Genomic DNA, 72089 nt, shown 5'->3' on the forward strand with positions numbered 1-72089 from the left:
TTACCCTGTATCTACCCCAGGGCTTAGAACAGGACTCTGCACATAGTAAGCGCTTAATAAATACCAACATTATTATTACAGTGCTTTGCACACAGTAAGCCCTCAATAAATGTAAATGAACTCAGGTGTATGCATATACTGAGGAAATAAATCAATAAAACAACTGTTTTATTGGTTTATTTGTACAGTAGAAATATATTTAATGTTTCCCCTACTGGAGTGTGAATGCCTTGTGGGTAGGGGTCATCTCACTTCTTTAGACTGTAATGTTCTCATGGGCAGGGAATGTGTCTACTAACTCTGTTATAGTGTCCTCTCCCAAATGCTTAGTACAGTGCTCTGCACACAGTAGGTGCTCAATAAATATGATTGCCTGAGTCTTCACTCTGTACTTCCCAATCTTTCGATACAGTGACCCCACAAAATGCGTGCTACAATTACTGCTACTGCATATTCTACTTACATTGCATCCATCTTGATTTTCTGCTGAACTTTGACAAAATTTTCATTTTTCCTAAAGTTTCTCTGTTAGTCTTCAGAATTAATATGCCAGAAAGGTGACTGTCTATTTCTACTGATGAAGCACTATTTCCTATTTGTAGTGCTTATGCTAGGTTTCAAATGTGAATCTGCTTCCTTGACCACTGGTTGTCTACATTTGAGAAAGCAATGTGTAAGTGCTATGGATGGATGTGAAAGTGCTTGGGCAGTAATCGAAGATGTCTGTAATGTTTCAGGTAAAGTAATTGTGGCCAAAAAAATTATTTATTTCTATGAAGTCAATCTTTTTTGACAAAATGTGATTTTACTTCACTGTGCCACAACAAAATTAGGTGTAGTCCAAGTTTTATATGAAGATTGATTTGCAATATTGTATAGAGAAAAGGATTAGCATTACAAACAACTCAAATCATTTTAATATAATACTGGATAAAAATAATCTAATCATGTTTAAAAGGCTAACATTAAGATAAGGAAATGCTGAAATGATTGATTTTCAAAGCATGGTAATACCATTATGAGGGTTAGTTTTACTTATTTCTGTCCAAATTTTGAACCGCTTCTGAATTATGAAGTCAATGAAATTGAAAATTCTTCACACTGCAAAAGCAGGGAAATATTTCTTATGCTATTATTCTATTTTCAGGAATAGGATTCGGAGCTTTTTAACTAGAGAAATTTCCCTGTTGCAAAAAATATTGCCATTACATATCTACTTGTGTATTAAGCTAAATAATTCCTTTTTACATTTAGCTCTTTGAAACTGGTTTCCTAACGACACCCAGAGTCCACTAGAGGATATGGGTTACCATAGCAACATCTCCATAATATTAAAATAATTTTCTTACAAAAACCTGACCGTTAAAGAGGTGAAGATAATATAACCCAGAATCTCTTGTTCCTTTACACTCTAACCCCATGCCCTCCTCTTAAACACACAGGCATAGGTCTAATCTGGTTCTAAAGTAGTGAGGCACAGGGAACACTGCATGCAACAGTTGATGGCAGAGGAGGGTGCATTAAGCTATCACGGCCAAATGCTTGTCATAATGTTTTATTATTGAATATAGGTCACAACTGCACTATGAAAGAGTCACTGAACTGCAACCTGAGCATTCAGTTGCTGGCTGATCGTTACCCTGCATTTAAGGACTGCCTCTGTGCTGAGGATATTTCCTGTAGCGCCACAAATTTTCTTGGACGGAAATGTATCATTAAAACAGGTAAAGTTCAATCAAGTACATAAAATGAATGAGAAAGAATTGTAACTTCTTAGCCAAAGGGGATAAAATTGACCAGCTTCATTATCAGTTCCACATTTTCAGTAGATTAAAATGCTTGCCTGTGACTTTTGGACATTTGAAAGCACCCCATTCCCAACTCTGTAACACTTACATACATATATTTATATATAATATATCATACGTTATTCATCGATATTACTGTCTGTCTCCCCCATTAGACTGTAAGCTCATTAAGGCTAGGGACCATGTTTGCTAATTCTGTTGCATTGTAATCTTCCAAGTATTAGTACAGTGCTGTGCACAAAGTAAGCACTCAAAAAATACCCTCTCCTGATTGACTGATTAACTAGTACATAGTTTTTAAAATGTGGAAATGGGTTAGGCTCTTACCTTAAGTAGACATCAGTACAATGGGGTGGTTCAACCTTTTCTCTTGGAAAAAGGCCTAAAGGAAAATGTTCATATGAATCTCTTAAAATGAGTAGGAAAGAGAAGTGGAAGGAGGAGGAAGAAGAGAAAGACAATAGGAGGACAAAGAGGAAGAGAGGGAATGTTTTGCGGTAATTCTTACTGTTAATAATAAGGTTCAGATTTAGTATTTCTGCAGTAAACTGTGACATTGCACTAGATTTAGGAGATAGTTAAGCCAGCTTTTGAAGAATGCCCAGTGCTAACTAAACCAGATCATCAGTGGGAGTATTAGTGCATCTTAGGCAGAGGGTATGCATGCAGAAAAGACAGGATCACCAGATGGATAAAACTGATTTTTCTGAATAAGAAATCTGAGAAAACTTTGGGCCAATCAACCAACTTCCTGATAGGATATATGTTTGACTGCTTTGTTATCACTGACTGGAGGCTCCAGGTGATATCACAGACCACAGTAACAAAAACAACCCAAACACACATTTCTATAATAACTGTGATCTCCAAGAGTTCAAAGGAGAAGGAACATAGAATTACCTGCCCACGTTTACAAGATGCTGAAGCTGCTTATCTCTGTATTTACCTTATTTATGAAAGTCCATTAGTGTAAAAAGGCTCTATTTTCAGATGAAAGCAATAAGGAATGACTTAGCAGATATGCATGGGTCTTTTCCTCCATTCACTTATGTCAACATTGAAAATGGATGCACACAGTAAGTGCTCATTAAACAACGTTGATTGATTGAAATAAAAGCAAGAGAAAGGATAGGGAGGAAGGAGTCTGCAACAGGAAGCCTCCAGCAACAGGCGGGGAGGGTGGATATCAACCCCCAAAAGTCTATGGACCCTTTCTCTGACATAGTTCTGGGAGAAGCCAGAACCTGGCCTCATGCCACACAACTAGAGAATTCTCACCTACATCAGTCCGAGGTGGAAGTTTCTGCTCCTTGTATTAGTCGGAGGAAGGTAATTCCCCCTGTCCTTGATACTCCCACATTCTCAGACAATGTTTCAATTGGCCCTTGCCAATTTCCCCCCAAGTTAGCTTCCAAATGCTGCTGAGCCAGAACGGTGGGCGGTGGAGGTTTTATTCCAGCTATTGTACATGTGGAGGTTGAGAAGTTTCCTTCCTTGTCCTTCTTGAGTGTCTTTTGGCACTTCTGCTGCTGTGAACTAAAGACACTGAGGTTGGGATAGATTAGAGAAAGGTTAGAGCAGCTGGAACCTATTCTGTCTGCCATGCAGTGACCCTTTGAGGGGGCATCTTGTCTCTCCTTTGTTTCCTTTCTGATTCGGAGTGATGAGGTGGCCCATCTACTTCCTACCCAGCTTCCTCCATGGCTTTTTGCTATGGGAGGTTAAGTTAATGATGTCGCTCTTATATTGCCAAGTCTGCAAGTGTACATCTATGCTTTAGGGTCACATTTGATTCCAAGAGGAGCTATAGGTTCCTGACCATGGATGTGTGCATGTGTATACATTTTTACACACATATCTATAGATATCTGTGGGGGGGGGGGGTGTACGTATGTGTGCCCGCATACATACATGGAAAGAGAGAGAGAGAGCAAGAGAGAGAAAAGAGACAGAAATAAGACGTTTCACTTAACTACATTTTCTACCCTTTGGGATTATAAAATCCTCAATGTAGATATTTTCATGTCTATTTAGCTATCATTTTGGTATAAAATATATTATAACTTATTAATTGAGAAAATGAACATAAAGACAAGGGAAAAATGAAATTTCTGCCGGGGAACTGATATTAGCTTGTGTTACTGCCAAAATGATTCATTAAAAAGTCATCAATTTTTATAATCTGATGGCCAGTCCAAATGTAGCTCACTGTCCAAGGGGAACCAGTGTCAATAAACCCATTTGGTGGGAATGGGACAGAAGAGGGATCATGTCTCTCAAAATCCCACATGCACAGACTGTCTAGCCTCCTAAATAACAAGATAAATAAATAAATTTCAAAATTTAGTGGATAGAGCACAGTCTTGGTGTCAGAAGAAACTGGATTCTACCACTCGTCTGCTCTGTGACCTTGGCTCAGTCACTAAGCATCTCTGTGCCTCAGTTACCTCATCTGTAAAGTGGGGATTAAAACTGTGAGCCCCATGTGGGACATAGGCTGTGTCCAATCTGACTAACTTATATCTACCCTGGTTCTTTGTACACTGCTTGGAACATAGTAAGTGCTTAATGAATACCATAAAAAAGATGTAAAAAAGGTGATTTTGTAATGATTCTTCTGAGAACAGATCTAAGAAGATGAAAAGGGTGATTTGATAGAAGCAATTTCTCTAAAGTCACACCTATTTTTATTTTTATCGAGTCAGCAGGCTCTACAGATTTAGGTATCCAATCAAATGTCAAGCAATGGACAAGATCAAAAGACACAGTGCTTAGAGGTCAACCAGCCAATGACTGTGGAACTGCCATACAGATCTGTCAAGAGTCTGAATACTGTTCTACACTCTATACAAATTTTAATGAAAACTGTGGGGCAGCAGACTACCAATGCAGGACACCAGGTAGAAAAAAACAGTGCTTGGCTTTATGGGAAGATCTGAAGGAAACAGTGTTAGGAGACTGCCAATGCCAAGCCCACTCAGAAGACAACTGTAAGAATGTCCGAAAGAGTCTGTTTAATAACACTTGCTTACAGGACACTCAAATGAGCCATGTTTCTGTCTTTAGAGAAGACTATGATGATGACAACAATAAGAATGTGAATCCAGGTAACTCTCATGAGGAGCAAGCTTGTCGTGGACAGGAAATGTGTCTACAAAATCTGTTGTAATTTACTCTCCCAAGTGCTTAGTATAGTGCTCTACACAGAGTGAGTGGTCAACAAATATGAATGAGTTAAAGTGAATTCAATGGGATTACAATGAATTCAAAGAGAAAGACAAAGCATGGAAAAACCATGACCTAGTGGAAAGAGCACCGTCCTGGGAATCATAGGACCTGTGTTCTAATACTAGGTCTGCCAAATGCTTGCCAAGTGACCTTGTGCAAGTCCCTTAACCTTCTCTGTGCCTCAGTTCTCCTGTTCTCCCTTCTAATTAGACTGCAAGCCACATGCTGGACAGGGACTATGTTCAATCTAATTAACTTGTATCTATCCCAGGAGTTCGAACAGTGTTTGACACATAGAAATTGCTTAACAAATGCCACTGAATAAAAACAAATTAACAATGTTTGCACTCTGTAGGGCAAAAGGTAGACATATAATAACACATTAAGAAATATATTTTGTTTGTTCTTAAGGGAAGAAACTGAAAAGAATCTCAAGAAAAGGAACCAAAAAAATGATTAAAGTGAGAGACAAAAGTATTTATGAGGAAAGGATGAAGTAGGATTACTTAGCCTTGAAAAGAGAAACCTAAAGGTTGGCACCTATATTCAAACATGTGAAGTTCTGCAATATGGGCACTGATCATTGTTTTTCCATCTTTCCTGAGGTCATAGCAGGACATACAAATTGTAGAAAGAGTTGGGTAAAACAGGAAAAACTTTTTGACTCTCTTGACTATAATGATGATTAAACACTGAAATAGGCTGGCTAAACTGAAGTTGAGAAAGGAGGACTACACATTCCACAATGAGATTTTGTAGAATATCCCTTTCTGAAGGTCTGTAAAAGCAGATTAACAACCATCTGTTCTGAGTGGTTTAAAGATTAGATCAGATGGTTCTTCAGGCCTCTTCTAGCTCTGAAGTGCTGAAGCAAGAGAACAAACAGAAAATTGAGGCATATGGCAGATAGCCTTTTTAGAACCAAATTATAATGACATTCATTATCACTCTCCCTTGAACGGTAACAATAGCACAAAAAAGACAACCAGTTTCAATCCACTGAATGTATAGTTGTAGCAATTCCCTGTGAGTTGGTATGATTTTAGTTAGACTAAAGGTCTTATCTACCTATTCTAGTGTACTCTCCTTAAACCCAAAGTATGCATTCAATAAATACAATTGACTTTATGCATTATCAATCTAATTATCTGACTCCAAATATACTCATGTTATCTGGAGAGAATACAGAGATAACTTCCCATATCTGGGTTCTGGACTTTGTTACAATTCTCTCATTGAATGTCATCCTCTATTGTCTTTGAGACACAAGATTAATTGACACATAGTGACAGTTCTCTGATCATTTTAAAGATTACAGTCTGTATTTTATCTTTGAAGTATAAAGGAGGTAACGCCTCCTATAGCAGGGTCTTTAAATAATAAGGGTACCAATATGTATTATTTTGGATAAGCAATTTAAACCTTAAAGCTACACTTTAGAAAATAGAGCAGCACTTACATTATGATTCTGTTTTTCTCTTAGTTAATAACCAGAATATCAAATCACTGTGGAATTCAACTTCTCTTCTCCAGCATGGTAAAATAATTTTAATTATTAAATGCCAAATATGTAACAACAAATCATTTCAGATTGTGATTATTTCAGTGGTAAACATGTTGATAAGCAAATTTGAAATGCCTTAAATATAAACCATCCAAAAGAAATTATAAATAATTTTTGTCCTGTCTTGCCATAGCTTAAGACATTAACAGGTGACCAAGGTATAACTATCATTTCCCAGGACATGCAGATTCCTTCCTCCAATGAACCATAAGAACCAGCTATTCTGATTCTTTGTTGTTTTACTATATACAGATGTGCTGAATATTACAGAAGGTCTATTCCCATTGAAGTCCCAGATTAGACCACTTCTGTCATTTCACTGGTACCCAGAGGCTGATATGAATTTGGACCCCCTTTGCTTTTCTTTTAAACTTCCTTTCAGGCTGGAGTCCTTTTGCAGCTGCTTTTAATTTAAGCCCAGCTTGTCGCTCCTGCAGGTGAAAATGTAAAGTGCCAGTGACAAAAGTGATTCTCCGCTGACAAGTGGTGTTCCCCACTGGAGGCCTTAGACAAATAAAGACTTGGTCAGTGGCTTGTTTGTCTCTATTTACCAATCTCTGTTGGAGCTATTTTGCTGTTGGATGCTTCCAACCCACTTCCTTCTGCCTCTGTGCATTTTCTCTCTCCATGTAGATGGGCACTTTATTCAGGACAAACATTCATGAGGTCCATTATTTAGGTTTATTTAAGTTTTCTTTGATTTAGTTGCTTAACTGTACTTTCCAAGCAATTAGTACACAATAAGTGTTCTGCACACAGCCCAATAGTGCACACAGTAAGTGCTCAATAAATATACTTGAATGAATTAATTGAAAGGAAGCATCCCTTGCAAATAGCTTTTTCTTCGCTGATAATCATGATATCTTTTAAGTATTTCCTATTTGCCAAGCAAGAGCTAGGTAGAAGCAGACCTAGTCCCTAACTGTCCAGACCAGGGCTTAGGAATCCTCGCCCCAGGATCTTTCCACTAGGCCTTGTTGCCTCCCAAAATTTCTCAACTGATTTTCTGATTCTGGGTTCTATTTATTTTAGGATTCAAGGGGACCCGATCCTGTTTGGAAGTAACAGTGGCTTGTGTTGGAGACACAGTGTGTAATAAACAATTGGCCAGATTCCTGAAAGATTGTTCCACTCATGGAAGTCTGTGCAACATGAATCAGTGCCAAGCAGCCATACGGTTCTTCTATCAAAATATTCCTTTTAACATTGCCCAGATGTTGGCTTTTTGTGACTGTGCTCAATCTGATATTCCTTGTCAGCAATCCAAAGAAGCTCTTCACAGCAAGCCATGTGCAGTTAACGTAGTTCCAATCCCGTCATGCCTAAATGTAATTCGCAGCTGCCGGGATGATGAATTGTGCAGGTGAGTAAAGACTCTCCCAACTTCCTTTCGTATACTTAATGGCCTTTCACTTGTTGATGGGCAGACCTCATACTTGATCCAATAGACATTATGACAGCTCTCATCAGAAACTGTATCAACCTGCTCCAACTGTCTTTAGTGTGGCACCCTTAGGCCCACTGCATGGTGAATTCGATGCATTTTGTAAGTCGGGGGCATTGTTTGGGAAGAATAAAATTCTATGGGTCACCTTTATGAAGAAAATCACAATCGGGTATTGCTTTTGCCACAGTATATTCAATTCTTCCAGAATTCCAATAATTACTGGAACCAGTTCAGAGCATCGGCCTTTGGGTGGTGATGCAAAGGGTATGCAGTTTCCTATGATTTCTTCAATGGTCCAAACACCTTCCACTGAGGGAAGCCAAGGAGGCTAATAAACTCCTTAAGGACCTCAAAATATGTTTTCATGAGCAAAGGTAGGGGAGTGTGGATTAGGATAGATTTTGTGATCTGTTGTTGTGTTTATCCTGTGCAGACTGGTCCACTGAGCCAAATTCTCCTTAGTGACTTAGGGAGGCATGGGCTATCAGGTTATCAGACACCATCCCCTCTAGACCATAAGCTCATTGTGTGTAGGGAATGTGTCTGTTATATTGTTGCATTGTACTCTCCCCAGTACTTAGTACAGTGCCCTGCACACAGTAAGTGCTCAATAAACATGATTAACTGATTGGACATTGAATAAATGGCAGTGCCCAGGGTTGAGAGTTCATATTCTCTGTGTTTGTCCCTCATTCTCATTTTCCCCTTTCTAAACTGAGAACTCTCAGGATCAGGGTCCAAATCTGAATTAATTCTCCTTGTTCAATTCACATATTTCCACTATATATTTTGACCAGACCTTGTTAGGTAATTACGGAACATTTGGATTCTGCACACCAGTATTTATGAAGAAATGGATACATGTGGTATCAAATATCCCAAATCAACTAGGAAGGTTTTACTTAGAATTTTGCAGAAACATAATGCAATTATTCTTATTATAATTAATAGTTATAATCATCATTATTATTACTATGATAATTAATAATAATTTAAAGGGTATGTTGATTAATTTGTAGCTATTCCAATGCTTAGCACAGTACTTGGTTCTTAGTAATTGCTTAAATACCACAATTATTACTATTATCATTACTATTACTCTTATTATTATTATTCAGTATTGGGCTCCTCAGAAAGGTTTCAAAAGTTTCAGGGATCATTAGCAAGTTATATGAAATATTTAAATCAAATATTTCCAAGAGGGGTCCAGTGGAGTCAGTCAAGCACACCTACATACCTGTCATGGCCAACCATCTCCTAGTTCTTTGTAGTGTGCACTGTACTTTAAAAATCATGTGAGTACTGCCTTAAAGAATTGAACTTGCTTGTTTTGACAGATGCAATTGAGCAAGATGGTGCAAAAACAGAAAGTTTAGCACCAGATGAAGGTTATATCCTTATGAATGTTGCTTCCCTAATAATGAAAAATAAGGTGAGCATCAAAAGTCTCTCAGTCTACTGAAAAATTCTCAGGGTTGGACCAATGAAGGGGTTTTAGGGGCTGCAAGCCATAGCCCTAGAGCTAAGGAAGAGGGGATCACCCTCAGCTGCAGAAGCTACATAAACTATCTTGTCCTAATACAGTTGCATGCAAATAAAGTTCATGTTTTCCAACCCCTGCCGGGTACTGGCCCTTTTGCTACAATAGCATCCCTCACATCATCATCCTGCATATATCATTGTAGCCCCACACCCCAGCCTCAGCACCAGCCGTGGGAATGGAGATGAGGAAAAATTGGGGCAGGATGGAGGAAGTTGTCACTGTGGCAAAGACTGCTAGTGCCATCAGGTCTGGCCAGCGCTGGCTTTCCCTAGCTGGCTGGGGTTACAGGGCTCTCCCTCCCACTCCCTTTTTCTCTCTCTCTTCCCCATCACCTTTTATCTCTCTTCACCCTCTCTCATTTCCTTGAAGATCTCTGTGGAGGAGTAACTAATTAAGGATCAGGATAAAGAGTAGAACTTCTTACCTTACATTTGCTGCAAAGTTCTTGCACTTTCCTACTACCAAATTGTTATCTTTGAAGTGTTGATTGGTCAAATTAAGCTATTCTCATGTCAGAATAACAGAAACAGCACATCCAGTTGATATTGATGTGATGACTCAGCCACTTCATCTGAGTGATAATCAAATGCAGCAGAAATCACTATTACTGAGACTTTTAATGAATCAGTAGTATTTATTGAGCATCTGTGTACAGAGCACTGTAACATAATTAGACCCTTAACCTCAAAAATCTTAAAATTTACTCTGAAAACAGATACGTGAATAAATTCAAATAGAGGAAACTAAAGAAACCTGTATAATAAGTGCCACAGAGTTGTGGGAGTGCTTAAGTGAAGAGTAAATAGAGTTGTGGGAGTGATTAAGTGGAAGATAAGTACTGAAGTGGAAATTGAAAGAGGATATAGGAAGGGGAGATGAGTAATTAATTGAGGAAGATTTCCTGAGAAGTCAAGATTTCAGAATGTATTTTAAAAAGGGGAAACCAGTGGCTCATGGAATTTGAAATGGAGGAAGTTCTTGGAGGGAGAAAGGCCTAAACAGAAGGTTGATAGCGGGAAAGAGGTGAAGGGGGAAAAGTGAGTAGGTTATCTTGATTGAGTGAGGGGAATGAAAATTGTGAGCTGGGGTGCAGTGGAGAAAGAAAATGGATAAGTAGGAGAGAGGATTGATTGAATGTTTTACAGTCAGTGGTCAGGAGTTTTTGTCTTATATGCAGAGGAATGAGAACCACTGGAGGTTTCAGGGTAGTGGAGAGATGTATGAGTGAAGAATGATGTTAGAGAAAAATGATCTGGACAGCAGGAGTAGAGAGGAGAGAGTGGAAGCAGGGAGATCATGAGGAGGGTGATGTAGCCATCAGAGGTAAAGTGCCTGGACTAGTATCGAGGCTGTTGGGACTGAGAGGAAGAAATAGCTGTTCCCCCTTCCCTCTCCATTGCCCCGACTCACTTCCTTTGCTCTACCCCCTTCCTGTCTCACAGCACTTGTGTATATATTTATACACATATTCTATTTATTTTTATTATTTGTATATATCTACCATTCTATTTATTTATAATGATGCTAATGATGCATGTTTACTTGTTTTGATGTCTGTCTCCCCTCCTAGACTGTAAGCCCACTGTGGGAAGGGAATGTCTCTATTTGTTGCTGAATGTACTTCCCAAGTGCTTAGTACAGTGCTCTGCACAGAATAAATGCTCAATAAATACGATTGAAGGAATGAATGAAGGAAAGTGTTATGGAGGAAAAACAATAGGATTTCGTGACAGACTGAATATGAAGAAGTGTTCAGAAGATTTAATGCCAAGATTATAGGCTTGAGAGAAGGAGAAGGTGCTGTTAATTTTGATGGGATTGCTAGGAGGAGGAGAACATTTGGGAGCAAAGAAGAGGAATTTAGTTTTGATTGGAAAAATCACTGGGGGTGAAACAGAGGAGAAATATCTGTACTGGAAATTTCTGAAGTTTAAGGACTGGAAATATTAGCGAAGGTAATGGACTTGGAAGTCAATGAGGGAAGAGTAGGAGCATTGTGAAGTGAAAGAGAAGGCAGAGCTATAGCAAGTAAGGTTAAAGTTGAAATCAGCTTGTATGCTGTTCCCATGAATCAGTACAGGGGAGTAAGATGGAAGGAAAATGAAAAAGACACCAAAATTGCTAAGAAAATCGGATGAGAAGAGGAGGGGTGGTAGTAATCATAAACAATGTGGCCTATTGATAAGATCCCAGGCCTGAGAGACAGAGGACCTGGATTCTAATCCTGGCTCTGTCACCTGCTTGCACTGTGACCTTGGGTAAGTCATTAAGGTTATCTGGGCCTCAGTTTCCTCATCTGTAAAATGGGGATTCAATATCTGTTCTCCCTGCAACATAGACTGTAAATCCAATGTAGTACAGGGTCTGTATTTGATCTGGTTATCTTAAATATGCCCCAGCTTCTAGTACAGTACTTGGCATAAAGTAAGTGCTTATCAAATACTATTATTATTATTATAGTATTTACTAAGCACTTATCACATTCAAAGCATTGTTTTATGCCCTGGGAATGAATACAAGGTTGAGAATTATCCAGGATCGCTGATCCTCAAGGGGCTCTAAATCTGGGAGAATAATAGAAATGGGTGCTAAGAGAGAAGATGTGGATTTCAAAGAATGAGAAGTTGAGGGATAGAGGGGATAGGAGGATGGGAAAGCAGCATTGGATGGAAAGAAAGAGACCTAGTCCTCCCTCTTTTACAATGAATTGGGGTGGAGTGGGATTTAAGAGGTGACGACCCTTTGAAGATTATGACAGGGAAAATTTATCAAGAAAAAGCCAAGTTTTGGGGATGGTGAGGAAAAGCAAATGGGGAAGGCACAGGTTGGGGAGGAAGGGGATTTTGGCCATGATGAAATCCCTCATCACACTGAGATGGCTGTGGTTCAAGAAGAGGACAGTGTGAGGAGTGGGATGGACTGGATGGATGATGCTGTGAATCGAAAGGATGGGACTGAATCCAGGGAGGAGAAATTCTCATGTAGTCTAGACAACTGGATTTTTGAAGTCTGAGGATATATGAAACTTTTAACCTTATCTATGACATGCAGGTGTCATCTGATGCCTGAAACATTTTGTGTGCTTTCAGGACTCCACCTTCAACAACTTTCTCATTTTTAGCAAAACGCATTGTGCTGTAATTCTCTTGACCCTAATGTTATGGAATTGCACATCCAATAACATTAACCATTCCTGTTCCCTTACCATTTTTTGACAATCACCATTCATTGAAAGAAAGAGATTTTTTTAGGTGGCAAATCGTTAAAAAGGGCCATCTAAATTAATATAATTTCTAAACATCATAATCACTCCAGTTCTACAGTACTTAGATAAATATTCTTAACTTTACTATTTTCCTTATTTGTAATGTATTTTATTACTTTCTTCCCCTGTGGACTAGAAGGTCCTTGTAGGCAGGGATCATGTCTACCAGTTGTGTTATATTGTACATTCTTAAGTGCTCAGTGCAATGTTCTGCACACTATAGGCATTTGATAATTATAGATTGATTAATCATTTCTCATTTCCATTACCTCTATTCATCAAAATAGATTCAAGTTATCATAACATTTTGAATCATACATTGTTTGGGATTTCCAAAATATTTTTAACTGCTACCCCCTGAGATAACACCAACCAGGAAAGAAGCCAACAGAAAATTCAGATGAACAGCTGCTCTAATCTCTTCTACTTTAGGACTCTAATTGCATAAACTAAATTTTTCCTGTGAGAGCCATTGGCATTTCAATTCCAAATCCATTACAAAGTGCCATGCACATATGCTTTTGTGATTTCTTTAAAAGTCCACATAAGTTGCTGGTTCTTGATTTATTTCCATGTTTTACCCTCATTTTGGTTCTCCGAATCACTAGAATCTTATTGGTGGAAAAGTCCTTTAGAGGTCATTTTGTCCAGGTTCCTGTCTTAAAGCATGTAAATGCTTATACTGTCCAGGAAAGATGGTTGCCCTTATTTTGTTTTTTAAAAAAGATTTATCAACAGTTTATTCAAGACATTTAATATTCAATCACTTTTTTCCAGTACTCTTTTCCTGACCTCTAGAAAGATGTGGTCTAAATGTGCTAATTTTGAGATGCAACAGTGTACATTTGAATTATATAAGCTTTGGGTTAGTGAGGTGCTAGTTATAATATTTTTAATTACAGAAATTACTTCAAAAACTTGAGAAAGTCCTACCTGACCTAACATCATATGTTCCAGCATCTTCTTTAAATTATTTTGGATGATAAGGGGTGAGGTGGTATTGGTATGTGACCAGACTGTGAGAAAATTGATGCCAAGTCTTGGGATTTTTTTCCTCACATTTCAGTGACCTTTCTTTAAACTCAACTGCCTGTTCATCCTTTATTCCCAGCCACTCCAGTTAAAAAGATTTTACAGGGCCATTTCAATTAATTTCACTAAAGATATGTGATAAAAGCTTTAATTGGACCCAGTGGGATGGGAATGGAATACAAAAAACTTTCTGTTCTGGTTTGAAACAGATACTTTTAATAAGTATCATAAATAAAAAAAACCACAACAGGTATAAGAGTTCACCAGACTCTCTAGTGCCTAAATGGTTAGCATCTAAATAAAGCCACTTAACAGAAGTGATACACAGTGTGTTTCCCAGTCATTGTGCTTGAAAGCAACTGAATTCATACATTTCTATAAAAACAAACCACCAAACCACATTTTTGACAGAAAAGAATGGAGGTGATTGGCTGAGCAATATACGTGCAAAATTTGGACAACTGAATTTCCAAACTGAGCTAGAATGAACAAGATATAAAGCAATAAATTTGTGCTTGGCTAAATTTCGGGCCATGCAATGAGCTGAAAGACCTCCTGCTGTGGAATTTTATGCTGGATTACATTCAGACACAACAAAGTGACATGCAACATTCTCAGTGGGATTATAATAAGCTGAATTGAGTATGAACCATATAAACTAGTCAAGAAAGTTCTAAAAGGGTGATTGAGGGCAATATATGAGCTCTATTAAAGTTCCTTGAGGGCAGGGATTCTGTCTACCAATTGCATTGTTTTCTCTCAAGTGCTTAGTACAGTGCTCTACACAAAGTAAAAACCCTATAAATACCATTGACAGATTCACTTAAGGTAAACAGGTGTTCCAGTTAAATGGGCAGCCACACATCAGGTAAAAACTCAATAAATGCTGTTGATTCACTTAAAGTAACCATTTGTTTCAATTAAGTCCTCAATTCATGCATTTGGAGCTTGATCCTGACCATTGAACTCTATTAAAAACTTGCCTCCAGAATGGGTGGCAGTAAAGAATCCTTCAGCCATGGAGGTAATGATGGAGGTTGGGCAGCTAAGATGATGAAGAATGGAAGAGAAGGTTTCCTAGGCTTCTCCTTTGTCTTCCTTAATGATGGTGAAAGCCACTATTGCTGACACCACCATTAATGTGGTGGCTTAATCATGCCTGCTGGACTATTGCTGGATTTTTCAAGCATTGACAGAAGCAGATCTTCCTGTGACCCACACACTTCCAAACAGCCAATTCATTCATTCAGTAATATTTATTGAGCACTTACTGTGTGCAGACCACTCTACTAAGTGCTTGGAAAGTACAATTTGTCAACAAATAGAGACAATCCCTACCCAACAGCGGGCTCATAGTCCAGCTCTGGTGCAGGTGGGAAACTGGCACCAATACCTCTGGTGATTATAATAATAATAATAATAGTATTTTAAGCACGTACTGTGTACCAAGAACCTTACTAAGAATTGAGCTAGTTATAAGATAATCAAGTTGACTATAGACCCTGTTCCACATGGTGCTCACAAGTGTAAGGAGGATGGACTACAGATATTGAATCCCTATTTTACAGTTGAAGAAACTGAGGCAGAAATAAGTGACTTCCTCAAGCTTATACTGTAGTCCAGTGGGAGAGGTGGAGTTAGAACCCAGGTCCTCTGACTTCCAGGCCTGGGCCAATAAGCAATGCAGCTTTGCATCAATTTCTTGCAGAACTCATACTTGTTTTTTTCTGTGACCTCTTGCTCACACACTCCCTCCTGCCTGAAACCATCATCCATTTGCTTCTGTCAGGCTACTGCTCTCCCCATTTTCAAAGCCCTCCTGAAATTACAACTCCATCAGAAGGCCTTGATTTATTTCTCCATCCTATTTCCCCACTTCTGGCACTTTGGCACCAAAGCTCTTGTGTGTTCTCTTTCTTCAGTCCCCCAAGTAGAACTTATGTATCTTTAAACTCTGCTGCTTCCCCCTGCTCATAATTTATCTTAGTGGCTGTCTTACCTACAAAATTGTAAGCTCCTAGATAGCATGAAAAGAATGCTTAATCTTGCATATTCCCACCAAATACTCAGTATCACTCTCTGCCTAGAGAAATATGAATGATTAAATTGGATCGTTACTTGTTTTGAGTCAGAAAAGGCCAGTTCTACTAGGTCAGGTGGCAGGAGTGACGTTTGGTGATGGCAACAGCCAGTAACATTCAACACAAGAGAACATCCAGGCCTGACCCCTCCTGCTCCTGCTCTCTCTATTTCATTTATTCCTCTATTACTGATTTTCCCTTTCCTTGTTCTTTCCCTCTTACTCTGCTTCCTTCCTTCTCTAACTCCTTCTGTTCCCCTAACCTCATCCTGTTTGCCACTATCTTTCTCCCTCTCCCCACATTTTGGGATCCTCTTCCAGATGGTCTCACTCACACCCTGGAGAATGTGTTTTCTCTATTATTGCTAAATGCAGGCATATCATGAAGCACCAAAGACAAGCATTTTTAACATGAGAAACAAGAGTGTTTATGGAAGAAAACAGACACCAACATGAGCTGCTTATTGAATTGTTTAAATAATACCTTAGCACTCTAGCATAAGAAATGGTTGCCTGCAGCCCACCTTTAGCACAAACTCTCCTGACTGTGGAATGATTAGCAATATTTTAATCATATTTTCAGGTAATGGGCTATTATTTTATCCTTTAGAGTAGTGCTGGACTTTGCTTAGCTTCTTGACTAATCGTGATATCTAGGGTGTTTCATAAAACATTTACCTTTTTTCTCCAAAATGCCAAGGACATTTATGTCTATTTTGCCTCAAATTATTTTTTTATGTGAAACCTCTTATGAATTAAAATATTTACATGTTAAAGCATTTATCTGAGATTCCATGGGTAAACTAAACATTACCCCTTTCCCAAACAGCAAACTCCAATCATTTGAAAGAAAAAAAAAGATAGAATAATTTAGTTCTCTTGACAGGGTTTTAAAAATTAATTTGTATCAGGTCCACCAGATTTCAGTTGTGAGAACCTGGATTACAGATGGCAGACCAGATTTGTCTTCCATTGGTCCGTTAGAGAAGTAGAGCTTGTGTCACTCAAATACTGGACATTGTGTATCACCTCTCAACCAAACCCTGAGAGAAATATATAAGTGATCACAAATTCGGAGATGAGAACCAGCTACCTCTACAGTATCTCATGCTGACATTTATGAACTTATTTATATCCTCAACATTCACTGATATATTTGTGCTCAATTAGTATGAGCACATGTGTAATTTCATTATTCTGTACTTCCCAAACATTCAGTAAAAGATATTGCATTAATTGGACACTCAAGAAATTGGATAAGTAGGAGTGAGAGTGCTGATTAAGTACATCAAAGCAAATGGTTAAGAGCTTCTGCTTAGGAGAGGGAAGAGAAAACAACATGACTCATTCCTGAGTTAAAGGTAAAGACTTAGACAAAAAAGAGAAAGACTGGGGAAAAAGTGTGTGTGCGCGTGTGTGTTGGGGTATAGGAGGAGAGGCAGGTAGTTGGAAGAAGATGTTCCACCCTCTTGGGTGTAAGAAGTAAGGCAAGCTTTGTCTGGGAGAACAGAATACATGATAAGCTCTTGTTGTAGATCCTGTACAGACACTGAATGAGGTCGGAGAGGAAGCAGAATTGGGTTGGGTTACCCTGGTGGTTCCTAGTTTGGTAGCTAGGATTCCAGAAGAGTCTCTCCTGAAGAAGAGGAAAAAAAGATACCTTGTGACCAAATAATTCAGAGAGGGTGAGCCTGGACCCAGAAATGCTCCAAGAGCAAAGGACCAAAACCTTGTGAACCCTGAGATGCTAAAAGAAAGTAAAGAGAGTTCTTGGGGAGATGTGTGTGTGTGGGGGGAAGTATTAATTCCAGGGAAAAGTGGTTTGAACTGGATTGCTTTTCACTGTTATCTTAAGAAACTTGTTTAGATCTCCGGTCTTGGTGTCTGCTTGCTGTAAAGGCTAAGGGAGGAGCTCTGGGAGCCAAAGACACGTGGGTCTGGAGAGCTTTGTCTTTGAGCTTCCTGAGATAGCCCTGAGAGACGGGTGGTAGGCTGGTCCTGGAGGACCCTCATTCCTTCAGGGAAACATCGTGTCTTCAGATGTAGGGATGTGGCAGCAATATGGTTGCAGAAAATTAGGAGTACTGAGCAGGATGCCCCTACAGTGGCAAGAGTCCAGGTTTGGGAGTCAGAGGTCATGGGTTTGAATCCTGGCTCTGCCACTTGACAGCTGTGTGACTGTGGGCAAGTCACTTAACTTCTCTGTGCCTCAGTTACTTCATCTGTAAAATGGGGATGAAGACTGTGAGCCTCACATGGGACAACCTGATTTCCCTGTATCTACCCCGGCACTTAGAACAGTGCTCTGCACATAGTAAGCACTTAAATACCAACATTATTATTATTATTACACCTGCATTTTTGGTATGGGATTTGTTAAGTGCTTTCTATGTGCCAGGCACTGTACCAAAAGCTGGGGTAGATAATAAGCCAATCAGGTTGGACGTAGTACCTGTTCCATGAGGGTTTCACAGCCTTAATCCCCATTTTTCAGATGAGGTAAATGAGGCACAACGAATTTATGGGACTTGCCCAAGATGACATAACAGACAAGTGGCAGAACTAGGACTAGGACCTAGAACTCCCAGGCTCATGCTCCATCCACTAGACCCTGCTGCTTCTCATTAGAAGAACAGGTACACAGAAGGGCTTTAGGATTTAGCAGAAGCTAACCAGGGTCTGGGCATCTGCAAAGTGTCTCTAGAGGCTCTTCCGGTCAATATTTATGGCTTAAAACCATCAATAACATTACAGATGTGGAGAAAGATGGGTAACCAGTTGAGGTTTATGAGGATTGAGGAGATAACATGCTGAATAAAACTTTAGAAAAAGAATCCAATAGCAGAGTGAAGTATGGATGAGAGAAAGGAGAGACTGCCAGCAGAGGCCCTAGTGATGTAGTAATCAAACTGCATTATGGCAAGCGCCTGGAACAGGAGAGTGGTCAATTGGATGGAGAAGAAAGGGCAGGTCCTAGAAATTTTTCAAGGGAAGAATCAACAGGATTCGGAGGTAAAATGATAGTGGAGGTTGGAAGAGACAGAGGAGTCAAGGAAAATGTCAAAGTTGTGGGCCTCAGATTTGGGAAGAATGGTAGAGTTATCATTGGAAATGGAAAAGGTAGGTGGTGGAAATTTTGGTGAGAAGATAAGTTCATTATTGAATATGTTGAGCTTGAGGTGTCAGCAGGACATTCACACAGAGATGTCCTGAATGTAGGAGAAAATGCATGGTAAATAAACACCCTATCTTCCAATGAGCTATATGGAAAAATACCAAAAAAAGTTCATATTTGTAACTTTTTATTTAAAATACGCAGGGTAGGTTACCCAAGCTCTCAATTGCTAAGCTGCAGGAGGGTCCCAGGAGCATTTCTGCTCAATCCTATTTTACAGATGAGCACAGAGGGTTAAGTGACTCTCCCATAGTCATCAAGTCAGACGAGAGCTAAGGACTGACCACAAACCTTACTCCGTCTTGGGTTTCTTTTTGCTGTTAACAAAACTGTCAGTTCTGTAAATCATCATTCATCAAGTAAAACCACTGTATCGAAGGAAAATTCGACAAGGGAAAACCAAGACCTATGTTCTGTCTTTCCTCAGACTTGGAATCTGTGTAGATTCCCTTTCTCTTCCCCTCCACACTACTGATGTCCTATCTTCTCATATGGTCTCCCAAATGTGGGCATCCCCATATATTTTGCAAATATTGATATTTGAAATGTCAAAAATGGAACTCACAAGTACAAAATTAGAGTGAAGGAAATGATGGGGCAACTCTTTTAATAAAGAAGTCATTAATTTTGTTCTTCCTTCTTTGTCTAGGCAACGCTTTGAAACATTTCAGTCAAAATGCTGGCAGGATATGGATAAGTGCAGTGATGATGAGACTTGCATTGTTACCTTAAACAAAGAAAATATAACTTGCTCCAGAAATGAGGAATGCAGAGAAGCTTACATTGGCACCTTAGGCACTTACCTTCACGTCCAGTGCACCTGCAGCACCCTTTCCCTAACTGAAGAGTATTTATGCAAGATTTTCCATCATATACTCCACAGCAGGTCATGCTTCAGTAAGTTGCATGATTAAAATTGCCCTTAAAATCTCTATTTCCATACTCGTTGAAGCATCCAATTCCACAGGATCAATCATGTAGCATGGAACATTTGCCGCCAGATATTAGATATTATTCAGGCAATGCTATACTCCAGTAGTGCTTGTTAAAATTTGTGCATTTTGAATTGGAACCTGTCATATTTCATTTGCTCATGTATTTTTGTGGTCCTCATGAAACTATCACTCTTAATTATTAAGTAGTGATCCATTAATGACCAGACAGGGAGTATGAATGTGTCTCAAGAACAGTTTTCGCTACTTTCTCTTGTCGTGGGTTCTTTCTACATCTACCTGCAAATTACAACACTAGTTTTGGGAGAAATTCATTCATTTACTCATTCCATTCATTAAATCATATTTATTGAGCACTTACAGTGTGCAGGCCACTGAACTAAGTGATTTAAAAATATGCATTTCTGCATTGTTTTATTAAAGAGGTGAGTCTAGTAGAACAAGTGAATAATTTTTACAAGGATTTCATCAAGGAAGGAGAAAACCCGAATTTCATATCAAAATTTTGAAACTTTCCCATGCAACTTTTTGGGATAATGTTTTAAAGTGTGCCTCCTGATAAAACAAATTTCTTATATGCAAAAAAATTTAGATTTTAGACTGAGAGTGACCAGTTTGCTAGGAATATAGCAGACATACCATTGATACACTATTTAATTTTAAAATAAAATACTTGCAGCATAGAGTTTACCAGAGGATCTAAAGTTTAATCCTAAAAATGTCAAACTGATTAACAATTTTTGAGGATAAAAATATAGCAAAAGACTCAATAGCTGCATTAATTCAGATTCCACTATGCTATTGACAATTACATACCCCAATTAGATAAAGCGTGCTTTCAATAACTCTGCAAAACATGAGTAAACAAGGCATTATACATGTGAAGAACATTAAATCCAGATGTTTCTAAATTTTTCAGCTGCCAAAGTTCAAATATCAAGATTATGGTAATTTTTTAAGGACATAAAATACATAGGTGTGTGTGGAATTCAATTTAAAGTACGGAAATATAGTGATGATTCCTACATTTTCTAGTGTTTTTGTTCCCCAAATCCTCTCACATGAGCTCATTTTTGCCCTTACAACAGTTCTGTGAAGTCAGTAGGAAAAATAAGTATCATCATCCCTATTTTGCATAGGAGAAAACATACAGAGAAGCCAAACAACTTGCCCACAGTCATCAACACAGGTCCTCTGATTTCCAGACCCATGATATGCCACTCCAAAATACTGCCTTGGGCCCCATTGACTACTTTATCCTACTCTATTCAGAGCAATCACAAACCAGCTTCTGTGGTTAGAGCTGGAATTTTACATAGCAATAATTTTCAGGCCTAATCAGTAGGAGTTAGGTTATTTGCATTTAGAAAACAAATATGGGCATTTCTACCGTAACAGCATTGTTTTTAGAAAGTGATGTGGGATGAATACAGTGGAAGAAAAAAATATATACCTAACAAAATATAATTTCAAATAGATGACAGAATCATTTGGCAACCCCCTTAGTTGCTCACATTTCAAAGAGAACCAATTACAACTATATAAAATCATTTATTTGTCCAATCAATTCTTGGAACATCCACTTCTCCTATAGCCTGGAGGTTACACACTTGCCGAACCTCACGTTAATGAAAATTCACATTGTAGTATCAGTAGCAACAGGATTAAAATCCATTGGTGCAATGCAATTTATTTAGTGTTTGGACATTACAGAATAAATAAGCAATACATTTCTGTGCATTAAGTGCTTACACTATAATGGAATATAAAAGCTTAAAATTATTTACCACTTGAGTGGTCAAAATGAATGAGAATATAACGTACATGTATTCATATATGTGTATACACAAATTAATACATATTTTTATTTACACGATAACTAAGGAGGGTTTATATATGTTCAAAAGCTCTAGGGTTGACAAAAGAAATGTATGCCTTAGGGTGTTGGAAATTAATCAGGGAAAGTGAATAGAAGTTTGTAGAGGAATGGATTCAAGAACAGGTAGTGTTCATCTTAAGTTCAAAGTAGCATCCATGCACACAATTTATACAGCTTTCAGATAATGATAATAATGGTATTTGTGCAATGCTTACTTTGTGCCAAGTAATATACTAAGTGTTGGCATAAATGCAATCAGTTCAGATACAGTGCCTGTTCCATCGGGGGCTCACAGTCGTAGTGGGAGGGAGAACAGGCACTGAATTCCCATTTTACAGATGAGAAAACTAAGGCACAGAGAAGTTAAGCGACTTGCCCAAGTTTACACAGCAAAGTGGCAGAGTCTGGATTAGAATTTAGGTCCTTCTGACTTCCAGGCCTATGCTTTATCTATGGTCCTTCCAACTGTATTAGAAGAATATCCCTAATTATGCCATTGCCCTTGATGTAAAATAAGTTGTGAAAATCCATTTCCTGACACAAGTGATTCATTCTTGGCCTACAGAGTTCATCTCTCTGTATTGTTTGTGAGAGTAGAAAATAAACAAAGCATAGGAGTCTTGTAGGAAGTTCTGTCTATAATTTGGGTCGGGTTTCCAAGGCATCAAAGAGAATCCCCAACAGACATCCAGAGATGTTGAACTGTGGACCAGGGATGGCCCCTTTTCATGTTCAGCATGAGGAAATAATAACGATTAATAATTGTGGTATATGTTAAGCGCTTACTTTGTGGCAAGCACTGTTCTAAGCTCTGGGGTAGATACAGGGTAATCAGTTTAGATACAGTCCCTGTCCTACATAGGGCTCACAGTTTTAATTCCCATTTCACAGATGAGGTAACTGAGGGACAGAGAAGTTAAGTGCCCTGACCAAGGTCACTCAGGAGGTAGGATTAGAACCCACATCCTCTGACACCGAAGTCTGTGATGTTTTCACTATGCCTTGCTAAAGAATATGGAGGTGAAAAAGAGAGAGAAAAGAAGAGAAAGGAAGGAGGAAGAACAGGGACTCACTGTTGCTTCTCATTCTTCACTACTGGCATTTTAGTTCCTGCTTGGTGTTGGGAATGGGCAGGGGTGGCTTGGGAGAGGAGGATCAGAGGACAGTGTTCTGGGGCTGCTCAGGCAATCCTGGCTAAAAAGCAGACAATTCTCATGCGCTTACTCCAATTTCAGTTGGTCAATATAATTTGCACCTTCCAGGCTGGTCTAGGAGTCAGAGGACCTGGGTTCTAATCCTGCCTCTACCACTTTCTGACTGTATGACCTTGGGCAAGTCTCTTACCTTCTCTTTGCCTCAGTATCCTTACTGTAAAATGGGGATTAGATACTTCTTGTCCCTCCCACTAAGACCATATCTGCCTAGTGCTTATGAGAATGCTTGGAACAAAGTGCTTAATACAATAATAATAATGAATACATTATAATAATATTATTGCTGAATGAATAAGAATTATCATTAATATTTTTCATTTGGCTATTGCTAAGACTACCCTTCTGCCTTTCTCAAGTCTCAAATCCCTTTGACCATTTTGGAGCTATTGAATAAAGTCTGAAGATCTTTCCTGACTCTTCTCCAAATTTTCCACATCTCATTTAAGAAAGCCAATCCCCAACTGGAAACAATGCATGGATAAAAGCCTGATCAACACAGAATAGTTAGAAGATTGCTTCATGCTTTTTGTGTGCAATATTCCCCTGGATATAGAGTCCTACAATTACAATCACCCAATTACTGGGCATCTGGAATAAAATAAGAGTGGGGTATCAAAAACAGCGAATCCATCTGGTTTAATGAACTCCTTTACTGAGAATAAATATCAGTACTTTCTTTCAACAGACTCTTAAAATTTGTAGGCCTTCAGAGCTAAGGAACCAGTAAAAGGTCAAATGAATTTCCTCAACTTCAAAAAGGGGGCTCAATACCTCTTCTCCCTCCTACTTAAACTGTGAGCCCCATAATAATTATGACATTTGTTAAGCACTGTACTAAGCCCTTCGTGGATACAAGAAATTTGGGTTGCACACTATCCCTTGTTCCATGTGGGGCTCACAGTCTCAATCCCCATTTTACAGATGAGGTAACTGAGGCACAGAGAAGCTAAGTGACTTGCCCAAGGTCTCACAGCAGACAAGTGGCAGAGCTGGGATTAGAAGCCATGAATTTGTGACTCCCAGCCCCGTGCTCTATCCACTACACTATGCTGCTTGCCATCTGGGACAGGGACTGTATTAGGCCTGATAAACCCATACCTACCCCAGGGCTTACAACCATTGTGGACACATAAGTACTTAACAAATACCATTAAAAAAAGTTCAAGAGTAGTAATTTTGGTCACTCTGAGTTTTAGAAGATTGCATGGGTACAAGTTGTCAAAAGAAACTTTTACTGTATATACATCTAGATATTGCTCCCTTTCTCCATGCTAAGCTAGAACTAAAAATAGCATCCTAAACTATATCTGTGACTCATAACAAGGTTATCTAATATAACGGTTCTGAGAATTATCAGTTGCATACTTGCCCCCATTTTACATAATTTTTGCAACAATAAAACAAGGATGGGGTACTAAATGGACCATACAAGAATTAAATATCTAGCAATAAAAAGTAAGAAGCAAAAAGAACAAAAGTAAACAACAGAGAAGGAAGGGGATAGTAAACAGACACCTGAGTCTGCATCTGTTACTTCTACTACACTCCTCCAGGTGCTGCATAAAATAAACTCCCAATGAATTAACTTCCACCCACACACTGTGCTGTCATTATCAGCCTTCTGCTTCTCCTCCTGCCCCAGATATGCAGCTCTCACTGCTTACAATTATATAATACAAGTGTAATGTTTTATTTCAATCAATTAATTTATTTATTGAGCACTTACTATATGCAGAGCACTGTACCGAGCACTTGAAAGAGTACAACATAAAGAGCAGACATGTTCCCTGCCCATAACCAGTTTACAGTCTAGAGGGGTAGAATGACATTAATGATGAAGAAATAATTTACAACATATAATTTAAAGATCTGTACACAAGTGCTGTGGGCTTGGGTGTGGGGAGAATATCAAGTGTCCAAAGGTCACAGATTGAGGTACATAGACAACACAGAGGGAGACAGAAGTGGGGAAAAGAAGGCTAGTTAGAAAAGGCTTCTTGGGGAAATTAAGCAAAGTGTCTACCAACTCTGTTATGTGGTACTCTCCCAAGACCTTAATACAGTGCTCTGCATACAGTAAATGATCAATGAATATGACATTTATTATCACTACCACTGAACCCCCTTCCATTGGGTTGGAGAAATTATACAGTGGAGGCAATTCCATAAGTAAATATGATATTTGAAAAACTATGTCCTTTCTATCAGTGCCCTTACTCCAGTCTCATTTCACCTTCTAAAAGTCACGAACGCCTACCCTTCTTCCTCTCTGCCATCTTTAATGACTCACTTTCTAATGGCTCCTTTGCTTTCAAACATGCCTGATTCTCACCTATCTTAAAAAAAAGTCTTAACTGGATACCACTGCACCATCCACCTATTGCCACACCTCCCTGGTCTTATTGCCTGAAAAACTCCGCAAAGGGGCCTCATGCCCCTCATACCCAATACCTTCACTTCCTCTCCTCCAACTACCTTGTTGACCAAATACGTCTGCTAACTGTGAATGTCCCTCAAAGTTCTGTTTTCAATCTCTTCTCATTTCATACTCACTCCTAACTACCTTGATGCAAATAACTACAAATTTTTGCTGACCCTGGCTTCTCACCTCCTCCATAAATTCACACTTCTAACTTCAGTACCCAGTTGGATTTGGGCATTTTGCAGCCCTGTGGCAGAGAAACATCTGCTGTCCCTTCCAGTTATATTCCCAATGTCATTACATCTTGCTATATAGGCATACAGCATTCTTTGTGATGTCATTACACCACAGGCACACCCCAAACATACAGAAAGAAGTGTGTTTGAACCTTCAAACTTAGTGATTCTCTAGGATTCCATGCCCAGTCCCGTCATACCAGAACCATTCTGGTCATCTTCCAGGTCATGTGATAATCTGATAGGCATCATTTCTGATTCAAGTGAATGCTATAAAATTTATAGCCCCTGCCATTTTACCACTTGCCAGCAGCTGAGTCTCAGGCACCTCACCTCTACCCCACAATAATGTGCCCTAAGGCAATCATCTCACTAACTTTTTCTAGTATAATTGACAGTCCCACCACAATCTTCCCTATCTCCAAAGCCCACAGCCTTGGGATTATTCTTTGATATCCCTCTTTCTTTTTTCTCTCTCTTTCTATTCATATGCAGTACACTGCTACTTCCTGTCAGGTTTTTCTCTATAGAATTTCCCAGATCTGACCTTTCTTCTCCACCCAAAGTGACCACACATATCCAGGTACTGTTATATCCTGGTTTGATTATTCCATCACCATCTTTACTAATCTCGCTCATTCGTTCATTCATTTAATCATATTTATTGAGCGCTTACTATGTGCAGAGCACTTCACAGAGTGTTTGGAAAGAGCAATTCAGCAATAAAGAGAGACAATCCCCACACACACTGGGCTTACAGTCTGTTGGGGGTGGAGAGGGGCAGAGAAGGGGGGAAAAACAGACATCAAAACAAGTGAACAGGCATCAATTTAAATATATAGAATTATATATATAATTCTAACATGTATGCTCCTACAACCAATCTCTACCCATTTTAGTCTGAACTTTGCACTTGATGATTTTTCTAAAATATCATTCTGCACAACTCTCCTCTCCTTAAAACCTCAAATCGTTGCCTATCCCTCTCTACATCAAGCATAAATCGTTGACAATTGGCTTTAAAACTGTCCATCAACCTTTCCCTCTTCATTCACTCTGCTCCCATTACAAATCAGTTTATTCATTCAATTCCTCCCAAACTCACCTTCTCATATGCCTCTTTTCAACTTCCCTGTCTCCTATTCCTTGTTTACTCCTGTCCCAAACTCCTTCCCTCTGCAAATACATAACATCCCATTGCCAACATCCATTTTTTCCAGGAGTCTTCTCCCAATTAATGCTTACTCCTCCCAAGTTAATTTCTTCCTAACTACCACCTCTGCATTTGTGCACCAACTCAGCATGTATGCATCTTCAGCACTTGTTACACATTCTTTAGGCAGCTATTTATTCACTGGCCCATCTCTCCATTCTCATTTCCTTCCTATTTATAAATTACTTGTGTCTGACTCACCCATTAGACCATGAGCTTCTCCAAACTTTACCATTTTGACCTCTATTACAGTCTTCTTGAGTACTTTGTACAGTGGTCTGCACATAGTAGGCACTCAATAAACACTCCGTTAATATTGAAAGAGGTGTGGTAAATTGAAACATTACCTAAAGAAACCTATCTAATGAACATAATTCAGCAAATTCTAGTATTTGTGGATTGATTATTCATTCATTCAATCGTGTTTATTGAATGCTTACTGTGTGCAGAGCACTGTACTATGCGTTTGGAAAGTACAATTCAGCAACAAATAGAGATACTTCCTGCCCAACAGTGGGTTCACAGTCTAGAAGTGGGGAATAATGTTGGTATTGTTAAGTGCTTACTATATGCCAGGCACTGTTTTAAGCGCTGGGGTAGATACAAGGTTATCAGGTTGTCCCACATGGGACTCACAGTCTTAATCCCCATTTTACAGATGAGGTAATGAGGCAGATAGAAGTTAAGTGGCTTGCCCAAGGTCACACAACAGAGAAATGATGGAGCTGAGATTAGAACCCACAACCTCTGACTCCCAAACCTGGGCTGTTTTTACTGATTATCCAAATTGTAGATCATGAAGAAGCTTTACTCTCTGTTCTGCCCATTTCTAATGTCATAGTATGACCATTTCCTCTTCAGTAGGTGGACAGGGTTTGAAAAGAGGTTCCAACTAATGGCTAAATTGAAGATTTTGAAGTTCACTGGGAAATGCCCAGGCCCCACATCAATTTGGGCTCTATTTTGACACAATATCCAAATCCCTCCACCTAAGGAATGAAAAACAATTATTACTATAATTATTATCATTATTATATTTAAGTGCTTATTAGGTGTCAAGCACAGTTCTAAGCACTGGAGTAGATACACATTAATTTTGGAAACAATCCAGCATGGGGCTCACAGTCTAGCTAGGAAGGGTCATTGGATCTCCATTTTACTGATGAAGAAACTGAGGCACAGAGAAATTAAGTAACTTGACCCCTGTCACACAGCAGACTACTTGCAGAGTTGGGATTACATCCCAGATCATCTACCAGGCCTGTGCTCTTTCTATTAGGCCATAATGCATAGCCCCACTGTTTTAATAATAATAATAATAACAATAATAATAATAATGGCATTTGTTAAGCACTTACTATGTGTTGAGCACTCTACATGCTGGGGTAGATACAAGGTAATCAGGTTGTCCCACGTGGGGCTCACAGTCTTAATCCCCATTTTATAGATGAGGTAAGTAAAGCACAGAGAAGTTAAGTGACTTGCCCAAAGGCACACAACTGACAAGTGGCAGAGAGAACCCACAACCTCTGACTCTCAAGCCTGTTCTCTTTTCACTAAGACATACTGCTTCTCCAGCAGCCTGATGGAGGACAGCTTGTTGAGGCTGGAAGACACAGTGGGAGCCAAGGGGCTCTCAGATGATGCAGGACCACTACCAACCCCTCCCCATCTCCAGATCCTCCCACTACTTTTTCCAAACTTGAGAAAACTACCTGCTGGACCCTCACCAGTGATGGCACCATTTATTCTATGAGCACTGTAGGAATGGGTGGGAGTGGGGCAAGTCTTTGGGGTCATCCTCAAGAGGGGTGTGGGGTGATAGGGGGACAGAGTCCAATCATTCCTCCTCTGACTCCACCCCATTCCCAGCCCCCCAGGCCAGCTGTGTATTGACTTGATCTCCGCTCTTCCTGACTTCCAGTAACATACAAAGTGGAGAATAATAATTGTGACATTTGTTAGGTGCTTACTATGTGTTGAGCACTAGCATAGGTATAAGGTAAACTATAGGCTCCATGTGGAACCTGATTAAGTGGGAGCGAGGTGGGGTATGGAACCTCTATTTTGCAGATGAGGGAATTGAGGTACAGAGAAGTTAGGTGACTTGTCCAAGGTCACTCAGAAGGTACACAGAGGAGCCAGAATTACAAATCCGGCCCTCTGAATCCCAGGTCTGTGTTCTTTCTACTAGGCCATGCTGCTTCTCTGAGAACTGGCCATAGTTTGTATCTTTATTTATTTATTGGTTGAATAATTGAATACAGAAAATACTATCATCTATTTTCTTTCTTAAAGGACTAGAGAGTTGAATAATAATAGAAATAATAATGGTACTTGTTAAGTGCTTACTCTGTGCCAAGCAATGTTGTAAGTGCTGGAGTAGATATAAATTAATCAGGTTGGAAACAGTCCCTTTCCCACAGGGGATTTAAACTCTTAATCCCCATTTTACAGATGAGGTAACTGAGGCACAGATAAGTTAAGTGTCCTACCCAAGGTCACACTCTAGACATGTGGCAGAGCGGAATTAGAACCCAGGTCCTGCTGACTCCCATGTCCATGCTTTATCCGCTATTAACTCATTCAAGAGAGAAAGTAACAAAGTTGTACTGAGTTAATTATATCATTTCTTGTACTTATGTAACTGGCAGATATTGTCCATTATATGCATGAAACCAAGAGGGCAATGAATTGTGAGGTATCAGTTTCCATAAGAAGATATCTACTTCTGTTTCAGCTTAAATGAATTTTTCCCCAGGAGCTTTACATTAAGTTTTGATTAAAATAAATACCCTACCCAGCCAAAACCACAGAATTCTTCCTGCTTTCCACACAAAACCTTAAGTCCAGTTACCTTCAAATTCACTCCAGGTGCACAAAATCTTTCATGGTCTCCCATGAAACATCCAACAGATCACTTTCATCTGCATTTACACATAACAATAATGATAATTATGGTATTTGTTATAATAATTATGGTATTTGTTAAGTGCTTACTATGTGCCAGCACTGTATTAAGTGCTGGGGTGAATATGAGACCCTGTCCCAGCTGGGGCTCACAGTCTCAGTTCCCATCTTACAGATAAGGTAGCTGAGGCCCAGAAAAATGAAGTGAATTGTCCAAGGTCACATAGCAGACAAGTGATGGATCAGGGATTAGAACCCATTACCTTCTGACTCCCAATCCCGTGCTCTATCCACTCCAAATAAATGTTTTCTAATATAAGAATGAGTATATACTGTATTTATTTTCAATAGAATGTATCAAGCACTGTTCTAAGTGCTATGGTAGATATAAGGTTTTCAGGTTGGACACAGTCCCTGTCCCACCTAGAGCTCATAGTCTAAGTAGGAAGGAGTAGGATTTAATCCCCATTTTACAGTTGAGGAAACTAAAGCAAAGAACGCTAAGTGAATTGCCCAAGGTCACAGAGCAAGCAATCACCAGAGATTTTAAAAATAATATACATATTATTACTTTCTTCAGGGAACCTACCTGTATAATCCTGGCCTGCAGATCTCTGGAAGGAGAAGAGATTTTTCTTAGTCCCCTTCCTAAATCCTCAAAGAGATGATGATTTAGTTGCTTATATTAATGCCCCTGGGACATATAATAATGTTGGTATTTGTTAAGCGCTTACTATGTGCAGAGCACTGTTCTAAGCGCTGGGGTTGATACAGGGTAATCAGGTTGTCCCACGTAAGGCTCACAGTTAATCCCCATTTTACAGATGAGGTAACTGAGGCACAGAGAAGTTAAGTGACTTGCCCACAGTCACACAGCTGACAAGTGGCAGAGCCGGGAGTCGAACCCATGACCTCTGACTCCAAAGCCCATGCTCTTTCCACTGAGCCATGCTGCATATGGACCATTGCACACTTAACTAACCGGTCTTATAATCATTTCACTCCAGTGACCAGTGATGATGGCATTTTTTGAGTCACTGGAAACAATGCAGTATACTCAGCTCTTGGGGAAGTACAACAGAAGCACAAGATGTATTACCTGCCCACAAGGAGCTTACACTCTATTTTGGGGCAAATGATGGTGATCCTGGGGGCCGAGAGATCTACAGCTGCAAATATCAAGATGGAAAGGGAGAATGATTCTCTGAGAATCATCCTCATTAGGGTGATTTTCCTATTCCTATGGTCTTACCTCATCTACATATCTTCATTTGATGTTTTGAGCATCTGCTAGCTGCAGAACCCTGTACAAGGCCCAGCAGTAATAACAGAAGACACAGTTTCTGATCTTCACATGAAATTTTTTAATAAAGATCCCTGACAGATTATTAGAGGGCAGTGCCCTTCATTCAACATCCCTGGGTGATGGAGAACTCTGAGAGTGAACAGGGAGAAGACCATTTTCTTATTTTTTTCTAAACATATTCTTAGAAAATTCCCCAATGAAATTGTGGCCCTGAAAAGAAAATTCCCAAGAATAAAGTCATCCCAAGGCAGAATTCCATAAAATTACTTTATTAATTGGAAAAAAAATGTGGATAGCCATAGGACCCCAATTGTCTCACTCCCCTTACTTATTTCCCTCAGTTTTGTCCCTCTTTCTGTGACCAGTGGAGTGCAGATTGCTGTTACTTAGAATATATCCCACAATACATTTGGTCTTCCGAATACAAATAATAGATAAGATCTCCAACAACCCAAGCCTAAGAATGCAGTCAAATTTTCACTATTTAGCCAATGATCCCAGCCAGTACCACAGATTCCCCAGACAGGATAATTTCCAAGCGGCCTCCATAAAGTGAGCTCAAGTGAGTCACACCACTCAAGCTGGTAGATCAAAATAAGCCATTTCATATATGTCTATACATTAAATTATACAATTTATATAAATATATGTGTACATATGCACACAAACACATATATTGTGATATAGAAGTGTATTTTTCAGAGGACACTGCAGTGGAGAGAATAACCATATGGATATCAATCTACATAGGGCTTTCTTTCCTCAAGCAAAATCTCTGTGAAGATCTGGAGACTAAGAGGCAGGCTCAAAAATTGTGATGGGCCCTGTGTGGAATAAACTTGTAAGTGCAGGAAGAAACTAACTTGAGTGTGTCAACAGTGTGAAAAAGACTGTCAGCTGAGCAACGGTATTTTTAATGAGATGCACAAGTATGGAGAGGGTATCACATTCAGTACTGCCACCTGTGGAAATTAAGGAGGCAGGATGACTGAGGTCACAAACACCACCCCTGCAAGTCTCTGATTCTAACTTGTTTCTGTTAGCCCTCCCTACAACTCCTCCAAACCCCTGCACCAAAACTACCCATGCCCTCTGCCCCAAGTTAAAAGGGGACAGGCCTGAGAATCAAGAGATCTGGGTTCTAATCCAAGATCTACCACTTCCTACTGTGTGACCTTGGATAAGCCACTTCACTTCTATGAACCTCAGTTTCTTCACATGTGAAATGGGGTTTAAATTCCTGTTTTTCCTCCCCCTTACACTGTGAGCCCCATGCCTGGCAGGGACTGTGCCTGAACTGATTGTACTGTAACCCAATGCTTAGCAGTGTTTGGCACATAGTAAATGCTTAACACATACCATTATTATGCTTGTCTACTTTGGTCAGTCCAATTCCAATTGTGAGACCTTTACCTATTTTCTTAAGAACTGCTCAGAAGTTTCCTGGATAAACTGAGGTTAAGTGAGCATTTGTTGAGAAGTCATTTGTGAAAAAAATGGTGATTAAATTGGGTTAACCGCTCTTCATTACTAGAAAGATCCTAGCTACATTTCTCGAGGTTTCTTTGCTATGTCCTCATCTGCTCAGGCCTGTTTGTATCTGCAGCTGTCCTCTTCTGATTGGAGTTGTCTTTGCCTGCCGTCATGGCCACAGGTTCCCCTCCCTGCCAGTCTCCCAATGTTCTCGGCCCTACATGCTCTCACAGTCTGTGGAGCTACCTTCATCTGCTACTCCACTCTAGATGTTTTCTTCTCCAACCAGATGCCTTGTTGATGAAGCCTACCCCCATCGCTGATCCCCTACTACACCCCAATATGAACACTGCACTTCTCTAATGCCAGCCTAATCTTAGAACCTAGATCTTGTCTATCATTCCAACAACCCCTTGCCCACATTCTCCCTCTGGCCTGGAATTCCCTCTTCCTTCACATCCAACAAATCACAACCCTCCCCTTCTTTGAAGTCCTATTTAAATCATATCTCTTCCAAGAGGACTTCCCTGGCTAAGCTTTTATTTTCCCTATCCACTTTCCTTTCTGCATCACCTATGCAGTCAGTTCTTTACCCCTTAAGAACATGATATTCACCACACCCTCAATTCGACAGCACTTAAGGATATAACATTACATTCATCTCCCCATCTATAATTTATTTTTATGTCTGTCTCCTCCCTGTAAGCACCTTGTGGGAAGGGATTGAGTTTACCAACTATATGGTATTGTACTTTCCCAAAAGCCTACTTCATTGTTCTGCACACAGTAAGCCCTCAGTAAATACCTCTGATTGATTTAATTGATTAAAATTGGGATACTGGGATGAATGGATGATAGTAGAATAGACCATATTGTTGATTTTTGATTTTTCTGTACCTACCACATGCTCTGCACAAAAGAGGCACTCCAGTACAATGAATGAGTCATGAAGTAATCTTATAAAACACAAAACCCTCAGATTCAGAGGGGCTTATGATGTACAGTTCTGTTTTCTACAGCTTAAGAGGGACACCAAGAGATTTAAAGAAGACACTCGTAAATGAATAAGAAGTTGGAAATTCAGATGTTGAGGGAGAGTAAAAAGAATTAAAATTTTTTAGTTAGAAGAAGAAAAGTCAGAGGGTAATTATACTTGGTCTTCACATATTTGAAAATTATGGAGATGAATTGCTCCCTTTCTCTGCCAAGAACAAATTAGGAGACAGTGTGCTTTAGTTGCAACATGAGAGATGTAGGATAGATAATAGGAAGAATTTCCTGGCAGCATACACTGTTAAGCAGCTGAATGGCTTTCTGATGGACGATGTGGGATATCTTTCCCACAAAGTTGTCTATAAATATAATAAGATCTCATTTAGCTGGGAAAGGTGGGCCTGGTCTTGCTTGAAGAGGAAGGCAAGATTTCCTACCAAACTGTGATTCAAGGAAAAGGAAACTCAGCTTGTGTTCATGCTTTTTGACAATACTACCTTGCACCCTGCAATCTTAAGGGCTCCCTCTGCTAATGGAACACCCTTGTTTTCTTTTGTAGATTCTAAGCCATTTTTTAAAATGAATAAAATTTATCCTATCACTAAACAAACAGTTCCTTGGTTACTTTGTTTCTTCTACTAGGTTTAACTCAAGGAGGCACATCTCCTAATAAGCAAGGAGCTCCTCATTAACTCAAACAGCAAAGTGCAAGACTTTAACAATCATTCTGTAATAATTATGGTTTTTATTGAGCACTTATGATATATCAAATCATGGGGCTAAATGCTGGAGTAGGTACAAGACAATCAGACCAGACACAAACTTTCCACTTATGGCACACGTAAAAAATAATAGTGAAGCTTTTGCCAAACATAAATACAATGAGCTCTTCATTCTTGCCAGCTTTGCTAAACAGATCATGTGTCTGGACCTGAAGTCAGCAGATGATTTAATTTGAGTACTGCAAGCGTTGAGGTAAATAGAGGCTTCCTACTTAGAGTCAGAGGGCTGAAGTAAATCCAGGCCTTCTCCTTCCCTCTGAAGATCTGACTGAAAAGAGGCATGGTATCTAGGTACGCCTTCCATCCCATGCAGATCAAGAGATCAAATCAGACAATCAAAGGAATTATTTGTGGGTTACACCATGTGACCTTTCATAACTCTAAACTCTCCAAAACCATAGACGTAGCCTCTAAAGATTTTGCCTATTCCAACAGTCCAGAAATGCTGGCTCCAGTTTCGTTGAAAGGTTTACAGGCGCACAAAGGATTTCAATAAAATCCAGCTGGTTTGGATTGTGTCTGCAAACCTGAAACGCGGCAAATTTGGCCTGGTTTCACATTTTGGAAAGAAAGCTTCACACTGCCCTAATCAGGACACATTGAAGTGAACATTCAACCAAGACAATAGAAGAACAGCTGTCTCTCTTCTCTATATCCCAAACACATTCTCACAGGATTGTGGTAGTGTTTAAGACTTTTACTACCCCGCCAATCTGTCATGCTCCACAGAGACAGTGAGGCACAAATCTGCCCAAATACATTTGCAGATTACTGTCGCCAATAAAAAGGAAACTATTGCAGTGGTCAGTGAAACACTTCACAGATTTCACTTGATTGAGAAAAAAGGAGTGTTGAGTATTATGCAAATAACATCCCAATTCGAGAGGAACAGGACTTAGTATGTGAAAGCATGATTTTGTTGCACATTCCCCACTGTACATTTACTAACCACCAGATATGGAATAATCTATGCTATAATTGTTGCCAACTGGAAACAAAATAAATAATCTTACTTTATTCTTGATATTCTAAACTCCCTGTTTGCATACGCATGTGAAGTCATTCAACTCTTTATTATTAACATACGTCCTTCTTTTTGAAAAAAATAATTTAGTGATAGCTATACACAAATAACTCATGTACCTCCCAAAACGTTATCCTTCCAAGGATCCAAAAATGAGCATGTGATTTCAAGGTGTCGATTCGCTTCCAATGAGTACCCAAGCTTCTCATGTAATGTTCCACATATGCCATCCTTACAATTAGAAAATCTCATATTCTACATGTCTGCCACCAGCATATTGCCTTTCTGAACCAGCATATTTCCTTTCAGAGCTGTCTTGAGAAAGGAACATGGCCTAGTGGAAAGAGCCCAGGGTGGTGAGTTGAGGGTACTGGGTTTTAATCCTATCTCTACCACTTTGAGCAGTTACTTCTTGTAAATTCTCTGTGCCTCAGTTCCTCATCTGCAAAATGGTGATTCAATACCTGTTCAACCACCTACTTAGAGTGGGAGCCACGTGCAGGAGGGATTGTTTCCAAACTGATTATCTTGTATCTGCTTCAGCCCTTGGCTTATATAGTACGCATTATTATCATTATTTTCATTATTAGTGCTTGGAGGTGGCAGGGGCAGTGCTGTAGAAAACCCCAAATTCCACTTTCTTTTCCTACTCTGGGTATTTGCTGACCTGCTATTGGATTGGTTATTTATTGAATACCTACTGGGTGTGTGCCACCAGAATCAGGACAAAAAAAAAGTCAAAAGCTCAGACATGCATAGTAAGCAAAACAAATGTACAATTGCTTGCAGACACTTAATAATGTGGCAAGAAGCTGATGACTGACATATGTTGTCATCCCCTTCAGCACATCTGAAAACCCAGTGGCTACGGGGACGTAGATTGAAGTTTACTGGTGTGTTACTGTTTGTACTTCAAGTCTGGGCCTGGCACTTCTAAGAAGAAATTATGAAGATCAAAGATAGCACACCTTCTGGCAAAATATAACTTGGGCACACATTTGTTTACCATATTGCCACCTAGCATATTTGAAGATGACACCCTGAACTCATTTCCAGTCCCCCAATTTCGAACCTAAGTCGATTGCCTGTAAACATTTGTTGGTATATAGTCCTCATTAAGGCAAGCAGCCCAAGACTCACAATAGCACTTTGTTCTAAAGGGCATATGGACACTATTACCCTTCAGCCATACACCAAGCATATGTCCACACCCTTAATAGTCCCTTCCAACACTTCTGCTAACCTGCTTCCAGCTAGTAACTTTAGTCCTCCTAAACATTGGCTCAACCTGCCACTTCAACACCTCTTCCCTAGAAGTCACCAGAAAAAAGTCAGGTGGTTGTTACTGCTAGCTAGTTGGCCAAGGACAGCTAAGGTGCTTGCAGTTTCTTCACTATGTGGAATAGTTCCAAGGATTGGTGCATTTTGCACTCTGACAGCTCTAGCAAGTGAAATCCTTTTAGATGATCCAATGCACAAAAAGTTCATATCAGCTCTTTATCAATTGTCTTCATAGTTTAAATTTTAAAGTTATCAGCTTTGCGGGAAAGGGGGTATCCCAGGGAAGGAGGAGGTAGGACTTTGTGACCCTGTTCCTCCCCCTCCAATAAGGGTGCCTTTGAGCTGGGAGAAGGACCCTAAGCAGCCTCATCCCCTTGCCCCTACTGTGAGGGTCAGCTCCAGAAGAAAAACTCTCATAGTCAGGGGTTTGTTAACGGGGCTTCCACCCATGCTGAAGGAGGAGAACCTGGGCTGGCTCTGCCCCATGCCCCTATTATAGGGCTCAGCTCTAAAGGAGGGAATCCAGGGAAGAGATCTCATAGTCAGCCTAAGTCCTTTCCTCCAGAGCTGAACCCCTCAACTAGGGCAGGGGCAGAGATCACCAAAGCCCTTCCCCCAGAGCTGGCCCTCATGGTGGGGGCTGGGAGAAGAGGCCCCATTTACTGGTTCAGGGGATAGACAATGTGGTCTAGTGGAAATAACATGGGACTGGAAGTCAGAAGGACATGGGATCTAATCCCAGCTCCTCCACATGACTGTGTGACCTTGGGCAAGTCACTTAACTTCACTGTGCCTTGGTTCCCTCATCTGTGAAATGGGGATTAAGACTTGTCCCTATGTGGGACAGGGACTGTGTCCAACCTGATTATCTTGTATCTACCCCAGCACTTAGAACAGTGTCTGGCATGTAGTAAGCATTTAAATGACAATTATTATTATTATTATGAAGCACAGTTTCCTCCCCTGGGGGTGCATTTGGACTGTGGTGATAGGGAATGGACTGAGGGTGGTGCCACACCAGCATCAAATTGTGTTATGACAAAGATGTCAATCATAGGGGACACTGCTCCTTAGTGGATTATAGTTCAACCACCCCCTTCTACATTTGTAATCCAATTAAATGTCTCTTATGCAAATCACACCCCCAACTCATGATCTGTGGGATGCAGCAACAGCTGTCAGGGTCTGCTTATGATTCTGACATTCACCACCCCAGGTGACTCTTCAAATCCTGATAACATTGGCAACAGCTCCCTCTTTAATGCATCTCCTTCAAATCCACTCTGGCTGCCCTTAGAAAACTCCTTTCTTTTTAGCACTTCTCAATTTTCAAACTACTTTATCTCTTTCCCCCAAATACCCTCTAATAGGCTTGTTTTCATTCTTTTTTCTCTGTCTTCTGTCCTATGACACATTGCCCTCCCCTGATAATTGCTTCATGGACTTTTGTGCTATGGTAGTATGGTTTATGTGTCCAGGAATACATTAGAAATGGTTAATGATAGCTAATGGAGTCAATTAAAGCTCCAACCCTCTTTCCAAAGAGGAACAGTGTAATCTTAATAGACGGTCTCTAAAATCCACTCATCATAGTAAATAAAAGGAGATGGACCTGTTTCCTGCTGGAAAATTGCAAACCATCAGATTACAAAAATGGGACAAATGACACCATCAGCCACATGACCTCTAAACTCTTAAGTATTGGTTTCATGAGTAGCTGATTGCAAAACATATCTGACCCATTCAAAATGTCAGAGACAAGGTTCCTGGAGGGGCTACTGTGAAAATGGCCTATATGAAGGAGACAGAGAGAGAGAGAGAGAGAAACACTATGCAATATACTAATTACAAGTAACAGGGGAAAGAGCATAATTGTCCCACATTTGGGACTGTGAAGATTAATAATAATAATAATGGTGGTATTTGTTAAGCACTTACTATGTGCAAAGCACTGTTCTAAGCACTGGGGGGATACAAGGTGATCAGGTTGTCCCACATGGGGCTCACAGTCTTCATCCCCATTTTCCAGATGAGATAACTGAGGCACAGAGAAGTGAAGCAACTTGCCCAAAGTCACACAGTTGGCAAGCGGCAAAGATGCGTTTCAAACCCATGACCTGCCACTGAGCTACGCTGCTTCTCTAAGATTATGGAATGCCAGAACAGAATACCATCACTGAAGAAAGTGAAGTTAATAGCAGCATCATGCAGCCCTTGAGACTCTTGAAATTGGGTAGACAAGAGGAAAAACCATCACTACAGACAAAACCCCCTTCCCTTTTATGCCCCAACTATGGTAGCTGAAGATTGCTCTCTTCTCTCCAGGCTAGTCTCTTTCAAATTTTAACTTGGAGAGAGGAAAGGAGAGAGAGAGAGATACAAAGGGAGACAGAGAGACAGAGGCAAAGACACAGAGACAGACACAGAGAGAGAGAGAGAGAGAGAGAGAGCACACATCAAAGCCTATTGTGAGATGCTAAAACAATTAGAGTATGTTCATATGTTCAAATCTATTACTTTCTGTGGGTGCTCAGTATATGAAATGAAAATGTGAAATCCACTGGAAATCATCAGTGAGGTGCTAGAACACCTGGGCTTAATTTTGTACCTCTGGGAAATAAGAGGATGGAGTGAATGACTAGAGAGCTATAAGAATACATCAGGCATAGCTAAATCAGGTCATTCCATCACTCTGGGTGACTAATAAATCACAGCAGTGGGTAAAAAATGTAGGTGAAAGGCAGGAAAAAAAAATCAGCCTAATTTTTAAAAAAGCCCATTTGTGGGTTACAGTTGATTAGAAGTGATCCTACCATTATGTCCAGTGTCCCCTTATAAGGAAGCTCTTGTAGGAGGGAATGAAGTACAAACTATTGTGGGGAACATGGATTAAGTAGGGAAAGCAAGGCAAGTTGTTGAAAATTTAAATATTTTGGAGGAAGAAAGAGAGATGTGCTAGTTTTGCTATCTGTGGTATAAAGATGGTGCAACTACCAGTGAGATTTTATACTCCTATGTGTGCCTGACTATGCATGACACCTCGTTCTTTCATGTTGTGTGAATTATAAACCTGCTACTTGATTCCCTATAACTTTTTATGATATTTGTTAAGTCCTTACTATGTGCCAGGCACTGTCCTAAGTGCTGGGTTAGGTACAACCTAATCAAGTTGGACACAGTCATGTCTCACGTGTGACTCACAGCTTTAATCCCCATTTTACAGATGAGAAATCTGAGGTCCAGAAAAATTAAATGACTTGCCCAAGTTCACACAGCACATACAAGTGGCAGAGTCAGAATTAGAATCCAGGTTCTTCTGACTTCCAGGCCTATACCCTAACCACAACTTCATGCTGCTTCTCTTCTTGCAGTGCTCAGAACTGATTTCAGTTTAAAATCCTAGTGATGTAGATTCTGTACCTTGTATAGAAAAGACTACTCCAGAGATGCCACATCCATCTTCGTACTTCAAGATCTCAAAATAATACCTACAATGCCTTTGGGGAGGACCACTGTGTTTTAGAAAGAAATCCAAATATGCATGTTTTTCTGTAGATCATTCCTTCTCATTCTGGGTCTTTAGAAATTGGATGCTCACATTTGAATTGAATGATTCATCCAAACCCTGTCCTCTCCCTGACTTTCCCATCACTGTGGACAGCATTACCATCGTTCCTGTCTCACAAGCCCGCAACCTCAGTGTCATCCTTGACTCTGCTCTTATTCATCCCACACATCTAATCCATCACCAAAACCTGCCAGTCTCACCACCTTCACAACATCGCCAAGATCCGCCCTTTCCTCTCCATCCAAACTGCTACCTTGTTGGTACAATCTCATAATATCCCGACGGGACTACTGCATCAGCCTCCTTTCTGATCTGCCATCCTTCTGCCTCTCCCTGCTTCAGTCTATACTTTACTCCACTGCCCGGATTATCTTTCTGCAGAAATGTTCTGGGCCTGTCACTCCCCTCCTCAAAAATCTCCAGTGGTTGCCTATCAACCTTCATATGAAGCAAAAACTCTCACTATTGGCTTTAAAGCTCTCCATCACCTTGACCCCTTCTACCTCACCTCCTACAGCCTGGCCCACACACTCCACTTCTCTGCCGCTAAACTCCTCACTGTGCCTCATTCTCATCTGTCCTGCCGTCAACCCCTGGCCCATGTCCTACTTCTGACCTGGAATGACCGCCCTCCTCACATCCACCAAACTAACTCTCTTCCCCTCTTCAAAGTCCTACTGGTAGCTCACCTCCTCCCGGATGCCTTCCCAGACTGAGCCCTCCCTTTCCCTCTACTCTTCCCCTCCTCACTGCCCCTACTCCCTCCCTCTGCTCTATCCCCTTCCCCTCCCCACAGCACTTGTATATATTTGTACATATTTATTGCTCTATTTTATTAATGACGTGCATTTATCTATGGTTCTATTTATCTTTTTTGATGGTACTAATGCCTGTCTACATGTCTCCCCCTTCTAGACCTTGAGCCCGTTAGATAGGGATTGTCTCTATCTGTTGCATAATTATACTTTCCAAGTGCTTAGTACAGTGTTCTGCACACAGTAAGCGCTCAATAAATATGATTGAATGAATGAATGACTGTACACTCAAATGTAGCTTATGATAGTAGTGATAGTATGTGCTGAGCACCCATTGGTTGAAATACTCAGGAAGGACAAAAAAAAATGATATTGCCTGCCCAGAAGGAGCTTACACTCTTATAATAACAATAATTGTGCTATTTATTAAGCACCTGCTCTGTGCTCATGTATCCACTCTCTTAAAAAGATCCTCCTTAGCTCTCTTAGCACCCCCTATTATTCCTCACCAAACTCTTTGAGAGGGTTGTCTACACCTGCTGCCTCCACTTCCTTTCCTCCAATTCTAATCTTCACCCATTCCAATCTTGCTTCCTCCCCATGCACTCCACCAAAATGTCTTCTAAAAAGGTTACCAATGATCACCTTCGTGCCAAATCCAATAGCCTCTACTCCATCCTAATCTTCTTCAACCTCTCAACTGCCTTCAACACTGTAAACCAGCCACTGATCCCAAAAACATTATGTAACCTTGGTTTCACTGATGTTCTCCTCTGCTAGTTTTCATATCTCTCTGGCTGTTCATTATCAGTCGCTTTCACAGGTTCCTCCCAACCTCTACCTGTGGGAGTCCCTCAAAACTCAGTTTTGTGTTCCATTCTATTCTCCATCTACAGCCACTCTCTTGGGGAATTCATTAGATCCATGGCTTCAGCTAGCAACTTTATGTGGATGATTCTCAAATCTACATCTCCAGCTCTGACTTCTCTCCTCATGTCTTCAAGGCATCATTCTTCAGTTGTTCCACTGACAACTCAAATTTAAATGTCCCAAACAGAACTCCTCATCTTGCCACTAAAACCCTGTCCTGCCCCATCTTTCCCATCACTGTATTCAATTCAATTCAATAGTATTTATTGAGCGCTTACTATGTGCAGAGCACTGTACTAAGCGCTTGGAATGAACAAGTCGTCATCAGATAGAGACAGTCCCTGCCATTTGACGGGCTTACGGTCTAATCGGGGGAGACGGACAGACAAGAACAATGGCAATAAATAGAGTCGAGGGGAAGAACATCTCGTAAAAACAATGGCAACTAAATAAAATCAAGGCGATGTACAGTTCATTAACAAAATAAATAAGGTAAAGAAAATATATACAGTTGAGCAGACGAGTACAGTGCTGAGGGGACGGGAAGGGAGAGGGGGAGGAGCAGAGGGAAATGGGGGGAAAAGAGGGTTAAGCTGTGGAGAGGTGAAGGGGGGTGGTAGAGGGAGTAGAGGGAGAAGGGGAGCTCAGTCTGGGAAGGCCTCTTGGAGGAGGTGAGTTTTAAGTAGGGTTTTGAAGATGGGAAGAGAATTAGTTTGGCGGAAGTGAGGAGGGAGGGCGTTCCAGGACCGCGGGAGGACGTGGCCCAGGGGTCGACGGCGGGATAGGCGAGACCGAGGGACGGTGAGAAGTTGGGCGGCAGAGGAGCGGAGCATGAGGGGTGGGCTGTAGAAAGAGAGAAGGGAGGAGAGGTAGGAAGGGGCAAGGTGATGTAGAGCCTTGAAGCCTAGAGTGAGGAGTTTTTGTTTGGAGCGGAGGTTGATAGGCAACCACTGGAGGTGTTTAAGAAGGGGAGTGACATGCCCAGATCGTTTCTGCAGGAAGATGAGCCGGGCAAGGGAGTGAGGAACAGACTGGAGTGGGGCGAGAGAGGAGGAAGGGAGATCACCACTATCTTTTCTGACTCACAAGACCATAACTTAGGCATTATCAATCATTTATTGAGCATTTACTTTGGGCAGAGCATCATACTAAATAGAGGTCATGGGTTCTAATCCTGAATCCTCCACTTGCCTGCTGTGTGACTTTGGGCAAGTCACTTAACTTCTCTCTGCCTCAGTTACCTCATCTTTAAAATGGGGATTAAAACTGTGAGCCCCATATGGGACAACCTGATCACCTTTTATAGCCCCCAGTGCTTGGAACAGTGCTTTAAACATAGTAAGTGCTTAATAAATACCATCATCATTATTATTGTTATTACTTGGGAATTTTATGATACAACAGTGTTGGTAGAAACGTTCTTTGACAACAATGAGCTTATAGTCTAGGGGGAAGTGTAGGGGAGAAGACAGACATTGCTATTATCAAATTACAGATATATTTACATAACTCTTATGGGGCTGAGGGAGGAGTGAATAAAGGGTGCAAATCCTAGTGCAAGGGTGATGCAGAAGGGAGTGCGTGAAGAGGAAAATAAGGGCTTAGTTGGGGAAACCCTCTTGAAGATGTGTTTTTAATAAGCCTTGGAAGGTGGGGAGAGTGAACAACCTTTAGATATGGAAAGGAAAGGAGTTCCAGGCCAGAATGAAGTGTGTAGACTGGGTTGTAGTACAGGGAGGTAAGGTAGGATGGGGCAAGGTGATTGAGTGCTTTAAAGGCTATGGTAAGGAGTTTCTGTTTGATGTGGAGGTGGATGAACAACTGGATGTTCTTGAAGAGTGGGGAGAATGGATTGAACTGGGCAACAGAGTGATGTATGGACTAAAACAGGGAGAGAGGAGGCAGGGAGGTCACCAAGGAGACTGGTGCAGTAATCAAGGTGGGATAGAATAAATGCTTGGATTAATATGGTAGCAGTTTGGATGGAAGGGAAAGGGAAGATTTTGGCAATGCTGTGAAAGCTGAACTGACAGGAATGGTGACAGATTGAATATGTGTGTAAAATGAGAGAGATAATTCACAGATGGGTTTGTGAGATAGGGAGAATGATGGTGCTGACTACAGTGAAGGGAAAGTCAGGGTTTGGATGGGAATATAAGGCATTCCACTTTGGACATGCTAAACTTGAGGTGGTGGTGGGATAGCCAAGTAGAGATGTCCTGAGGCTTCCTGAGGAACTCCCACAATTAGCGGGTGGGAAACAGAGGAGAAACCTATGACAGGGACAAAGAATGAGTGGCCAGAGGGATAGGAGAAGAATCAGGAGAGGACAGTTTCAGTAAAACCAAGGTTGAATAATGCTTCCAGTGCAGGGTGTGGACGATAGAGTTGAAGGCAGCTGAGGGGTCAAGAAGGACTAGGATTGAGTTAGAGGCTATTTGATTTGGAAAGAAGGATGCTAATGGTGACTTTTGAGAGAGCAATATTTGTGGACTGAAGGTGGCAGAGCCAGATAGAAAGTGTGAAGGAGAGAATTGGTGAAGAGGAAGTGGAAGCAACAGGTGTAAATAACTTGCTCAAGGAGTTTAGAAAGAAATGGTAGGAAGGAGATGGGGTGATAACCTGAGGGAGTCATGGGGTCAAGGGAGGGTTTTAATAAGATAGGGGAAACATGAGCATAATTGAAAGCAGTGGGGAAGAAGCCACAGAGGGGAGAATGGCTGAAGATGGTGGTCAGAAAGGGAAGAAGGGAAGCAACAAGGATTCTGGTAAGGGCTGAAGAGATGGGGTTATCCTTTACTCATTTCATTCAACTCACTGGCACCAAATCCTGTCGATTCTACCTTCATAGAATCACTAAAACTCCTCTCTCGCCCCGCTCCAGTCTATTCTTCACTCTGCTGCCTGGCTCATCTTCCTGCAGAAACGATCTAGGCATGTCACTCCCCTTCTTAAACACCTCCAGTGGTTGCCTATCAACCTCCACTCCAAACAAAAACTCCTCACTCTAGGCTTCAAGGCTCTACATCACCTTGCCCCTTCCTACCTCTCCTCCCTTCTCTCTTTCTACTGCCCACCCCGCATGCTCCGCTCCTCTGCCGCCCAGCTCCTCACCGTCCCTCGGTCTCGCCTATCCCGCCGTCGACCCCTGAGCCACGTCCTTCCGCAGTCCTGGAATGCCCTCCCTCCTCACCTCCGCCAAACTAATTCTCTTCCCCTCTTCAAAACCCTACTTAAAACTCACCTCCTCCAAGAGGCCTTCCCAGACTGAGCTCCCCTTCTCCCTCTACTCCCTCTTCCACCCCCCCTCACCTCTCCGCAGGTTAACCCTCTTTTCCCCCCATTTCCCTCTGCTCCTCCCCCTCTCCCTTCCCATCCCCTCAGAACTGTACTCTTCTGCTCAACTGTATATATTTTCATTACCTTATTCATTTTGTTAATGAAATGTACATCGCCTTGATTCTATTTAGTTGCCATTGTTTTCGAGATGTTCTTCCCCTTGACTCTATTTATTGCCATTGTTCTTGTCTGTCTGTCTCCCCCGATTAGACTGTAAGCCCGTCAAATGGCAGGGACTGTCTCTATCTGTTGCCGATTTGTTCATTCCAAGCGCTTAGTACAGTGCTCTGCACATGGTAAGCACTCAATAAATACTATTGAATGAATGAATGAATGGATAAAACCTACCATCTCCTCTCCTTCCAAACTGCTACTACATTGATCTAAGCACTTAGCTTATCCTGCCTAGACTACTGTATCAGCCTTCTTGATGACCTCCCTGGTTCTCCTGATTCCAGTCCATACTTTACTCTGCTGCCTGAAACATTTTTCTTAAAAAAAGGTTCAGTCCAAATTTCCCCACTCCTCAAGAAACTCCAGGGGTTGCCCATCTGCCTCTGAATCAAAAAGGGACTCCTTACCATTGGCCTTAAAACATTCAATCAGCATACGCACTCGTATCTTAACTCCCTGATTTCCTATTATAACCTAATCCACATACTTCACTCTTCTAAAGCTAACTTATACTCACTCTACCTGGATCTCCTCTATCTCGCCTCTGACGTCTCACCCACACCCTGCCATATCTGACAGATGACCAAGCACACCTTCTCCAAGAGGCCTTCCTCGACTAAGCCCTCATTTCCTTTTCTCTCTCTTCTTTCTGCTTTGCCCTTGCACTTGGATTTGCCCTCTTTATTCACCCCTCCATCATTCCCACAGAACTTGAGTTATCCATAATTTCTTTATATAAATGTCTGTCTCCCCTTCTAGATTGTAAGCTTGTTATGAGCAGGGAACATAACTATCAGCTCTGTTATATTCTCCCAAGTGCTTAGTACAGTGCTCTGCACACAGTAGGCACTCAAGAAATACAATTGATGTGCCAAACATTGTGCCACGTTCTGAAATAGACACAAAATAATCAGGTTGGACACAGTACCCCTTCCACTTTAGGAAATATAGGCAAAGAATTCAGGGACTTGCACAAACTATATAGCAGTCAAGTGGAGGAGTTCAGATTAGAACACAGGTCCTCTGACTTCCAGGTCTGTAAACTTTCCACTAAACCATGCTGCTGTAATGGGAGAGGCAGTCAAAAAAATCTACAAACAGAGTAATTAAATGTAAGTAATTTGGGACCAATATGTGGGAAGGGGATGAAGATGGGAGTAGTTAGAAAAAGGTAATAAATAATAAGTGTGGTATTTGTTGTTTCATATATGCCAAGAACTGTTTTAGGAACAATATACGAAGAGGCAGCATGGCAATTTGAATAGAGCACAGGCCTGGGAGTCAGAAGGTCATGGGTTCTAATTTTGGCTCCACCACTGCTCTGCTGTATGACCTTGGGCAAATCACTTCACTCTCCATGCCTCAGTTACTTCATCTGTTAAATGGGGATTGAGACTGTAAGCCCAATGTGGGACAGGGACTGTGTCCACCCTGATTTGCTTGTATTCATCCCAGTGTTTAGAACAATGCCTGGAATATTCACCCCATTGCTGAGAACAATGCCTGGAACATAGTAAGAGCTTAAAAATTACCATATTCATTATTATCATTTATTACGATCAGCTCTGACCAGTCCCTATCCCATGGGGGTCTCTCAATCGAAGAAGGAGGGATGAACAGGAATTTAATCCCCATTTTACAGATGAGGAAACTGAGCCAGTGAAATGATTTGCCAAAGGTCATGCAGCAGGTTAGTATTTGATCTGGTATTAGAATATAGGTCTCCTGGTACCCAATCCTATGCCCTTTCTACTAAGCCACACTGCATCTCCAAACAGGCGTCCTGTTAGAAGATCAGTTTGAGAGGAGCATAGAACCTTACCCTTTGTTCTATTTCTTGTTAAATTAATGTAATACACTCACTGATTGTGTGTATGACAAGAAAAAAATGAATAGTTAATAATAGTAGCTGCCTGGATTTGATTGCCCATTACATATGTTTTGTGTTTATAAATCTTTGATTGTAACTCCTCTGGGGCAGCAACTTTGTCTCATGTATTTTTGGCAAGCAGTCTACATTTTCAGGGCTCCAGGAACAAAAGGGAGTATCTGCACTGATCTCATAGGATCGGGTTAATCTTCTAGCAGGATAACTGCTCTGACAAGCACAATTCCATTTATCCACCTGCAATTTAATTGGGCTGAGAAGTGTTACTTTTGAATTAGTTGTTTTATTTGTCATATTGGGGATGATGAACATGTTGCAAGCATATGTAAAAGATGAGCAGTCCTGTTAGTTCAGGTGATGCATTTCAGCTGCTTTGGCAATTCTACATTATATAATAGCCTCCATCTCTGCATTCAAAACTTTAGCCACAAAAAGAGAATCAACTCAGAGTATGGGTTACCAGACACATCTGATGTTGTTGGTGAGGGATTAGAATGGAATAAATTTTGTTCTGTGATGCCATGATTTTCCAAAGCTAGCATCGTATAATTTTTCGAATCTAGACATGTTTGAGGTAGTTGCAATAATCTGAACTGCTTTCAGTGAGGCATGCAACCCTTTTCACTTTAAAGTTAGAGCTTCTAATAATAATGATAATGCTATTTGTCAAGGCCTTACTAGGTGCCAGAGTGGCCTAGTGGAAAAAACACAGGACTGGTTGTCAGAGGCCCTGGGTTCTAATCCTGACTCTGCAAATTGCTCTGTCAATTGCTTGCTGTGTGACCTTGCACAAGTCACTTAACTTCTCTGTACCTCAGTTTCCTCAAATGTAAAATGGGGATTATGGATGAGGTAACTGAGGCACAGAGAAGTTAAGTGACTTGCCCAAAGTCACACAGCTGACTAGTGGCAGAGCATATCTATTGAGCTAGCTTCCTACTGGACTCTGTCTACTTTACCCACCTGCATTTGTGAATTTCAAAATTTCAAGGACATTTTAGCTGTAATGATATTGGACTTAGCTTTCTGAGACTGTTAATTCTGCTCATCATTCAAGGTATGTAAGCAAGAAGGCCCCAGGACATTTCATAAGGAATCTGAGATAAGGAGTTTGGCCAGGATTCAAATGGGAGCTCTAAATAAGCCTTGGTGAATGACAGAGATAGAATGTTTCCCAAGCTAATGTAATGGCCAACAACTAATATTTTGCTCAGATGAATTCACTCATAAAACATTGCAAGAGAAGATTCAGATTGAAACCACAAAATACAGAAGTAAATCACAAAGCCCTATTTATCTGGCAGACTTTGCCACAAAAATTGATTACATGCAAAAAGAGAGGCTCAGTACATGCCCTAAGGGCCAGACTGGGAATAAAATTCCAGGAGCCATTTTCTCTCAACTAAGTCAGAACAAAGAGATTCAGGGTTTAAATCCAACCATTCAAGATAACCATGGGAGTTTAACTCTACTCAGGACTCTACTAAGAATATCTGAAATTTATGTATATACCTGTAATTTATCTATACCAATGTATTAATATAATATCAATATTACATGAACTATTGATGAATATATAATTAATGCAATTTAAGTATAATTAAATTAAATATATTTTATATTGATATTAATTTAACGTTGATATATATTACATGTCTGTCTCCCTCACATCCCTGCTCTAGACTGTAAGCTAATTGTGGGCAGGGAATGTGTCTGTTTATTGTTGTATTGTACTCTCCCAAGAGCTTAGTACAGTGCTTTGCACACAGTAAGCACTCAGTAAGTATGATTGAATGAATGAATGAACAGAGCCCTCCTGCTGTGAAATATCTGCAGTCAACTCCACTGTTTTCCAGTAAATGTGGTTTCTCCTTTTGTTTTCTTCCCTGCAATTCCTTTAACAACTTTCAACGACACTCAAAAAACTTTCAGAATTAGTTTATTCCTCTTTGTATCAAGGAGAAGCACCTATTTAAAATAATCAATACTCTCCCTCCTACTTACTTTCCTCTCTCACTGCACCCCAGTTCACAACCTTCAGAACTCTCAAACAAATAAAGTCTACTCACTGTGGCTCTCTCATCTCCCCTGCCACCAACCTCTTCCTTATTACCTTTCCCTCCCAGAAACTCCCTTCCCCTTTATAGTCAAGAATTCTCCCTATCTTCAAAGCCCTTCTGATTTCACATATACTCCTGGAGGTCTTTTCTGAATAACTGGTAATCTCAAATATCTACATTTTTTATCCCCCGACCCCCTCACTGCCCCTTCAGCCCTTCCAAACCACTTCAATCAATTGTATTTATGAGCACTGTATTCAGATCACCGTTCTAAGAGCTTGGGAAGTATACTATAACAGAGTTGGTAGACATATTCCCTGCCCACAAGGAGCCCACAGTGTAGAATGGGACAGATATTAAAATAAATTATGGATATGTACACATATATATGTAAGGTGAGATGAATAAAGGGTACAAATCCAAGTACAATATCATCACAGAAGGAAGAAGGATTAGGGGAAATAAGAGCTTAGAAAGAGAAAGCCTCATAGAAGAGATGTGATTTTAATAAAGTTTTGAAGGTGGGGCAAGTTATCATCTTTGAAGGTGGGGTAAGTGACCATCTGTCGGATACGAAGGGGGAGAGAGTTACAGGCCAGAGGCAGGAAGTGGGCAAGACATTGGCAGTGAGATAGAGGAGATTGAGGTACAGTGAAAAGGTACAGTGTGGAGTAAGCACACTGGATTATAATAGGAAAGTAGCAGGTAAAATGGGAAGGATAAAGGTGATTAAGTGCTTTAAAGCTAATGGTAAGGAGTTTTTTCTAGATACAGAGGTGGATGGCCAAACACTGAAGATTCTTGAGGAGATAGGAAACATGGTCTGAATTCATTTATTTATTTTTTTAGGAAAATGATCCTGGTAGCAGAGCAAGGTACAGACTGGATTCAAGAGAAACAAGAGGAAAGTAGCTCAGCAAGAAGGCTGGTGCAGTAGTCAAAGTTGAATACGATAAGCACTTATATCAGCATAGTAACAATTTGGATAGAGCGGAAATGGCAGATTTTAACAATTCTGTGAAGATAGAACTGACAGGATCTGGTGATTGATTGACTATGTGGGTTGAATGAGAGCAATGAATTGAGGATAGTGCCAAAGTTTCATGTTTGTGAGACAGGGGGGATAGTGTTGTTCTCTACAGAAGAGGACAGGGTTTGGGTGTGAAGGCTAGGAGTTCTGTTTTGGACATATTTAAGTTTGAGTTGTTGGTGAGACATCTCAGTAGGCAGGAAGAAATATGAGACTGGAGAGAAGGAGAGAAATCGGGGCTGAAGATGATAGTTGGAGCCAAAGGAGCAATTGTGTCCTCCAAAGGTGTGGGTATAGATGGAGAATGGAAAGGAACCCAGAACTGAGCCTTGACGGACTCCTGCAGTTAGGGGGTAGGATAGAAGAGGTGCCCATTAAAGAGACTGAGGAGCACCCAGAGTGATGGGAGGAGAATCAGGATAAGACTGTGCCCATGAATCCAAGGTTAGACAATGTTTCCAGGAGAATGGGGGTGGTCCTCAGTGTTGAAGGTAATTACAGCCACTACAATCACCATGGAATTGTATATATTTCATATATTCTCTTATTCCCCTTATTCATTCATTCGTACTTATTCATTCATTCATATTTATTGAGAGCTTACTATGTGCAGAGCACTGTACCAAGCACTTGAATTGTACAATTCAGCAACAGATAGAGACAATCCCTGCCCAACAACAGGCTCACAGTCTAAACGGGGGAGACAGACAACAAAACAAAACTAAACAAGTAGTGTGGCGTTAATACCATTAAGATAAATAGAATCCTAGATATATACACATCATTAACAAAATAGAGTAATAAATAATAATGTTGGTATTTGTTAAGCGCTTACTATGTGCAGAGCACTGTTCTAAGTGCTGGGGTAGATACAGAGTAATCAGGTAGTCCCACATGAGGCTCACAGTCTTAATCCCCATTTTACAGAAGAGGGAACTGAGGCACAGAGAACTTAAGTGACTTGCCCACAGTCACACAGCTGACAAGTGGCAGAGTTGGGATTTGAACCCATGACCTCTGACTCCCAAGCCCATGCTCTTTCCACTGAGCCACGCTGCTTAATATATACAAATATGCACATTTCCTGTGGGGAGGAGAAGGGGAAGAGCGGAGGGAGGGAGTAGGGGATATGGGGAGGGGAGGGAAAGGGAGGCCTCGGTCTGGGAAGGCCTCCTAAAGTAGGTTAGCTCCTATCCATAGTTCAAGTATCTAACTCTCCCACTAAACTGTAAACTCCTAGAGTGTTGAGACCTTGAGTACTTGGATCTGAATCCTTTAAGCACTTAATATTCACCCCACTCTCAGCCCAACACCACCTATGCTTTTGTAACTTTTCTAGCAGTCAGTACCAGTATCTGCACACATTAGGAGATTAATAAATTAGAAGAAGCGTGGACTAGTGGAAAGAGCAAAGGCCTGGGGGTCAGAGGATCTTTGTTCTAATCCTGGGTGCACCACCTGTCTGCCTTGTGACCTTGGGCAAATCACTTAACTCCTCTGTACCTCTGTTACCTGTAAATCTGTAAAATGGGAATTAAAACTGTGAACCTAATGTGGGACAGAAACTGTGTCCAACCTGATTATCTTGTGTCTAGCCCAGTGGTTTGTACAGTGCCTGGTACATAGTAAGAAATTAAATACCATAAAAAATGCTACTAACTGGATGTTTTGAAATCATGCAGCTCTCTAAAAAGACTGTTACACAAGAAGCAGCATGATGTAGTGGATAGAGCATAAGCCTAGGGGTCAGAAAGTCATGAGTTCTAATCCCAGCTCTGCCACTTGTCTCCTTTAATAATAATAATTATAATAATGGTACTTGCCAAGCACTGTTGTAAGTGCTAGGGTAGATATAAGGTAATCAATTTTTTCCATATGGGGCTCACAGTTTCAGTCTCTATTTTACAGGAGATGTAACAGTCACAGAGAAGTGAAGTGACTTGTGCAAGACCACACAGCAGACAAGTGGTGGAGCGAGGATTAGAATCCATGACCTCTGACTCCCAAGCCCGTGGTCTTTCTACTAAGCCACGTTGTGCAAGTCACTTCACCTCTCTGTACCTGAGAACCTTCATCTGTTAAATGGGGATTAAGACTATGAGCCATATGTGAGATAGGGACTGTGTCCAACCTGATTATCTTGTATCTGCCCCAGTGCTTAGAACAGTGCCTGGCACATAGTAAGCACTTAACAAATAACAGAATTATTAATATTATAATTTTATATATATATGTATTTACACAGATGATATATAGATAAATTTGTTCCTTTTTGTACAAAAACACCACTGAGTGATATTCAAGCACAAACACGTATGTGACTAAAAAGGCCAATAGAAAACTCACAGTCCCATTCATATTGTGTATACCAAATGGCTGTCCATTGTTGTGTTGACATGATTGATGTCTGCAATGCCTAGTGCTGTTTTTTCTTTTGCCTCCTTGTCTCCCACTCCTTATGAGCCATATGCTCAAAAAGAGCATAACAGAATCTAACAAGTATCAATGGCATTATGTGGCTTCACAAAAGAAGACACTATTATCATTGAAGAGTTCACTTTCAGGAACTGCAAAAGCCTGGCAGACATTCTAAGGGTCTGCATAAATGCTCCAGAAAATAGGCTCCCCATACTGGCATGAGCTATAGTCAATTCTCCAAATTACATTCATTCATTCAATAGTATTTACTGAGCGCTTACTATGTGCAGAGCACTGTACTCAGCACTTGGAATGTATAAATGGGTAACAGATACAGTCCCTGCCCTTTGACGGGCTTACAGTCTAATTGGGGGAGACAGCCAAAAACAATAGCAAATAAATAGAATCAAGGTGATGTACATCTCATTAACAAAATAAAAAAGTAATGAAAATATATACAGTTGAGCAGAAGAGTACAGTGCTGAGGGGAGGGGAAGGGAGAGGGGGAGGAGCAGAGGGAAAGGGGGGAAAAGAGGGCTTAGCTGAGGGGAGATGAAGGGGAGGTAGAGGGGGAGCAGAAGGAGTAGAGGGAAAGGGGGAGCTCAGTCTGGGAAGGCCTCTTGGAGGAGGTGAGCTCTAACTAGGGTTTTGAAGAGGGGAAGAGAATTAGTTTGGTGGAGGTCAGGAGGGAGGGTATTCCAGGACTGCGGGAGGACATGGTCCAGGGGTCGACGGCGGGATAGGCGAGAACGGGAGACGGTGAGGAGGTGGGCGGCAGAGAAGCGGAGCATGTGGGGTGGGCAGTAGAAAGAGAGAAGAGAGGAGAGGTAGGAGGGGGCAAGGTGATGGAGAGCCTTGAAGCTTAGAGTGAGAAGTTTTTGTTTCATGCAGAGGTTGATAGGCAACCACTGGAGGTTTTTAAGAAGGGGAGTGACATGCCCAGAGCGTTTCTGCAGGAAGATGAGCTGGGCAGCGAAGTGAAGAATAGACTGGAGCGGGGAGAGAGAGGAGTAAGGGAGATCAGAGAGAAGGCTGACACAATAATCCAGCCAGGATATTACGAGAGCGTGTAACAGTAAGATAGCCGCTTAGGTGGAGAGGAAAGGGCGGATCTTGGTGATATAAAGGTGAGACCCGCAGGTATTGGTGATGGACTGGATGTGTAGGGTGAATGAGAGAGCCGAGTCAAAGATGACACCGAGGTTGCGGGCCTGAGAGACGGGAAGGATGGTCGTACCATTCACTGTGATAGGGAAGTCAGGAAGAGGATAGGGCTTGAGAGGGAAGATGAGGAGCTCAGTTTTGGCCATGTTGAGTTTTAGGTGGCGGGCAGACATCCAGATAGAGACGTTTTGGACACAGGAGGAGATACGAGCCTGAAGGGAGGAGGAGAGGACAGGGGCAGAGATGTAGATCTGTGTGTCATCTGCATAGAGATGATAGTTGAAGCCGTGAGAGCGAATGAGTTCACCAAGGGAGTTAGTGTAGATGGAAAACAGAAGAGGGCCAAGAACTGACCCTTGAGGAACCCCAACAGTTAGAGGATGGGAGGGGGAGGAGGAGCCTGCGAAGGAGACCGAGAATGAACCGCCAGAGAGATAAGAGGAGAACCAGGAGAGGATGGAGTCCGTGAAGCCAAGGTGAGATAAGGTGTGGAGCAGAAGGGAATGATCAACAGTGTCAAAGGCAGCTGAGAGGTCAAGGAGGATTAAGATAGAGTAGAAGCCATTGGATTTGGCAAGAAGGAGGTCATGGGTGACCTTAGAGAGAGTAGTCTCGGTAGAGAGGAGGGGACAGAAGCCAGATTGGAGGGGGTCCAGGAGAGAATGGGAGTTAAGGAATTCTAAGCAGCGAGTGTAGACGACTCGTTCTAGGAGCTTGGAAAGGAAGGGTAGTAGGGAGATAGGGAGATAACTGGAAGGGGAAGTAGGGTCGAGAGAGGGTTTTTTTAGGATGGGGGAGACATGGGCATGTTTGAAGGCAGAGGGGAAGAAGCCATTGGAGAGTGAGTGGTTAAAGATAGAAGTTAAGGAGGGGAGGAGGGCAGGGGCGATGGTTTTTATAAGGTGAGCGAGAATGGGGTCCAAGGCACAGGACCATCATTATACATCAAAATAACATAATTATTATTATTATTGTGGTATTTGTTAAACACTAAGTGACAAGCACTGTTCTAAGCACTAGGGTAGATACAAGGTAATCAGGTTGTCCCACATGGGGCTCACAGTCTTTATCCCCATTTTACAAATGAGCTGAGACCCAGAGAAGTGAAGTGGCTTGCCGAAGGTCACACAGCATATAAGTGGCAGAGCCAGGATTAGAACCCATATCCTCTGACTCCCAAACCCGTACTCTTTCCTCTAAGCCATGCTGCTTCTGTAGTATTTATTGAGCACTCACTGTGTACAAAGCGCTGTAATAAGCACTTGGGAAAGTATAATACAATAAAGTTCATCCCAAGCGCTTAGTACAGTGCTCTGCACATAGTAAGCGCTCAATAAATACTATTGAATGAATGAATAAAGTTGGTAGATATGATCCCTGCCCACAAGGAGCTTAATCATCATCAGTCCTCAGTACTTAGAACTGTTCTTGGCACATAGTGAGGGCTTAAATCCCACTATTATTATCATCACATCAAATTATAATCAACTCAATTGCTGACATAAGGGTCATATTGGGACAAGGCCAACTACTAGAGGACCAGGATTGGAGCAATCTCCTCTGCTCCAGCAGAGCTTTACATTGATCAGATAATCCTCCTCTGACCATCATTATCCATTAAATCATCACTCTCCACATTTTCAAAGCCCTATTAAAATCATATCAACTCCAACGAGGCCTTCCCTGACTAAACTCTCATCTCCACTATTCAACTCCTTTCTCTGTTTCCGAGGCACTAGATCTGTACCCCTTAAGCACTTTATATTCACCCCAACCCCATTCCAATGGCACCTATGCACATATTCCCAAATTCTCCTATTTCCACTATCTGTAATGTATTTTAACGTCTATTCCCCTGCCTAGATTGTAAGCTCCTTGTGGGCAGCAATCAGCCCTATCAACTCTTTTGTATCGCACTCTCCCAAGAGCTTAGTACAGTACTCTGCACACAGTAAGCATTCAGTAAATAGCATTGATTGATGGGGGAGGAAGTTGCTCAGAAGAAAATAATCAAATTCCTCTTCAATTCCAGCAAATGAAGTGGAAAAAAAATCAGCCCACCTTCAATCTTATTTGGAGATGTTAGTTATTTAGGTAAATTAGTGAAGGAGCAAATGAAGAATATATACATCAAGCTTCTTTTCCCCAGAGAAGAAGGCTGTGGAGCTCTAACTTGGATCTGATAATTAGCTAACCTCTGAAAATAGTTGTTGCAAGTGGGTTCATCTCAAATTTTAAAAATGTAACCATTTGGTAATCAATGGTGCACTTTTAGTTGTTTGAGATAGTTTTTCACCCCCTTTCCAATTTCCATCATTTTGCATATCTTTATAAAAAAAGAAAAAAAACCTCATAGTGTAATACCAAACATGCAATTTGGCATAATCAAATTCAGTTTAATAATGGTTTTTTAACAATAAATATGGTTCCTTCATCCTTGGATAGGACATAGAAGGCAAGAATCACAGTTGTCTATTACTGATTGGTGGCAACTATAAAAAATAATCAGTCTCTCTTCCTTTATGAAGTGCACAAATTGAATATCTATAATGAAAGTGTGAAGACCAAGAATGCTATACTCCTATAACAAAATGAGAATATCTAGGCTGTTTTGATATAGGAGCATTTAATTTGCTTTCAACACACACTCACCATATTTCCATAAAACACACTCCTCTGTGAATGGTGGCCTCAGACAACATTTCTCTATGGAAAGATTTGAATGACGGGACACTAATGTTCTGGAAACTGAACATTCATAACCTCCTCTGCACATATTTAATTACCCCTACTATATGAAGGGGGATACTTCAACTAACATCCAAAATGAGAATTGCTTCATGACAACAGGAAGGGTATTTGTGTGCTTTCAATACGTATTCAATATGAGGTTTTATTACCCAGGGGCATCCTTTCAAACAAATCAGTTGTGCGTTAAATTAGACATTAGTTCAATTTGGAAAAATACCATCTTGACAGAGTCAGTCTATGGGGTACATTTTAAGGAAAATATTGCTTTCCATAACGGTATTTTGAAATGTTCCCAAAATGTCTCATTTTTTATGATTGGTCTCTATCCAATTCCTTCCAAAGTAGTTTCCAACACTCACCTTTTCTGCACCATTTACTTTGTAATTTCTAGTTCTATTTAGGTTTACATGAATTATCCTACCAGGGAGAAAATAAAATATTTAGCCTGTTTGATGTTCAATTAGGAAGTTCAAAATGATTCCATCTTATCTGTTTCCTTGAGGAGACACTTTAGAAATCACCCTTGACCCAAATTTGACATTTAACTTAATTTCCTAATTCATTGGAATCTTACTCTAGTGATAAAACTTTAGTGTTTAATTCCTCCAGGTTAAGAGTTGAAATAATCAAATTATGTTGCTTTATCTGCACATATAGCAGTTGCTTTGGGACCTATGAGACCTATGAGAAGCAGTGTGGCTCAGTGGAAAGAGTCCAGGCTTGGGAGTCAGAGGTCATGGGTTTGATTCCCAGCTCTGCCACTTGTCAGCTGTGTGACTGTGGACAAGTCACTTAACTTCTCTGTGCCTCAGTTACCTCATCTGTAAAATGGAGAATAAGACTGTGAGCCTCACGTGGGACAACCTGATTACCCTGTATCTACCCCAGCACTTAGAACAGTGCTCTGCACATAGTAAGCACTTAAATACCAACATTATTATTACCTACGATTAGTTATCAGTTTTGCTGATTTTTTAACTCTGACCTTTAAAACACTAACAATTCACTGTTTACAAAGGCACACAGAAAGTCTTAGAGGAGATTAATGAGTAGTCAAGAAACTTTCACACATAATCATCCATGTAAATGATATTCAGTATTCTCCCCGGGTGTCATATTTAAGTGTTGATAGCAAATGTTGGACACATTAACAACTTCATTGGGATCATTAGTCAGCTCTTCTGTCTTTCATCTCTTATTATTTGGTTAATATGTTCCACATGATTTCAATCCAGTACTTTTTTATTCTTTCCAAACTAGTTCAGGTGAAGTTTTCATCATCATTCCAGTGACCATTCCCCTCTCCTCATATGAAAACTGCTTTCATTTTTTTAAGTTGAGCAGCAAAAGATAACCGTATCATATTACTGGGACACTACATTTTCAGGGAGGGAAACCGCCTCCCAGCTTCTCACTTTTGAAACTGTGTGAAAATCGTATAAATCTTATAAAAGGACACAATTGATAATTGTACTACAAATCCAAAGGCATGGTGAAAAATGATTCCAGTAGGGCAACAGAAGGCAAAATTCTGAATAAAAATGGGTGATGGGAATATTGAATCAAATTGAACTTGAACTGGATCACCTAGACCATGTTCAGCAACTTCTTGTTTTTCTGTCGGAAGTTTGGTTATATAACAGAATATATGTAACAGAAAATAAGGTTTTATTTCCATTTTAATTTACTCATGAATCATTTTCCTAAATGACATACACAATGGGAACTGAAATATTAATTAATAATAACAATGACTTTCCCTTATCGGTAGAAAAATCGATGTTTTTGCCATGACAAATACCTGTATTACTTTTTCCATTGTTTGCATTTGCCTTACATAACTGGTAAGGCATAGGGATTATGTCCAACCTGATTTGCTTCTATCTACCCCAGTGCCTGGAACATAGTAAATGCTTAGCAAATACCACAATTATTATTATTATTATTATCTATCACTAACCTAAAAAAATACCGGTCTTCTACATATCGTATTTGTTATCCTCAGAAGGCAGCAATAGTCGGCAACTGATTTGCCTCATAATTTCAGTCATTCTCATTGGGGAAGAAATTGGAATGGGACTGGAGCAGTGAATGTTTGAGTCAGGGTCTCTTCTTTCTCATATTCTGTTCGGACCTACCACTGAAGCTCCAAACTATCCAATGATGAACTGATAGAAAAAGATGGAGCAAGCCAAAATTAAAAGGCCAATATGGTTTCTGGCCAATTGGCTGTTCAAAGATCATTTTAGCACCTTTTATAAGGCTACGACACCTGCTACCACAAAATATACTTCGAGCTTCTTGAAAATATTCACTATATAATAGTAACTGGGGTATTTGTTAAGTGCTTATGTTGTGTTAATTAGCATACTAAGCACTGGCAACAATATAAGATTACTAGGTACTCACAGTCTAAGGAGAGGAAGAATAGGTTTTTAAGCTCCATTTTACAGATGAGGAAAATGAGGCACCCAAGGCATGGAGAGGTTAAGTAACTTACCCCTACATGACCAGTGGGTCAGTGGTAGAGTAAGGAATAGAAATCAGGTCTCCTGACTCTCAATTCTAGACTCTTTCCACTAATTCATGCAGTATTACCTTGAAGCCATAAAGCTCATCAAATGTCAGTGAAAGATTACCGAAAGATGAGCTCCCAGAACATAGCTCATTAGAATTAAGGTAATGCTCACAGAAACAAAGGTGTTCTGAGCAGGACAGTGTTGGAGAATGGAATTATAGGTACTTTCAAGCAGGGAAGGCAAATGGACTGTTGGGCCATGCAGGCATCCTCCGAGAGAGCAAAGACTTTGAAAAATTCTGGATATCAGAAGCAGGCTCAATAACAGACAAATTATGTATGGTGCAAATCCAATAGGGCAGTAAGGAATTATTTTGCATGACCACAGAGCAAGCAGGAGAATCAATCACTCATTGTCAGCCACACTCAACAAACATAAAGGACCAGATTTCGCTGCTATAGTGTCTTTGAATTGGAGAAGCATTTGCCCTAATGCTTGGCAAGTTACTCTTTTTATGTCCAGACTGACTCTTCCATGATCATTACAGATTCTGGAACTAGTTTCTGCCAGTACAACTGATTTAAGACAATTACTCAAGAGAGCTGACAAAGCATTTTACTCTGGAGCATTGGAAAGGGGTGAATTATCTCCCTTTATTAATTCTCAGAGGTGAATTCTAATCTCAAATTACACAAATTACTGTGCATTTAGAACATCTGATTTAGTTATTCTGGGAGTTAGCTGGATAAACAATCTCCCCATTAAAAAAGAATAATTTAGAGTCCATAAATGATTTAAATGTGAATAAACATTCATGGCTGCACAGACCAGGCAGATTTTTTGAAAATATTCCATTTTTGAACTAAATATGCATATGGGATAAACCGAACTTTAAATGCTCACCTGATATTACAGATGTAGGTATGGTGGACCAATGTTTTGAGAGTAGAGACCTGGGTCCTACTCCTGCCTCGACCCTGGCCTGGTGTGCAACTTTGAGTCAGTCACTACATTTCCCTGTTCCTTGATTACCTCATTTGTGAAGTAAGGATATGGCAACCTTCTTCTCACTACCTCACAAAATGTTCATTCATTCATTCATTCAATAGTATTCATTGAGCGCTTCCTATGTGCAGAGCACTGTACTAAGTGCTTGGAATGTACAAATCGGCAACAGATAGAGACAGTCCCTGCCCTCTGACGGGTTTACAGTCTAATCGGGGGAGACAGGCAGACAAGAACAATGGCAATAGAGTCAAGGGGAAGAACATCTCATAAAAACAATGGCAACTAAATAGAATCAGGGTGATGTACGTCTCATTAAACAAAATAAATAGGGTGATGAAGATATATACAGTTGAGCGGATGAGTACAGTGCTGAGGGGGTGGGACTGGAGAGGGGGAGGAGGAGAGGGAAAGGTGGGGAGAAGAGGGTTTAGCTGTGGAGAGGTGAAGGGGGGGTAGAGGGAGCAGAGGAAAAAAGGGGGGGAGCTCAGTCTGGAAAGGCCTCTTGGAGGTGGTGAGCTTTAAGTAGGGATTTGAAGAGGGGAAGAGAATTAGATTGACGGAGGTGAGGAGGGAGGGCATTCCAGGACCGTGGGAAGACGTGGCCCAGGGGTCGATGGTCGGATAGGCAAGACCGAGGGACGATGTTGTGATTTAAGCATATGATCATTAAAGACAATACACTTTGAGAAAGTGAAGGGTGTTTTTATTTTTTTTCAATGCAGGCAGATTGAATGAAGGATTTTGGAACCATATTAACCTTAATCTCATCTCCTAGCCCCTTCCAGAAACTCAAATTTCAATAGGTCAGACAGATTGTCAGGCTAATCCACTCCACTGCCACTTTGGGTGTGTTTTTTTGGCCGACTCTCAAGTCCAGGCATGTGGACAGTGTGGGGTGATGTTATCACCCAGGAACCCTACCTGTCTCTTCTACCCAGAATAACTACCAGTGGAGCAGAACTGTCATCTAATTAGGGGGCTCAGAAGAGATCCAAATCCTAGGGCAATACTCCCTGTTTCCACAACCTCAAATTACTATGTTTCTGCCACACTCTGCTAAAACTGTGGCAAGAACAAGGGGCAAATTCTCCTAGTAAATGATGACAAAACTTGTGGGCAGGGGTAATCAATGTGTCTACCAACTCTGGTGTATTATACTCGCCCAACTGCTTAGTACAGTGCTCTGCATTCATTCATTCATTTAATAGTATTTATTGAGTGCTTACTATGTGCCAAGCACTGTACTAAGCACTTGGAATGTACAAATCAGTAAGAGATAGAGACCGTCCCTACCCTTTGACAGGCTTACAGTCTAATCACGGGCTTACAGTCTAATCACATAGTTAGCACTCAATGAACGTCATTGATTGCTCATGCTGCAATAGCAGGTGGAATCCATGAAGTTTTTCTACCTTCTCTTAGATTGACTGCACTCTTAACACAAATCGGGTGTTTAATATCTTTTTGGCCAAAGGACAGGGACTATTCCCATAGAAAACACTACTTTTGCTAGCCTATTTTTGAAATTTAACAATAAAGAGGTTCCACAGGATAATGTGCTCCAGAAGAAAATTAAAATCAGGGTGGCTATTGACATAACTCTGGATTAATCATTATTCTTAATGACAAAACAGCTATCATCTAATCTTGGACTGAAATCTTTTACTTCAAGAATGAGCTTCCTGTCCAGATCATTTAGCTCTTTACTCCAATTGTATTGCAGTAGAGCTGCTGGCAGGTCTTGAAGACCTGCTCGTGAATAGTTAGCACAGATTTGTGCTAAAGAGGGCAACAGGGGGGAGGGAGCAGAGGCGAATTTTCAGGTGAGATGATTGAGTAAGCTAAACTGAAAACAACATTCTTCACTCCTAGGACCACTACTTAGAGTGCCGCTAGGCATTTCCACATGATAGGAAAGCATGCATTGGGAACTGTAGTCTCTCCACCTTCAAGGACTTTGAAATTACATCTCTTCCAGGTGTGCTTCCAGGATTAATCTCACATCTGTCCCTACTCAAGCACTTCGGCATCCTCCAAACACTTGGCTAGTCATGCAAACCATTCATTCAATCGTATTTATTGAGCACTTACTGTGTGCAGAGCAATACAGTTTCCCTTAGGTACAGATCTTTATAGTCCATTGTTTCCTCCTATCTGTAATATATTTTACTGTCTGACCCCATCCCTAGTTTGTAAAATTCTGGCGGGCTGGGATTAAATCTAATAAGTTTTTGGTACTCTTCAAGTGCTTATTACAGTGTTCTGCACAGAGTAAACACTCAATAAATACGTTATTGCTTGATGGATGTAGACAGAACACTTAATCCGTGAAATTGTTTTCTCAGATGTGTTTACTGAAAGCCCATCAACCCACTTGATTGACAGCTGCCTGGTGGAATAGGAAATTCTGTTCTAACTTTCTCACACTGTACTTTAGAGCCCAGCCTGATATCCCAAGAAAGGACTGGGATAACTCAAGAGACTTTCATCCAGTTAACAGGCTGATAGCTGAGTCCAGAGAGCAGGCTCAGAGGCAGGAATAATAATAATAATAATTTATAATAACAATAACAATAGTACTTGTCAAGTGCTTAGCATGTGCCAAGCTCTAAGTACTAAGGTAGATACAAGTTAATCAGGATGAATACAGTCCCTATCCCACATGAAGCTCACACTCTTAATCACCTTTTTATAGATGAGGTAATCGAAGCAAAGAGAGACTTGCCCAAGGTCACATAGCAGACATGTCTGCTATGTGATGGAGCTAGGATTAGGACCCAGGTCCTTCTGAGTCCCAGGCCTATGCTGTATCCACTGCTTCTCCGAGTCTTAAAATGGCATTCTTTTCCACACAATGCAGTCTTCACTTATTTTATGTTGGTATCTATCATTGTTTGTCCCAGACAACTAGGGTATTTGGATCAAATTTTGATGTATTTGGACTAAAAAATAATTATGGAAAATTCCTTTCAAAATTGTATGTGCCCTGTATAGCTTTTATTGAGTACCTGCTCATAAAGATCACAATACTGAGATTTGGAAATGTGTAAAATCTCTGCAAACTTGAGAAAAATCAAGATCTTTTCTTCAACATTATGAAGTACAAGCTTCTTTCATGAAGCATTCCCAGCTCAAACACTTCTAGCTATTACTCCAGGATCTTTTGGTATTTATAATAATGACAGTATTTGTTAAACACTATTTGCAAAGCACTTTGCTATGTGCTGGGGTGGATGAAATGCAAGCAGACCAGACAAAGTACCTGTCCCATATGGAAGTTATTGCCTACTTGGAAGGGAGAACGGATATTGACTCCCTATTTTACAGACGAAGAAACTGAGACAGAGAAGTTTAATCTACTTGTCCAAGGCTGCTTAGCAGGCATGTGGCAGAACCGAGAAAAGAACCTGGGTTCTGTCACCTCAGTCTTGTGTTCCTTCCACTAGGCAACACTGCTTTTAAATTATGCTCAGTTGGTCTCTGCAAATTAAATGGTCCTATATTTTTCATGGGCTTTGTGACTTTCATGCTCAATTATTTCATCTTCTCTTGTTTTATTTGCATATTTGCATACATCACCAAGAGCAGGGATTGTGTGTCTTGCTCTTCCTTTGAAACCCAGGAGGATTTATTATTATGCTCCACCCAGAGAGTAGTTGGGATTACTAACTCCATGTTTAACTGGGGAGATTTTAGCTTTAAACATTTAACTTTATCCATACAAAGTTTGTGTGTGTGTGTGTGTGTCTTGTTATGATTAAGATTACTAATAACAATCCTTTCCTTGGGCATAGGAAAACTAAGCTTTTCAGTTTGAACCTCTAGGACTCTTGGAAGCACAAATATGCAAATGGTAGTCTTTGGAAAAACAAACTGTATTTTTCCTGGCATCCCTTGAAATTAGACAACTGGAGTTTAAATCAATCAGTAGTCAAAAATTTAAATTATGCTAACCAACCATCTTATATAAAATACAGTGCTTCACTCCTAAATTCTCATGTGTGAAAATTTGTTTTTCAGGTCAACCAATAATATCTGTTAAAACTGTCTCAGTGTATAAAGCATTATCTGAAAAAATGATTACATTCACAGGATTTCATTCTCTCTTTGATGGTAAGTGAAGCAAGATATATTTATATTTATATAAAGTTTCAAAAATTCAGCCCTGTCTTTTACATAATCTATTTTTCTTTTTTCCTAGGAGAAGCAATCTACATTATTGCATGTATAATACTGGCTCTTGGACTCATTCTTGTGGCTACTGTAAAGATGAGGTAACTTGGAGATGGTACAGAAACCATACAAATATAGGTGGAAAATAATTTTGAATAATCTATACATCTAGTTCTAGAACTCAGTGTTTTACATTCTTGCAGAATATCACTTTTATGAATACTGTTTGAAAGTCACCCAAATGCTTAGTACAAATGCTCTGCAACACAGTTTAAGTACTCAATAAATACCATTGATTGAAATTCAATGAGCACAGAAGATATTTCTTCTGGAACTGTTATATGTAAGTTCCCTAATAATATTTTTTATCAAAAACAAGCAATGAAAACATACAAACATACCATGGCAGAATCAAGCATCTCTTTTCAGCTGCCACTGATTGGCACATTCAAAGTTTTCTAAAGTTAGAAAAACACTAAGCTTCCTTCCAGTGTACACTAAGTGAAAAATGCATCTGGAGTTTTCAGATACAGGGCAAATTTAGTCAACAGGTACCTCTATAGAGGCACAACACCTGAGTTTCCAATACCCCATGTAAGTGCATTCTTTGAAATAATATTAGAAATATTATATTGTGAAACTTACCTTCATTGCCTCCTCTCTTACTCTCTCTGCTTTGTTTCTTCTGCCTTGTAATAGCCATTGGGTCTTCTTCAGTCTTGAGACCTTAAAATTCTGGTTTGGGTCTTATCACAAACTTGGCCCAGGCCTTACTTTAAACCCAGTTTGCAATCCTGCAACTGTGACTGGCACCTCAACTCCTTTCCTACAAACCAATTTGTTCCCCAGTGAGGCTGGCTTTTCATACTTTGCTAAAAGGAGGGTCTGCACTGCCCCTCCTCCTTGTCTCTGGTTAGTATATGTTTAGGAAGATGAGGGACTACCACTTTCCTTGTCCATCACCTCTGTACCCAAGGAACAAAGAACAGAATTGCCTAGTGGAGAGACCACAGGCTTGGGAGTCTGGATTTGGGCTCTAATTCCAGCTCCACCACAAGTCTTCTGTGTGACCTAGGGCAAGTCAATTAAATTTTCTCTGGCTCAGTTACCTCATCTGTACAATGGGGATTAGGACTGTGAGTCCTATGTGGGATGTGCATGTTAATACAGTCACTTATCCTATCCTGCCTAGATTACTTCAGCAGGCTCCTTGCTGACCTCCCAACCTTCTGCCTCTCCCCACTCTAGTCCATATTTCACTCTGCTGTCTGGATCATCTTTCTACAGAAACATTCAGTACTTGTAACCCCACTCCTCAAAAGTCTCCAATGGTGGCCCATCCACTCCCATATCAAACAAAAACTCCTCATCATTGGCTTTAAAGCACTCCATCACCTTGTCCCCTCCTACCTCACCTTAATTCTCTCCTTCTACAACCCAGCCTGCATACTTTGCTCTTCTGGTGCTAACCTTCTCACTATGCCTCCATTTATCCTGTGTCACCACCAACCCTTGGCCCACATCCTACCTGGAGCCTGGAACACCCTCTCCTCAAATCTCCCTCCCTGCTTCAAAGCCTTACTGAAGGAACATCTCCTCCAAGAGGCCTTTCCAGGCTAAGTCCCACTTTTCCTCACCTCCCATTCCCTTCTGCAATGCCCTAACTTGTTCCCTTTCTCTTCCCCGCCTCCCAGCCCCATAACACTCATGTTTATATCTATTTTATTTATTTGTATTGATGTCTGTTTTCCCCCCTTTAGACTGTGAGCTCATTGTGGACAGGGATTGCCTCTCTTTATTGCTGTATTGTGCTTTCCCAAGAGCTTAGTACAGTGCTCTGCACACAGTAAGCTCTTAATAAATATGATTGAATGAACACAGTGAGTGCTTAATGTAATAATACAATAATAATTATGCTATTTATTAGGCACTTACTATGTGCCAAGCACTGTTCTAAGCACTGAGGTATATACAAGTTAATCATGCTGGACACAGTCCCTGTCCCACATGGGACTCACATTCTTAATCCCCATTTTACAGATGAGGTAACTGAGTCCCAGAGAAGTGAAGTGACTTGTCCAAGGGCACACAGCAGACAGAGCCAGGATTAAATCACAGGTTCTTCTGACTCCCAGGCCCATGCTTTATTCATTAAGCCATGCTGCTTCTTTAACAAATACCATTAAAAAAAAAGAAAACTCAACATTTCTGTCCCACTGCTGCTCATACATATCTGAACCTCATCTTCCCCACCAAATTCATATACTAAGAAATCAATCCCCTTGGAATATCATATTCTCTCATCCTGACCCACAGATTCTCTAACCTAAGTTGAATGATTCTCCAATTTTTTTTTTTACCTGCTAGCTCCTCTCTCTGCTTCAGGTCAGCCTCTTACTTGCTCAGATGACTTCCTCTTCTTCATGAGGTGCAGCTGGGTGGTTGGCATACTCTTGGCTCTATCTATCTCTTAAAGGGAAAGGCACACCAGGTGGCTACAAATGTAGATTTCTAATATGTACTAAATTTGCTTTCTTGCCCTGAAATCTTGAACTAGTAAATGCAAAACAAACAGGTTTCACCAATTATGACTAAGGGTTGGACACTAATAGAAAAAATGTTTTATATTATAGAAAAGTTTGTTCACCATGGATTTTGACTTGTAGTGAAGTTGCAGATGAGGGAAATAACAGCAGGGTTCATCCATATCTATTGAAAATGAACTATCCTCTCCACTCTACCCCAGTCCCTTTGACTTGCTACCTGTATAAGTTAAAGGGACTGAGACAGAGTGGAGGGGTTAGTTCATTTCCAATATATGATTAATAACGATGAATTGATGAATAACTCTCTCAGTATGGACAAATAATTTTGAAGGCACAGAGTGACTTATTGGCCTAGTAGAGAACTGACCTTACAGAACACCGACACATGGATAGATTGGAAAGGTGGGTGTCAGCTTGGCAAATATAAGCCACTCAAACATTTGAAGCAAATTAATGAATCCCTTTGGAGCAGGTACTAGATAGATTATCTGAGACCAGGCTGTGCCAGCAGTAAGGTGATTATTTAGACAATTTAGATGAGGTCCGTATTTTTCATCTCTATATTATCCAACTGCAAAGCATGACCATGCATGACCACTGGCATTGTCTTGGACCTGTCATTCAGTTATCCAGGCTTTTGAGGACAAACCCACGGCTGCATTAAGGGAGAACATCCTGGTGGAAGGTGGCATAAAGTAATAATTGCCATGCTACTTAAATGCTCATTATGTGCCAAGCCTTGTATAAATAACTGGAGTAAATATCATTCAATCTAGTCCAAAATCCCTGTACCACATGTATCTAAAATCAATCAATCATATTTATTGATCAATGTACTAAATGCCTGGGTAAGTACAATATAGAAGAGTTGGTAGACATGTTCCCTGCCCACAAGAAGCTTATTCATTCATTCATTCATTCAGTAGTATTTATTGAGTGCTTACTATGTGCAGAGCACTGTACTAAGCACTTGGAATGTACAATACAGCAACAGAGAGAGACAATCTCTGCCCAATAATGGGCTCACAGTCTAAATGGGGGAGAAAGACAGCAAAGCAAAACAGAATAAAACAAAAAAAAATCATCAAGATAAATAGAATCATGGAGAAATACACCTCATTAACAAAATAAATGAGGTAATAAATAATATATACAAATATGCAGAGTGCTGAGGAGAGGGGAAGAGGGAAGACCAGAGAGCAGAAGGAGGAGGAAGGGGAGGGGAGGAGGAGCAGAGGGAAAGAGGGGGCTCAGTCTGGGAAGGCTTCCTGGAGGAGGTGAGCTCTCAGTAGGGCTTTGAAGAGGGGAAGAGAGTTAGTTTGGCAGATGTGAAGAGAGAGAGCATTCCAGGAGAGCGGTAGGACGTGGGCCAGGGGTTGACGGCAGGACAGGCACGAACGGGAGACCATGAGGAGGTGATCGGCAGAGGAGCGGAATGTATGGGGTGGCCAGTAGAAAGAGAGATGGGAGGTGAGGTAGGAGGGGGGCAAGGTGGTGAAGAGCTTTGAAGCCAAGAGTGAGGAGTTTTTGTCTCCTGAGAAGGTTGATAGGCAACCACTGGAGGTTTTTGAGGAGGGGAGTGACATGCCCAAAGCGTTTCTATAGGAAGATGATCCAGGCAGAGGAATGAAGAATAGACTGGAGTGGGGAGAGTCAGGAGAAAGGGAGATCTGAAAGTAAGCTGACACAATAATCCAGTCAGGATATTATGAGAGTTTGTACCAGCACGATAGCAGTTTGGATGGAGAGGAAAGGGTGGATCTTGGCGATACTGTGAAAATGAGACTGGCAGCTGTTGGTGACAGATTGGATGTGCGCGATGAATGAGAGAGCTGAGTCAAGGACAACACCAAGGTTGTGGGTCTGTGAGACTGGAAGGATGGTAGTACTGTCCACAATGACAGGGAAATCAGAGAGAGGACAGGATTTGGGAGGGAAGATAAGGAACTCAATTTTAGACATGTAAAGTCTGTTAAGTATGTTAAGTTGGAGATGTCAGGGAACATTCAAGTAGAGATATCCTGGAGGCAGGAGGGAATTCAAGACTCTAGAGAAGGAGAACGATCAGGGCTGGAGATGTAGATTTGGGAATCTTCCATAAATAAATAGTAGCAGACATGGAAGTGAATGAGTTCTCCAAGTGAGTGGGTGTAGATGAAGACTAGAGGGTGGCACAGAACTGAGTCTTGAGAGACTCCTACAGTTAGGCAGGCAGAAGAGGAGTTCCCCAAAGAGACTCAGAATTAGCAGCCAGAGAGATGTGGACAGTGTTAGTGAAGTCAAGGCTGGATAATGTTTCCAGGAGAAAGAGGTGGTTTACAATGTTGAAGGCAGCTGAGAAATTGAGGAGAATTAGGATGGAGGAGAGGCCAATATATTTATCAAGAAGGGAAGAAGGACAAGTATTGAACCTCCTTTTTCAGATGGGGAAACTGAGGCACATACAATTAAGTGACTTGCCTTAGGTCACACAGCAGACAAGTGGCAGAGCTCAGGCTAGAACTCAGTTACCTGACACAGACCTGTGCTCTTTCCATTAGGCCATACTCTTTCTCAAAGTATAGCACTTTCTTCAAGTTCCATACAACCACTAGTGCTAACCTTCGTGTGCACGGAGTATGGGCAGCCATGAGTCTTATGCCTTGACCTCTTTGGATATCTCACAATACACCAGAAGTGACACAACCAAAGCACATCCATCACATATTATGGGAGACTCTTTATCCATAATCAAATTACCTAGTTTATCACAGATGCATACTCAGTGACCTCAAGGGAATGTGGGATTTTGGACTGAAATAACCAGGTAATCTGCTCTATTCTCCACTTTATCTTGGCTATGGAGTCCGGCAACTGTTGACATTTTAATTTGGGGAGGGTGAAAGCCGTGATCTGGACAAGGGTTTAAGTGCAGCAGCCTGACAGTTTCTGGCAAGATGGCTCGATAGATGGCCTCCTTTGAGAAGGGCAATATTTGAGACATGAAAACTCTATCATTTCTTTATTATTAAAAACAAATTCTCAGAACCCTAAATCATGCCTACTATTCTAATTCCAAATCTGCCCACTGGTGTATGTTCCAGTGTTGATTACAGGTCAGTTTAATTTACAACCTCCTTTTCTTCTGCTTAATTTCATTTGTGGCAAAATGCTATTAACTCCATGTTAACTGGTCTTTCCATCCACTCATATTTAAGGCCATCTTTTCATCTGAAATCTTTACAACTAGCTGTAAAATATTAAAATTCTCATCACCTTATCTTTTCTATATTTGCAGGACCTGCAGAATGAACATCAAGTCAGACAAGAAACCCTTCACCCATGCACATATCTGAGTGTCTTATTATACATTAATAGTCATGGATCTTTGCACTCTCTTCAAAGCTATTCTTTTTGGCTAACGTCCATGAAAGCCCCCATGTCACTAACATATGCATATGTCTTTAATAAACAGAATTCTATTGAGTTCAATTTGTTTTAAGATTTGATTAGGAGAGATGATATAATAATAATTTTATATTTAGATATATGTAGTCACAAATGTAAACACAGTCACAAATATAGTTGGGGATTCTTGCATGACTTGGGGTCCTGGAGTGAGCCCATCTTGGAGTGGTTAATTTGCATACATGATATTGAGCATTTTTTTTAAGTAATGAGTGATGGAAACTCAGTATAAAAAATTAGTTTGAGGAAAAGAACAGCCAAGATGTGTCACTTCAAAATTTTTGTCACTTCCCTCATCTCTAATCTATTTTAGTATCTGTCTTCCCCTGAAGACTATATGCTCTTTCTGGGAAGGGATCATGGGAACCAACTCAGTTGTATTGTACACTATTACTGAGCTCTTAGTACAGTGCCCCGTACAAAGTAAACATTGAATGAATACCACTGATTGATCATTCTGGTGACATCCCAGTAAAAATAAAGTGAGGATTTGTGTTTTGTAAATTTCAAAGTAAGCCCAGAGTGAAATAATAATTGATAATTTTAAAATTTATAATGATAAATTTACATTATGATTGATAATGATAATAATAATAGTATTTGTTAAGCCATTACTCTATTCCAGGCACTTTTAGAGATCAGATAGCTACCAGATAATCTACTCTGTAGTAGTCCCTGTCCCAAATGAGGTTCATGGTCTATTGGAAAAATAGACATTTAATCCTCATTTTAAATACAAGGATACTGAGCACAGAGAAATTAAGTGTCTTGACCAAGATCACGCAGCAGGCAAGTGGCAGTGCCATGGGTAGAATCCAGGTCCTCTGACTTCCAGATCTACGCTTTAAACACTCGGCTAAAATAAGGCATGGCAATAAGGCTTGCTCCTATGGGTATTAAAATGTTAAACCTGTCCAGGAAGGCACTGTACCAAACACAGTCAATTAAGATTCCTTACCAAAATATTGAGATAAAATTTTTCATTTACCCATCTCTTTGGATAAAAACAGTACTGAAAATTTCTGTGATGCTTTAAACCAAGTGCATTTGTTTTTATGAAAAGCCACGTATTTTGTTCCCTGGGGACAAGGCCTCTGAAACATGCTTCCTGTCTAAAGTAAATCTTTCCATTTTAAGACTATGTAGAATTGATCTTGGGAGGTGTGTATATTCTTTGTATCCCAGAACTTGACATATTTTAATCACTTACTATCATGACTATAACTGAAAAGCAGAAAAATGACCATAAAATGAGCAATGGGAGGAAGAGAAAGAGAAGCAAGGGGTTTTGATAATCTGACCCTAAATAATCTCCAGCCAGCTAAATCTCTGATGTCCAGTTTCATCTAATGCAAGCACATCAGCAAGTCATTGGCAGCCTGGAAATGCACTTGAGAAAGTGGCAACAGTAATTAGTGTTATTTGGGGAATATGGTTTAGGGAATTCTAGAGATAGTCCTTGAGATTTCACGTTTGGTTGTGCAATTTTGTTGGGTTTTTAATTTGACTGATTTCGTATAATTTTCTACATTTTACATAATAAATGACACT

General features: G+C 40.5%; 1 protein-coding gene across 1 annotated transcript; it reads left to right on the forward strand.

The window, feature by feature from the left end:
* Positions 1-607: 607 nt before the first annotated feature.
* Positions 608-35019, forward strand: GFRAL (GDNF family receptor alpha like). Its single transcript, XM_039913821.1, has 5 exons — positions 608-737; positions 1572-1724; positions 7633-7963; positions 19792-20039; positions 34925-35019. The coding sequence occupies exons 1-5, from the start codon at positions 608-610 to the stop codon at positions 35017-35019; spliced, it is 957 nt and encodes a 318-aa protein (XP_039769755.1).
* Positions 35020-72089: the final 37070 nt, after the last annotated feature.

The sequence above is a fragment of the Ornithorhynchus anatinus genome, chromosome 1 (genome assembly GCF_004115215.2).
Source record: "Ornithorhynchus anatinus isolate Pmale09 chromosome 1, mOrnAna1.pri.v4, whole genome shotgun sequence".
Taxonomy (NCBI): domain Eukaryota; kingdom Metazoa; phylum Chordata; class Mammalia; order Monotremata; family Ornithorhynchidae; genus Ornithorhynchus; species Ornithorhynchus anatinus.

What these genes read in the sequence shown, in the direction of transcription:
- GFRAL (XM_039913821.1), top strand. Translation starts at nt 608, where the DNA reads ATGCTAGGTTTCAAATGTGAATCTGCTTCCTTGACCACTGGTTGTCTA. An exon ending in GAAATGTATCATTAAAACAG is followed by an intron (nt 1,725 to 7,632) that starts GTAAAGTTCAAT and finishes TATTTATTTTAG; the next exon opens with GATTCAAGGGGACCCGATCC. An exon ending in CGGGATGATGAATTGTGCAG is followed by an intron (nt 7,964 to 19,791) that starts GTGAGTAAAGAC and finishes TTCTTTGTCTAG; the next exon opens with GCAACGCTTTGAAACATTTC.